Source organism: Gossypium hirsutum, chromosome A07 (genome assembly GCF_007990345.1).
Source record: "Gossypium hirsutum isolate 1008001.06 chromosome A07, Gossypium_hirsutum_v2.1, whole genome shotgun sequence".
Taxonomy (NCBI): Eukaryota; Viridiplantae; Streptophyta; class Magnoliopsida; order Malvales; family Malvaceae; genus Gossypium; species Gossypium hirsutum.
This window is the reverse complement of record NC_053430.1, coordinates 87686403-87758491: the sequence shown is the minus strand read 5'-3', so window position 1 is coordinate 87758491 and position 72089 is coordinate 87686403. Positions and strand designations below refer to the sequence as shown.

Genomic DNA, 72089 nt, shown 5'->3' with positions numbered 1-72089 from the left:
TGAACATAGACAGATTCAAAGATCAAAGGAAGTGTGATAAAATATGCTAAAACAAGAAACAAGAATCAGGTAGTTTCCCATTTTTCTCTACAGATGGAAGAAGATAGATATTGACAGATGGGGCAGTTTGAAAGAACTATAGAATTAAATGAAAATTGAAATTTTGGACATTAGAAAAGTGGCTAGTATATGGCCTAAACTACCACCTAATAGAATAAACTAAATAAGCAGAGAAAACTACAAGTGCTAATAGCTCTTTCAGTTCCAAGTATTTCAGTACCTTGTCATTTCTCTAATGCATTTGTTCAGAAGGGATACTCTAGACTACATCAAAGGGAAAACAAAAATTTCCCCATTTTGGATGTTGCGGGTGAACAAACTATGTCGAGGGTAAATGTTCTTTTCTAGGGACCCATTTTGGTGCGCCAAAACTAATTTTGTTACGACTATATTGTTATTGCTTGTATTCTCCTGCCTATCATCTGCAACTCTTTGGTGTGAAATGTTAGATTCATGGTAATTTACAAAAATTATTTATATTAAAATTATTTGCCCTATTTTGGAAGAAACTCGTGTCCAACATTTTCATTTGTTGAGTTGAAATTAAGAACTGCCCTAGTAGCCAAAAAACACAAACATAATTCAATGATCAAGAACAGATAATGTGCTCATAAGCTTTGTTTTAAAAATGGCTTAAGATGCGTATATATATATGTAAATTTCTTTTATGAGTGCATATATGGATGGAGAATTTGGTTTGGAGATTTTCTTAGTGCTAGTATTGCTAGGATAAAATGGGACCGGATGTCACATCTTTGCTTTTTTGTAATTGAAGTTGAACTGTCGTATGTCTATATGGAAAACATAAATATGATATTGATTGAATTGCTTCTTTTGTTACCGACGAGAATCATATGAAAAATGTTATTTTCTCAGAATCATCATCACTTTAAATGTTGTTTTTTTTTGTTTATATATAAATTTAAAATGCATTTGTGACATGACTAGATGAGACATGTAGCATACAATTCGAAAACGTTTAGAAAACTACGAGTGCTAATAGCTCTTTCAGTTCCAAGTATTTCAATACCTTGTCATTTCTCTAATGCATTTGTCCGGAAGGGAAACTCTGGACTACATCAAAGGGAAAAAAATTGTTTTTGTACCTATTAGAGAAAGACTCAATAATCCAAATTCTAACAACTAAATAAGGAGATTGCTAAGAGGAGAGAGGAAGGGAGAGACGGATGGAGATGGATATGGATATTATTGACTTCTATAAAAGAATATAATTAAAATAAGACCAGAATAGCAGAAAGGACTACATGTAAAATATTTATAACGTTTCAATGACTACATGTAAAATGTTAAAAGTGATTTAACAATTATAAGTGAAGGAGTATAAGTATTGAGTTATGTTTCTTAGTTATTAAAATTGTGCCTCTTAAACTTATTTCAATAATTATATCTGTTGTTAAAAGATGTGAGTATTTAAATAAACATTTATTTGGATAATTGTATTTATATAAATAAACATGAAATTCTTTGAAAATAATATCAAATTTCAGTTGCAACAAACTTTAAAACTTTGAAAATGATATTATTATACACTAGTAAATGCTTGATAAATTATTTACTTATACATAAGCAAATATATTTTTAAACAGACTTATCCTATTTATTAATATGTATTGTTCATTTTTTCTTTGACAGTTTGTTATTGCTTCCTCTTCTTATTTGGCTTGTTTGATTGCTTCCTCACCTAGAGTTGAGCATCTTGTATTCACTAAATCACTGTAAGTTCTTTAGCAATTAAATTCTTTGATTTTGTTTTACTGTTATTGAAATTAGTATTGGAGAAATGTGACCCTTTTACTACGATTTGAAGATATGTAACACTTTAATATCTTGCAGTAATAGCTCGTCTACCTTTAATAGTACAAAATGAGAGGCGTAAAGGAATTGGCCTTGCTATTACAATATGGTTCCAAATGTGTACAGTTGCAAGTTGGTTCTTAGTTGCACTGGGTGCCATTCATAGCCTGCATACTTATAGACCAAGGATTAGATCCTACATTTTAGATTTTTATGCAAAACAAGATTATGTGAAAAGACTTGTATATGCTAGTGACGATACGTGTATTGAACAAGTTAGGATGAATAGAACTGTCTTTTTTAAACTATGTGAGATGTTACAAACTTTAGGGGAATTGAAGTCGTCAAGGAACATGCTTGTTGATGAGCAAGTTGCAATGTTTTTACATATTATTTCTCATCACCTTAAAAATCGAGTTATCAAGCATCACTCTAATAGGTCCGGGGAAACCATTAGCAGATCATTTTACAATGTTTTAAATTCTGTCATACACTTACAAGATGTGTTATTTAAAAAGGCAGAGCCAATTACAGCTAATTCTACAGACCCAAGGTGGAAATGGTTTAAGGTATTGGAGTGAGTTCAATATATAGCTCGTCTATAATTTAGTACATTTGGAATTAAATATAGTATTCTAACTGGAGAATTTATACATGTGATGTAGAATTGCTTAGATGCTTTAGATGGAACCCACATCAAGATTAGGGTTCCAACAGTTGATAAACCTAGATATCGAACACGAAAATGTGACATAGCAAAAAATATGTTAGGTGTTTGTACACCTGATATGCAATTTGTTTATGTTCTTCCTGGTTGGGAAGGTTCTGTTGCTGATGGACGAGTTCTTCGTGATGCCATTAGTAGGAGATATGGACTAAAAGTTCCTCATGGTAAAATGCAAAAATTAGAGAAATTTGAATTAATTTTTAAGATCATACTTTTTTGGGAAATTAACCATGACAAATAGTTTTTTTTTATAGGTTGTTATTATCTAGTTGATGCTGGATACACAAATTGTGAGGGATTTCTTACGCCTTTTAGAGGACATCATTTGAATGAGTGGCGTCAAGATTACCATCCAAGTACTCTGAAAGAATTTTTCAATATGAAACATGCTTCAGCGCGTAATGTTATTAAAAGATGTTTTGCGTTATTAAAACTTGGATGAGGAATACTTAGGAGTCCATCATTCTATCCTGTAAGGGTGCACAATAGAATTATTATTGCATGTTGTTCGCTCCATAATTTTATTCGAACCTATATGAGTCTTGATCCTATTGAAGAAGAGTTGGGAGAAGGATTACCTAGTAATGTGATAGATGATGATGAACTGAATATCATAAATATTCATCCGTCAGATGCATGGGCTACTTGGAGGATGGAACTAGCCAACCAAATGTTCGATGAATGGCAAGCATCTAGAAATTAGTTAGGTTTAAGGTAAAAACAGTAAACATTTAAGTTGTTTATGTTATTTCATATATCTAGTTTATGAAACTTTGGTAGTGTTTGAATTGGTTTTTTTTTTGTATTGTACTAGACTTGTTGAATGATAATTTATTTTCTTTTGATTCATCATGTGTTATAATTTTATAAAGTGTTGACCTTTTGATGCATAATATTGAACTTAATTTTCATTTGCGTTTTTTCTTAAGATAGTTATGTCAGGTTTTTCCCAATCAAGTGTTTCTTCCCAAAGTTCTCGAGGAACCAAAAGGAAATGGGTTCCAGAAGAAGATGCTGCATTGGTTGCTTGTATGGTTGACTTGCACAATACTGGAACCTTTAATGCGGATACGGGATTCAAAGCTGATTATTTAAATGAGTTAGAAAAAATGTTAGAAAAAGTTTTACCCAATGCCATGTTGAAGGCTAAACCTAATCTTGAATCAAGGATTAGGACATTGAAAATGGATTGGTCAATAGTTTATGACATGCTTAGTAGAAAAAACAATAACGGCTTTGGTTGGGATGAGCATAGGCAGCTTGTTGTTGCTGAAGATGCGGTGTGGAACTCATATATAAATGTAAGAATTAGTTCAAGTCTTTATTATCTTATTTTGACAAAACTTATATCTAATATGAATTTCTCATTTTTATAGAGTCATAAAGAAGCAGATCAATTCAGACATCGGAGTTTCCCTTATTATGACCAACTTACTGCCATCTACGCAAAAGATCGAGCCACTGGAAAAGATGCTCAAACAGCTGCTGATATCATTGAAGAAATAAATACTGAGGATGTAACTGCTACAAATACTCATAAAGAACGAAACAATTTCCATGGATCTGAAGCTGATGTCTTTTTGGATGACATGGATCTTTCAGCTACACAACCGCAACCAGAACCGCAACCAGCAAGAAACCAAGGTGATTCTGTATTTTCAAAGAAGAAAAAAAAAAGATTTCTAATACAAGTGATTTTTCTACATCATTTAATGATGCTGCCGCTTTATTGGCAGAAAATATACGGACCGTTGGCCTTGAAATCAGTAAGAGTATTGCATCCGAAATGGTAATTCAACAAAATTCAGAAATGACCATTCAAGAAAGTGCGCTGAAATTATATCCAACATTATGTGAAGTGGAAGGTTTAACTGAGGATGAACGCTATCGAGCATTGAGCAAAATTCCAAATCACCCAATGCAAATACTCATTTTCTTTGGTTTACCTTCTGCTGTGCGATTGGAATGGGTCAGAAGATTTCTTACTGACCATTAAAAATCATGGTTGTGTTGATATTTTGGTAACTTTTTGTGTTTGTAATATTTGGATAGTATAATGACATGATAGAATGTTAACTTTTTGATGTAAAATTTTAAAACATATGGATTATGACATAGAAACTAATGAAATCATACAACTTTTTGTTAATATATAAATATTATGCTTGGATGTGAAATATAATTTTCAAATTATTTATTACTTTTTTAGCAATGAGTTATTTATTACTTCTAATATTTAATTATTTTTTATTGTAAAATAATTAAATTATTTGTTTTAGTAATGATATTTTAACATATTAAATATGTATTGCAGTTTAAAAATAATAAAGTAGATTATGTATATTTTTGTAGTATTATATATTTTGATTTTTTAATTTATATAATAATTATATTAATAATGTTATTAAATTATATTTTTTTATTAAATCATTTTCAATAATAATCTTATTAAAATTTAATAATAATAACAATAATCATCAACCTTAAAAAAAATTCTACTATGGGTCTGCTACCCTAGCACGCGATAAGTCTGCCGCTTTGGCACGTTTTTAGGTTTTTGTCTTTGTTGTTTTTGGTTCTCTTGTTTGTTCGGCTGATAGGAGGCAGCTACGTCATCCAATACTATTTTTGCACCCACACGACTGTTTTCTGGTCAGTTCCCTCGCCTGCAATCAATGGAAACTGGGTTAGCAGGACTAACACTAAATAAAGATGAAGAGGCAATAATACAAATTCAAGATGAGTTGATCCCAAATGGAAAGCAAAGGTTTTCAAGTTAGTGGGCTGTTTTTTAACAGCTAGTATCATTCATTTTCCAGCCATGAAAAGCACTATGGCCAATCTCTGGCATCCGGTTCAGGGTGTTCAAATATGAGATTTGGGAAACAGGCATTATTTGTTCCAATTTTATCATGTTATGGATATGGAAAGGGTCCTTAAAAGGGCACCTTGGACGTTTAATAATCATCTACTACTGTTACAAGTAGTACAATGTGGGGAGTATCCTTTACAAGTGTCATTATTTTTTACGCCTTTTCAGGTACAGATCCATGATGTTCCTATTGGCCTATTTTTTGAAAGTCTGGCAGTGCAGTTGGGTAATTTAAGTATGAAATTTAAGTATGAGCGTTTGTCTCTATTTTGTTTTTACTGTGGACGCTTGGGTCATAGTGATTCGTATTGTGAAGGAAAGATGGCATTAGGTGTGGAAGTTGCTGAGTTGGGATGGGATCTATCACTGAGAGCTCAATCTAGGAGGGCTTTATCCATGAACAGTGTTTGGCTGAGGGAAGAGGGTGAATAGAGAATGAAGGGAGATAAGGATGATTATATGGAAGAAAATGTTGAGTGGATAGCTGGACATAAAACTCAAGGCTGTGGGCGACCCATCAATCCAGTATTGGGAATTTGTTTGGAAGGTAATGCAGCATTCTTAAAGCCATATGGGGAAAAGCTAATATCCGTCCCAGTGCTTACTGAAATGCAGCATGATTTGGAAGAAGGGGTAACTATTTATGAGGAGGGAAAAAAGTGAGCTGGAGGAGAATTGGGGATACAAGTAGAGAAAGGGGAGATTAACAACTCAGTAGCAAAAAACAGGAAAATGATAGGTTAACCAGTTATCATCGGCGGCTGCCAATAGGCAAACCGACCAAATGTAATGAAAATCCTAAGTTAGAATGTCTTTGGATTGGAGAGTTCACGGACGGTACGCAAACTTCGGCACATGCTGAAGAAACAAAATCCCCAAATAGTCTTCTTTATAGAGACTAAGTTATGCAAGAGTTATATGGAGAAAGTTCGTTTTAGGTATGGTCATTCACATGGAATTGAAGTTGATCTGGACGATACTAGAGGAGGGTTATGTTTGGCCTGGAGAAACGAGACTTCTGTCACACTTCAAAGCTTTTCTAAACGACATATTAATGTTATGATAGATTATAGTAAAGTGAAAGGTGAATGGCGATTCATAGGATTTTATGGTTCCCCTTATATACAAGATAGAGAGGACTCTTGGGCTGTCTTGAGGAATTTTTATAATAGAGAGGGAATTCCTTGGTTGGTGTGCGAGGATTTTAATGAAATCATGTACGGGTTTGAAAAAAAGAAAGGACTACCACAAGACGAAAGGCGAATGGAAAGGAATCGTAATGCATTGGTAGAATGTCAGTTGACAGATGTCGAGTTCTCAGGTAACTAGTTCACATGAGAGAGGAGGAATTTACCTGAAACAAATATTCGAGAGCATATTCGAGAGCGATTAGATAGAGGAGCTGCAAATAAGGAGTGGTTAAATCTATTCGGAAGGGCTAGGATTTCTCATCTTGTTCACTCTTTTTCTGATCATTGCCCCATTTTAATTAATACGGGGAGATTTGAAAAAATGGTGAATAAAAAACAAAAGTTTGAAGCCTGGTGGATTATAGATGAATCTTTTAAACAAGAGGTTAGAAATATTTCGCTGGCATCTTCAGGAGATTTGTTGAAAAAATTAGATACTTTAAAGACAGGCTTGGCAGACTGGGAGGATAGAGTTCGAATCGCTAGACGAGGGCACAAAGATTTACTAATTGCAAGGCTATCAGAATTGGCTGAAGCTGATCGAGACGATGCTAATCTGGCAGAAACGATTGACACAAAGATTCAACTAAATCTTGAAATTGATAAAGATAAACGTTATTGGGAACAGAGAACTCGTATTAACTGGCTGAAGTTTGGAGATAAAAACACAGCTTTTTTTCATAGCCATGGTATACAACGTCGTAGAAGAAATTGCATTCAAAAACTAAAAGATGCTGAAGGGAACGACAAGGATGACATTCAAGATATGGAAGGGATTGCAAGGTCATATTTTCAAAATCTTTTTACGGTTGAAGCGAGAGGGGATGGTGATCATTTGCTGTCAGAAAATGATAGATGCATTTCAGAGGAGGATAATCAAAGGCTTACAGCGCCGTATAACACGAAAGAGATTCGCGAGGCTATTTTTGCATTGGGTTCTACAAAAGCCCCGGTGAAGATTGATTTTTGGTTTATTTTATCAAAAGTGCTGGCACGTGGTTGGAAGTGATGTAACTAATTTCTGCTTACAGATTCTTAACGAAGGTAAGGAGTTTAGCCAGGTTAATCACACTCATATAGTACTTATCCCAAAAATAGCCAGTCCTTGTGATATAAAACAGTTTAGGCCAATCAACTTGCATAATGTGATTTATAAAATCTTAACAAAAGCTATTGCTAACTGGCTTCAGAAAGTTATTGAGAAATGCATTGATCAAGCTCAAAGTGCGTTTGTCCCAGAAAGATTGATTTGATAACAGACAATATATTACTGGCTTATGAAATTCTCCACACACTCAAGCTGAAGCGACAAGGAAAAAAAGAGGTTTTATGGCTGTGAAGCTCGACTTGAGCAAGGCATGCGACAAGGTCGAATGGAACTTTATCAAAAATATAATGATTCGAATAGGGTTTACTGGAAACTGGGTTGATACGATTATGAAGTACTTAACTTCTGCATCCTACTCATTTGTAGTTAATGGATATATGGGAGAAAGCTTTAAACCAAAATGGGGACTTCGCCAAGGAGACCCATTAAGTCCATTTCTTTTTTATGTAGGGAAGGTTTATCTAGTTTGATGCGCCTTACAACTAAAGAAGGATTATTGAAAGGTGTTAAAGCTAGCAAAAAAGGACCACAGATTTCGCACTTGCTATTTGCCGATGATTGTATTTTGTTTTGCTAGGCGACTGGTAGAGGGGCTAGAGTATTGAAGGGCATCCTACAAGAGAATAGAAGCTGCTTGGGTCAATGTGTAAATTTTGAAAAATCTACAGTATTTTTCAGTAAAAATACATCAGAGGAAGCAAAAGGCAAGGTTGCAAGAGTATTGGAGGTTCGATGCTCAAATGACCCAGAGAGCTATCTTGGGTTGCCTAATATGGTAGGAGGAAAAAAGAAGGCGTCGTTCCAAAATCTAAAAGATCAGATAAAGAAAAGAATTGATAATTAGAGTACGAGACACCTATCTCAAGAGGGTAAAGAAGTATTTATAAAGGCCATTTTCCAAGCCATCCCTACTTATTCAATGGCTTGTTTTTTATTGCCGAAATCATTGGAATTGATAATTAGAAAGCAGTACAGTGAGATTTTGGCGGCAAAACAGTCCTAGCAGAAGAGGAATTCATTGGAGTGCGTGGAGATATCTGTCATTTAAAAGAGAGGGGCTCTCGGATTTCGCAATCTTTGCCAGTTTAATATTGCTTTATTAGCAAAGCAAGGTTGGAGAATTCTTTTTTATCCAAATTCATTATTAGCAAGGGTTCTCAAAGCTAAATACTACCCGCATTCAGATTTTCTTAATGCTCGTTTAGGTAACCTACCTTAAATTACCTGGAAGAGTGTCTGGGCTGCTAAGCGATTGTTACAGGACAGGTTGTGTTGGAGAGTCGGATGAGGAACCAGAATATCTGTATGGGATGATTGTTGGGTTCCGGGATTAGATCCAGGAGGATGGGGTACCAAAAATGATAACGATGTCAAGTTAGTTGCAGATTTAATTGATGATACAAACAGGACATGGTAAACTGACTTAATTAATAATACCTTTCCAGTTGATGTTGCTCAGAAAATTCTACGAATTCCACCAGCAGAAACACCTCACGAGGATTTTAAAGTATGGAAGGGAGAGCAGTCTGGTGATTTTTCAGTAAGGGGCGCCTACAAACTATTACAAGATGCTCGATTGGATCCTAATTTTTATTTAATATAGGCTAATCTAAAGGATTTCTACGGCAAGCTATGGAATTTACAACTGCCTGCCAACATAGCAATTACAATATGGAGAATATCTTAGAACTATATCCCTACTCTAGCTAATTTAAAACATAAACGGGTGAGTAATGACGCGGCATGTCCTCGATGTGGAAGAGGGGAAGAAGACATCACCCACATCTTTAGGTATTGTCCTGCAATAGGTGAAATGTGGCCATTATTAGATCTGTCGTGGATCAGTGAAAGTACGATTCAAGGATTTTGGGAATGAATTACCTGGGTTTTCAGAACGAGTACCTCTGAGCAATGTAAGATTTACTGTTGTGGCATGTGGTTTATTTGGAACTCAAGGAATAAATTCATACATGAACAGAAAACAGAAACAGGGAGGGAGTTATCTCTTAAAGTTTGAAACTACATAGCTGAACTCGAAGGGTTGAGGATGAAAGGAAATACCTTAAAACCGAGTAGTAGTCACAGGTATCAAGAGGGAAGAACCAGCGTGACGATTCAGTTCGACGCAGCATTTGATAGTAGGAATTTTAAGTCGGCATCCAGCCTGGTGGTCTGGGGCAGGGGCGGACGACTCATGGCAATGAAAACGGTTTTACACCGGAATGTTCAGTCTCCATTTGCTGCTGAAGCCCTTACGGATTTACAGGCAGTTAAACTAGGGAGTGAAATGGAGTTCCCCTCTGTGACAGTTATGGGGGATTCCCTAACAATCATTAAGAAGTGCAAAGTCATGAAGAGAGATAAATCAGTCATAGGACCGATTATTCACGATATTCATAATAGGATTAATCGATTTGAAGATCTCAGATTTCAGTTTCTAAACAGAACAGAAAATGATTTCATAAGATTGCAGTCGAAGCACTGAAGAAGGAGGAAGAAACATACCTGGTGCGAGGGAGAGACGATCTTCCGGAAGGACGGTGGAGCAGAGATCCGGATTGAAGAATACAAAGTGAAGAAGGAAATGTAGAGGACAGCAGGTAATGGGGATATGAAACAACTACCAAGGGAACAGATGGGACAGATGATGGGAAAAGACTATGGAAAGTGGAGTCCAACTGTTACTGAGTCGACTAGCATTAATTATTTAGATTTCCTTTTTGCATAATATCTGGTTTTGACTTTTCAAAGATGTTTTTGAATTTGTTTTGCTTTAGTAGTAAACTGATCAAAAACAGGTAGGCCTAAGCCCAGGGTGTGATCCAATGTGGGTTTCTTTTTTTTATGAATATTAATAAAAGCTAGTCGAATTTCTTCAAAAAAAAATTCTACTAGGAATATTTTGGTAATTTTAGTTTTTTTCATTATGCTATTATAACATCATTTCATTTAACCAAGCACAAGAATATTATTACAGTTCTATTCCATTCCATTCAACCAAACAGTTGAATTACTTATTACAGCTCTATTCCATTACAGTTCTATTCAATTACAGTCCTATTCCATTACAGTGAACCAAATATACTGTAAGTGTTCCATCCATTTTGAGGTAATTTGACAAATAATGTAAATTCAAAAACTAAAAAATACAAAAAATTAAATAAAGGAATAAAATAATTTATTTTTTTTATAAAATTGAAAGCGCTAAATGAGTCATTGAAAAATAATGGAGCCTAAACTTCAAAATGGAACCGTGAGTTGACATTCTAAGATAGGGCAGACAAAAGGGGAAAATAAAATCTTCCGTTCAAGTAGAAAGCTTGACCAGTTATATATGCGACAAACTATATGGTCTGTTAATGTAGTTGCCTGGAGTTCCCTTTGTGAGTGGAAGGAAAGTTGGCGATGTATGCATTGAACCTGTTCCAAATTTATGTGAGATGTACCCCTGAGAATGCAGGATCCACCATAGTTGCTTTTCCAAAACAAGATAAATGAAACTCTACCCTACATTGCACTTTATATCCCCTCTGCAACAAATTAAAGATGAGGCGATAGAGAGGCTTTTAGTCCCGATTCCATACAGGATACATGTGAAAAAGATGTTTGATCTTCTACTTCCACTTGAATGCTTATGTGGATTCTAACTACAATGTCATGATTTCTCTTTGATGAAATGAAGAATCCTTTTATCCTGAAATTAGGTTGTGGACTGTTTTCATTTCATCATGATTCAATCCCACAAAAGCAAAGGAATAAGGTCACAAACTCACATGTTAAAACTTCCATGGATGTGGCAGACAATTGGAACGTATTGGCCATCCCATTGTTGCATTTGAAGCTCACTTTTTCATGTGGGCTTGTTTTAGATTCGTCTGGGAACAATTAATTATAATTTAACTCATTTTGTTTCTTTCCGTCTAGGGGGAATATTGTACTTCCCTAATTAAATTATGTCTTGTTTTCATTACCTTTTAACATTTCATAGGTTGAGATTCGAGACAATAGAATATTTGATATTTTATTTTATGAACTATTAATTAATAATAAGATAAATATAAAAAATATTAAAAAATTTAAAAATAAATATAAATATTTTTATTTTAAACATAAATCTTTCAAATCTAAATATTATTAAAATGCATCAGTTTTAAAAATAATTATGATTAAATAAAAAAATTATTATGGTTTTAACTTGGATGAAATAATAATTAAAATTTTTGTCAGGCACTTATTTGGCACAAATTCAAACTGTATTATCTTTGTTCCCTACTTTTAATATTGTGTAAAAAGAATAATTTTGATTATGCATGAATTTAACTGTCCAACCTATAACCCTTACGTCACATTTGGTTCACTGTAATAGAATAGGGTTGTAATTGAATAGAGCTGTAATGGAATAGAGTTGTAATGGAATAGAACTGTAATAAGTAATTCAACTGTTTGGTTGAATGGAATGGAATAGAACTGTAATAGTATTGGTTGAATGGAATGATGTTGTAATAGCACAAGGAAAAGATCTAAAATGATCAGAATATCCTTAGCAGAATATTTTTTTAGGTTAATGATTATTGTTATTGTTATTAAATTTTAATAAGATTATTATTGAAAATAATTTAATAAAAATAATAAATAATTTAACCATATTTTAACATAATTATTATTAAATATAATTTAATAAAAAATGATTTAATAACATTCTTAATATAATTATTATATGAATTAAAAAATCAAAATATATAATATTATAAAATATATATATAATCTACTTTATTATTTTTAAACTGCAATACATATTTACTGTGCTAAAATATCATTATTGATACAAATAATTTAATTATTCTACAATAAAAAATAATTAAATATTAGAAGTAATAAATAACTTCAGAATTATATTTCACATCCAAGCATAATATTCATATATTAACAAAAAGTTACATGATTTCATTAGTTTATATGTCTTAATCCATATGTTTTAAAATTTTACAACATAAAAAAGTTACAACATTGTAATAACATTCTATCATGTCATTATACCATCCAAATATTACAAACACAAAAAGATATCAAAATATAATCAACACGACCATGATTTTAATGGTTAGCAAGAAGTCTTCTGACCCATTCCAACCGCACAGCAGAAAGTAAACTAAAGAAAATGAACATTTGCGCTGGATTATCTAGAATTTTACTCAATGCTCGATAGCGCTCATCCTCAGTTAAACCTTCTACTTCACATAATGTTGGATATAATTTCAGAGCACTTTCTTGAATGGTCATTTCTGGCTTTTGCTGAATTAGCACTTCAGAGGCAATACTCTTACTGATTTCAAGGCCAAAAGTCCGTATATTTTCCGCCAATAAAGTGGCAGCATCATTAAATGAAGTAAAAGAATCACTTGTATCAGAAATCTTTTTTTTTTCTTCTTTGAAGATGTAGAATCACCTTGATTTCTAACTGGTTGCGGTTGTGTAGCTGAAAAATCCATGTCATCCAAAGAAAATCAGCTTCACATCCATGGAAATCGTATCTTTCTTTATTAGTATTTGTAGCAACTACATCCTCAACATCTATTTCTTCAATAATATCAATGGTTGTTTGAGTATCTTTCCCAGTGGCTCGATCTTTTGCGTAGATGGCAGTAAATTGGTCATAATAAGGGAACCTCCGATGTCTGAATTGAGCAGCTTCTTTATGACTCTACAAAAATGAGAAATTTATATTAAATATAAGCTTGATCAAAATAAGATAATAAAGACTTGAAATAATTCTTACATTTATATATGAGTTCCACACTGCATCTTCAGCAACAACAAGCTGCCTATGCTCATCCCAACCAAAGCCATTATTGTTTTTTCCACTAAGCATGTCATAAACGATTGACCAATCCCTTTTCAATGTCCTAATTTTCGATTCAAGATTAGGTTTAGCCTTCAACATAGCATGGGGTAAAACTTTTTCTAACATTTTTTCCAATTCGTTTAAATAGTTGGCTTTGAATCCCGTATCTGCATCAAAGGTTCCAGCATTGTGCAAGTCGACCATACAAGCAACCAATACAGCATCTTCTTCTGGAACCCATTTCCTTTTGGTTCCTCAAAAACTTTGGGAAGAAACACTTGATTGTGAAAAACCTGACATAACTATCTTAAGAAAAAACGCAAATTAAAATTAAGTTCAATATTATGCATCAAAAGGTCAACACTTTATAAAATTATATAACACATAATGAATCAAAAATAAATAAATTATCATTCAACAAGTCTAGTACAATACAAAAAACAATTCAAACACCACCAAATTTTCATAAACTAGATACATGAAATAACATAAACAACTTAACGTTTACTATTTTTACCTTAAACCTAACTAATTTCTAGATGTTTGCCATTCATCGAACATTTATTTGGCTAGTTCCATCCTCCAAGTAGCCCATGCATCCGATTGATGAATATTTACAATATTTTGTTCATCGTCATCTACACATTACTAGGTAATCCTTCTCCAAACTCCACTTCAATAGGATCAAGACTCATATAGGCTCGAATAAAATTATGGAGCAAACAACATGCAATAATGATTCTATTGTGCATCCTCACAGGATAGAATGATGGACTCCTAAGTATTCCTCATCTAAATTTTAATAATCCAAAACATCTTTCAAAAACATTACGCGCTAAAGCATGTTTCATATTGAAAAATTCTTCCGAAGTACTTGACTGGTAACCCTAACGCCACTCATTCAAATGATATTTTTGTCCTCTAAAAGGCGCAAGAAATCCCTCACAATTTTTGTATCCAATATCAACTAGATAATAACAACCTATAAAAAGAAACTATTTGTCATGGTTAATTTCTCAAAAAAAGTATGATCTTAAAAATTAATTCAAATTCCTCTAAATTTGCGTTTTACCATGAGGAACTTTTAGTCCATGTCTCCTACTAATGACATCTCGAAGAACTTGTCCATCAGCAACAGAACCTTCCCAACTAGGAAGAACATAAACAAATTGCATATCAGGTGTACAAACACCTAACATATTTGTTGCTATGTCACCTTTTCGCGTTTGATATCTAGGTTTATAAACTATTAGAACCCTAATCTTGATGTGCGTTCCATCTAAAGCACCTAAGCAATTCTACATCACATGTATAAATCCTCATGTTAGGATACTATATTTAAATCTAATGGACTAAATTATGTACGAGCTATATATAGAACTCACTCCAATACCTTGAACCATTTCCACCTTGGGTCTGTAGAATTAGCTGTAATTGGCTCTGCCTTTTTAAATATTAAAGTGATGCTTGATAACTCGATTTTTAAGGTGATGAGAAATGATATGTAAAAACATTGCCACTTGCTTATCAACAAGCATGTTCCTTGATGACTTCAATCCCCCTAAAGTTTGTAACATCTCACATAGTTTAAAAAAGGTAATTCTATTCATCCTAACTTGTTCAATACAGGTCTCGTCACTAGCATATACAAGTTTTTTCACATAATCTCGTTTTGCATAAAAATCTAAAATATAGGATCTAACCCTTGGTCTATAAGTATGTAGGGTATAGATGGCACCCAAGTTGTAACACCCTAAATTTCGGTAAATTCGGCTTTTGTGATTGTTGAGTATGGAGGTATCTGAACATTTGTTTTGTGTTGGTTTGGCATAAAATTTATGTTGGTTTAAGTGTTTATGGACTCTCGAGTGTGTTTGGGAGGTCTCAAGTTTGACCCTTAATTTGGGCTAATTTTGGGTTTTTGCCTGAATAAAACCTGACTTTTGGTTAGTCGACTTGTAGAAGCCCAAATTGCCTGGGCCCGTTTACATCCAAAACCCAATTCCTAAACCCAAATGGCCCAGACTAAACCTACCCAACAAAACAATAACCCAACCTATCCTAACCCAATTGCATGAGCCCAAACCTAATTCATAACAGCCCAAACACTAAAACCCTAAAAGTTAACCCTAGCCCCTTAGCTTGTTGGCGCCGCAACCACCCCCTGACTGTCGGCCAATTGCCCTCTGCGCCACTAGCTCTGCAGCACCAGCCATACCCTGCAAAAACAAAGTAAACAAGCAAGGCAGAAGCAAGATATAGCAAAAAATAATAATAAAGCATGTAAAAAATAGGTTATAAAAAGCCGAATGAAAAAACGGATTGGGGGTTGGATTTTTTTATCAATACAATTCAATATACACAAGCAGATTCGGGAAAATATAAAGAAAGAATACGAGAATAACATCAATCCAGCAACCAAAAATACCAACATCAAACGTTTAAGGTGATTTTTTTAATTCCATTTTTAATTTCATTTTCGGGCCTATTTTCTCACCTATATATATATTAAAACATATAAAAATATAATTAAAAATATAATTAAAAAAAACAAGAAATTTACCTTTTCCGGCCACCGTGCACGGTGAGCAGCGCCGGCACCGGCGACGGTCCGACTACCGGACGGTGGCCGGGCTTCCCACCAGAAATCGCCCCAGCTCTCCCTCTCTCTCCTTTTTTTTGATTTGGTTACAAATGTTTTTTTTTTCTATTTTTAGACTATTTATAGTGCTTAAAAATGGTGCCGTTTTGGCATTAAATCCCAGGGCATAAAACGACGCCGTTTTGCCCTAGGTCAGACCAATCCGACCCGACCCGCCAGGATCGTCGTGTTTTTTCATTGGAAGGGCTAATTGCACTTTTAGCCCTTCCATTTTTTATGGTTTTGCAATCAAATTTATTGTGCTTTCAATCTAGCCCTATAATTTGTTGCGTTTTTCAATCAGGCCCCTTGCAATGCTGCGCGTTTTGGAGGGAAGGTTTATTGCCCGATTTAGTCCCTCTTCTTTGTTTTCGCGTTGGACTTAGTCCTTTTCCCTTTATTTTTTTTAAAATTTGCCCCAAAGCTTTGATTTTAATCCAATTTCAGTCTTTTTTCATTTATTTTTCGTATTTACCCTGAATTTCATATTATTTTTGCTATTTAATTCAGCTTTAAATATTAATCATGTTATATATAGTATTATTATCAGTATTATTTTTATATAATATTATTATATTATATTTAGCTATATATATATTTTGTTTCTTACTATTATATGCATATATATTTATTATTATATTTATTATTAATATTATTAGCATTAGTATTTTCACTTAATATGTATATATAGATATACATGTACGTATTAATATTTTTATATCAAATGTATATATTGTATATATTATATATATTATGTATATATTTTTTAATGTTATTAGTTGTATATTTCTTATATTATTTCATGTATATATTTTATATTATCTTATGAACATATTCTGAAATACTATTATATATATACATATTTTTAATACCATATTGTGTATATATTATTATTATATTTATTTTTATTCCTATTATATTTATTGTTAATATTAATACATATATTTTACTATACGTGTATATATATATTTTGTGTATATAGTATTATTTTTTGTATATCATTATATTTATCATTATACTTATTATTATCATTATTGTTATATTTAGTAGTACTTTTATTTTCATTATAACTATTCCTATTACTAATCCTCGTATTATTACTATTGTGTTTTGTTTTTATATTATATTATATTACTGGTTGTACTATTATTAGTATTAGTTTTAGTTTCAATTAATATCTTAACATTCATATATATATACTTTTATGTAACATTGTTAATAATTATTTTTAAATATCATGGTTATTTTTTAATACATGCATATATATATTATGTGTATATTCTTTTAATAGATATTATGTATATATATTTTATATATTATTTTTAACTTATATTTTTATGTTATCCTTTTATATATTATATACATATTTTCAATACTATTAATGCACCATTAATGCCTATTATTGTATATATCTTAATAGGTGTATGTACATAGCGTTATTAATATTATTAATATTATGTTTTTTCGTCACCTTACGTACTATTATATATTCATGTATGTATATACATTTGTTGTTTTTATTTAGTGTTTAACACTATTATTACGTTTAATACCATATGCATTATCATTGTTTTATATTATTACTATCGCATGTATATTGTTAATGTTTTAAATATTATCTGTTTCGTATATTCTTAGCTTTTTTATTATTATTTGTCCGTCCCGAATTTAGCATAGTAGTTCATACCATAGTGCAACATCAATTTTAGTTTCCTTTTACTTTTATTTGTTCTATCTAGAAATATTTTCATTCATGTCTTTAAATTAATTTCAATAAATAAGGCAACGTGCCGATTTAACATTAAATCGTTGATTTCACTGCTATGTTGGGTGAATATCATCGGCTCGTGTTAAAAAAGAACAACCTTCTCAAAAGAGATCGAAATTACAAAAATTCTAGTGTTTTGGTCGGATCACGATTAAAATTTAAATTGAACTCATATTTTTGAGAATTAAGACAACGCGTGTTTTACAAGATACTAATTTTGGGCGTCGCGAGGGTGCTAATACCTTCCTCGCGCGTAACCGACTCCCGAACCCTACTTTTACTATGATTTTCACGTAAGACCTAAATTTGGCTATCATTCTTGTTCAAGAATAAATTTTCTTTTCAAAAAACATGATTTATTAGGTGTCCGATCACACCTAGAAAAAAGATCGATGGCGACTCCCTTTTTTTAAATAAAGTCGAAAGTCGATTTTCAAATTTTCAATAAATCACCACAATTAGCGACCGAAAGCAAAATTTTACGTCGCTACAAGGCTTAAAGGAAATTATTGGTAAAAAATTAACAGAATGGGCCTACTGGTCTAGTGGTTAAGTGGAAAAGGTTTATGCTAGAGGTCCTGTGTTTGAATCCTGGTTTGGGCATTAATTTTTGCACTAAGGCTGTGATAGAATTAGAGGTGAACTAAAACACTGAAAAGGTAGGGTTTATCAAATTTTTCTGAGGAGTTCCCCAAAAGAACTCTTCCTGTCGAATTTTTTTTCTATTTTTCCCTCTTCACATTCTTTCTTTTTTATTTTTCTTCCAAACCGAAACTTCCCTGCTGCTATTGATTTTTACTTCGTTAAGTATTAGTTTTCGGTCTTTTTTCTTCATCGTTGCTATTCTCTACGGTTAGCGTGGATTCTGTAAGTGTTGCGGTGCATTTGTTTGGTTTTTACGATTATAAGGTTATTAAGAGAATTTTTTTCTGTTTAGGAGACGATCATCAATCTGTGGACTGCTAAAACGACGCACTAATCAGTAAGGAACTGTCGTTGTTCTTTAAAGGTAGACTGAACTGCCGTTTTTCGTTAAAGGTAGACTGTTGTTAGTTTTTCAGGATTTGGGTATCCATAGTAAATCGTTTCAAGTGATTGATTTTGGTCTCGGGTTTGTTAATAATAGGTTCTGGAGTGCTCGGGATTGCGTTAGCTTCTAATTGATACCAGATGTGTACTTCGGTTGTATAGAAAATGGTTTCAGCAAAAGCTGAAACTGAAACTGTTGACGCCACACGGGCGTGTGGACTGTCGTATGGTGATACACGACCGTGTGATCGACGAGTCAGGCCGTACGCGTACCACACAAGCACGATGGACACGGGCGTGTGATGGCTTGTAGGTCGTGTGCGAGGCACAGGCTCAGAAAAATGGGCGGTGTGGGCCACACGGGCAAGTGGGGATTTTGGGCCAGGTCGTGTGATTCATACTAGCAAGGCCAATTTAAGCCGTGTGACCCACACGGGCGTGTGGGCCCACACGGGCAGGGCACACTAGCGTGTGAGCTCAATTTTTTTGAAATGTTCTGTAAGGTTGTATGGATCGACTAAGTCGACTGTGACCTGATTGTAAGGGCGGTAAGCATTACTCAGACCCCATACTATGAATGATTCCTAATCTGTATGCAAAAGCATGTTATTATAAGCTTGTGTAACTGTCTGATTTTGTTTATCTGTTCTGCCATGATATTGATATGCTCTGATACCTGCATATAAGCATGCCATGATATGTATGTTGCATTGATTGGGTTGGAATTGTTGTGAAGAGAATGAAGTCTGAGAGGCAACTAGCCTGATATCTGGCAGCTACGTTGTCCTTATCTGTTGAGTACTGTTTTACGGTACCTTTTGGTGTGTAGGCCTGGATGGGTTGACTATATCCCCATACTTGGTGTGTAGGGTTAGGTGGGTCGATTCTATCCCCACATGGTATGTTAGGTCAGTCGAAAATGGTGTGCAGAGTTGGTGGGCATGTTCTCTGATATCTGATCTGTTATACATGCGATATCTTTACGGCTAAGGCCGAGCTATCTGTATTCTGTTATATGTTCGTATGCTTCTGCTTATGGGGATGTACACACTGAGTTTGCCAAAATTCACCCATTTGTTTATTTTGTTTGTCAAGTAATCCCCAGTAGTAGATGGATCGGTGTGATGGAGGGCTCGATGATGACCACTGGTAAATACTTATTGGTTTTATAAGTAACATTTATTTCATCTGTTTTACTTTTAAAAAAAAATTGAGATTACTCATGTCTTTGGACTCGAATTGTTTTGGGTTTATTTTGGGATTTTCAATGTTTAGGTTTATTGATTTATAACTGAATGAGGTTTTAGTTTCCACGTTAATGAAATGTATTCACATAATAATTGGGATAGAGATTTCAAGACTTAAGTAAAGATAATAATTTGTACGATTTTCATTGGATAAGGTTTTGAAAAAGGTTTTCTAAAAGCACTTTCATTTGACGCTGCCAGATTCAGTCATAACGTTTAGGCCAGGTTTGGGGTGTTACACAATGCAACTAAAAACCAACTCACAACTATACACATTTGCAACCACATTGTAATAGCAAGACCAATTCTTTTACGCCTCTCACTTTGTACTATTAAAGGCAGACGAGCCATTACTGCAAAATATTAAAGTATTACATATCTTCAAATCGTAGTAAAAGGGTCACATTTCTCCAATACTAATTTCAATAACAGTAAAACAAAATCAAAAAAATTAATTGCCAAAGAACTTATAGTGATTTAGTGACTATAAGATGCTCAACTTTGGGTGGAGAAAGCAATCAAACAAGCCAAATAAAAAGAGGAAGCAATAACAAACTATCAAAAAGAAAAATGAACAATACATATATTTACAAAGCACAAAATAGAAATTACAACTAAATATAAGGGTCTATTTAGATTCTTTAAAAAAAATACATATTAAGAAAAATGAACAATACATATTAAGAATATTTAAAAAAAACAAAATAAATTCACTACTTTATCCTAGTGTCACGAGGCTAGACCTTTCGTCTCGCAATCCGTGCGGCCTTAGGCGATTCACTCGTCCAAACTCGCCCAAGTCAGCCTTTACTCGAATGAGGATTCCTTAAGAACTCCTCCAAGGCACCAACTCGTACAGCGGAAGCAAACTTATGCCAAAAGAAGCTTATAAAGAACAGCAGAAAGGGACGCACACAAAGTGTTTGAGTAAATGCTCTCTATTCTCTTATTCACAAAGAATAATGAAACAATGAATGGAGTGAGTACAAATGAGGGGGAGGCTCTCTATTTATACTTGAGCTCCCCCAAAACCGACGGTCAAGATACAATTATATCGACGGACAAGATTAAAGGGTACCTACCATCAAATCTCTAAGAATATAATATCATATCTTCTAATATTACATATCTTAGATAAGATATGTAATCTTATAAAATAATATCTTATAAGATTCCATATCATATCTAAGATCTCTAAGATTATAATATCATATCTTTTAAGATCATGTTTCCATATTTGTAGATGGACCTTCAATCTCTTCAAGCAACGGGCCAGTCCGATTGGGCCAACCAGACTTTAATCTGACAAGTTTCTCCAACAGTTCCTTGAATCGGGCCAGCTCACGTGGGTCAAATGATCCCCATCTAAGTAATAGACCTCCATCGGATGCATTTGGTTCGATGGTCACGGGCTTTGAACTCTGGCCCGTAACATTCTCCCCCACCCATTCTCGCAACGTCCTCGTTGCGACTCTTGAATGGCACTGACTTGATTCGCCTTGGATCCCACTCGTTGTCTTAGCTCTTTCCTTTCTTTGGGACTTTTGCCTCGGCTTCCGTCGCTTCTTAACTCGAGCCGTCCTACTCGTTTGTACATCTCGACGACAAGGAGTTATGTCACTTTCTTGCCCACATTCTAACTTCCCTCGAACAGAATCCTCATGATTCACTACACTTGGCTTCGCTTTGCCCACAGCCTCTCGGCCTCCTTGCTCAAGAACTTCGAAAGGGCCCCTACGTTCTCGCCAAGTACACAAGTTAGAATGCAAAACACTATCAGAGTGTTTCGAATGTACCTTTGCATTTACTCGGGTCAACTGTCCCACATGCATCATTTCTTTTTCCTTGAAGTCTGATGCACCACCCACCTCTCCCATAGGTGGAAGCCTTGTCGATGACTCGGCCAACTCCGACGCTTCACTCGATTCAAGCCTTATTGTTCCTAGCTTCACTGTTTTCATCGCAACTTCTTCCTCTAAGTTCGATGACAAACTCACCTCTCCCTTGGGTGGAAGCCCCTCCGACGACTCTCTATGCTCGGACGTTGCCTTTTCTTTGAATACGGCTTGCTTTGGACAGTTCCGCAACTCATGCGGACCACGGCACAAGAAGCACTTTACTCTCTTCTTTTTGCTCCTCTTAGCCCTCTTGGTTTCGGCTTTACCCTTGCTCGAACCAAGCTTCTTGGGCTCCTTGTCTGCTCCATCGTTCCCTACGATAACAGACTTGCTCCTCTTTGCCCTCTTGGCTTCGGCTTTACCCTTGCTCGAACCAAGCTTCTTGGGCTCCTTGTCTGCTCCATCGTTCTCTTCGATGACAGACTTGCTCCTCTTTACCCTCTTGGCTTCGGCTTTTCCCTTGCTCGAACCAAGCTTCTTGGGCTCCGTATCTGTTCGATCATTCCCATCGATAACAGACTTCCTCGGACACTTCGGCAACCTATGCGAACCATGACATAAGAAGCACTGGGCTGGCTTCTTCTCGCTTTCGGCCCCCTTGGCTTCAACACTCGTTGCGCTCAAACCAAGTCCCAAGGCCTTACCCACCGGCTTCTTCCTAAGCGCGGATTTCATCAGACATTTCTTTAGCATGTGTGGACCGTCGCAGAGAAAGCATTTCAGCTTGTCCCTTTTCTTCTTGGGTTTCTTCTTCCCAACTCGTGGTTTTCCATTACCACAATTGTCGCCGTTGTCATAGCCATACTCATCCGTATCTTCCTCATGATCCTCTTCACATACACCTCTTTCCTCGGACTTGGAAGATCCAAGCTTGTCTTTCCCTAGACCAAGCTTAACCACGGATACCGCTACCTTCATGGCTTCCGACAGCTTTTGGACACCTCTTTGTTCCACCTCCTGTCTGACCCACGGCTTCAATCCCTCTTGAAAAGCAATCATTGCTTCTCTCTCGGTCACATTCGAAACTTGGAGCATGAGTTCCTTGAACTCACGAACATACTCCCCCACTGTGCCCCGTTGCGTTATTCCTTGCAACTTTGCCCGAGCTTCTTCCTCGGTAAACTCCGAGTAAAACTGTCCCTTCAACTCGTATTGGAACTTCTCCCATGTTCCAATCTCACATTGCCTTTTATCTGTGGTCCTACCTTGCCACCATAAAAGCGTAATATCAATAAGAAATAATGAAGCAGTTTGTACCTTATCCGCATCATCCACGATGCCTTTGGCACGGAAGTAGTTTTCCATCCTCCACAAGAAATTGTCCACATCACCTACAGACCTTGTCCCCACAAACTCTTTCGGTTCCGGGACACACTCGCTATTGAGTGCTATACTCGACACTCCTTCTTCCACCGCTGCTCGACACAAGGCCAGCTCTCCCTCGAGCTCCTCTATTCTTGTGCTTAAAGTCAGCGTCGTGGCCATTGTTTCCTCCTTCAAAGCCTTCACCATGGCTTCGAGAGCATTGTTCCTCTCTGTCAGCTTCTTCCTTTGAGAATCTAGCAACTCTTGCACGTTATCCCTTTGGGAAGTTAGACACGTGGTCACAAAGTCTCTGAACTGCTCCTTCATGTCTTCAATGCTTTCCCCACGAGCATTGTCAGACTCTTTAACGTCTTCCATGGACTCCTCAAGTTTACCCACGCGTACCTCTATTGCCGACAGCATCTTCCTCAAAGGCTTTCTCGCCCATATTTGTTCGAACTCTTCTTTCGACATCCCAACAGTGCCTTTGAACCAATAGCTCGGATACTTCTTGGTTCGAACTCTAGCTCTGATACCACTTGTCACTAGGCTAGACCTTTCGTCTCGTAATCCGTGCGGCCTTAGGCGATTCGTTCGTCCAAACTCGCCCAATTCAGCCTTTACTCGAATGAGGATTCCTTAAGAACTCCTCCAATGCACCAACTCGTACAGCGGAAGCAAACTTATGCCAAAAGAAGCTTATAAAGAACAACAGAAAGGGACGCACACAAAGTGTTTGAGTAAATGCTCTCTATTCTCTTATTCACAAAGAATAATGAAACAATGAATGGAGTGAGTACAAATGAGGGGAGGCTCTCTATTTATACTTGAGCTCCCCCAAAACCGACAGTCAAGATACAATTATATCGACGGACAAGATTAAAGGGTACCTACCATCAAATCTCTAAGAATATAATATCATATCTTCTAATATTACATATCTTAGATAAGATATGTAATCTTATAAAATAATATCTTATAAGATTCCATATCATATCTAAGATCTCTAAGATTATAATATCATATCTTTTAAGATCATGTTTCCATATTTGTAGATGGACCTTCAATCTCTTCAAGCAACGGGCCAGTCCGATTGGGCCAACCAGACTTTAATCTGACAAGCTTCTTCAACAGTTCCTTGAATCGGGCCAGCTCACGTGGGTCAAATGATCCCCATCTAAATAATAGACCTCCATCGGATGCATTTGGTTCGATGGTCACAGGCTTTGAACTCTGGCCCGTGACACTAGAATGCGCTTGTTTTATGTTTTTGTCCTACAAAAAAAATCCCTTTTTTTAAAACATCCTCTTTTATGACTCATTTGAATGTTTGATAAGGTAAGTTGAAGTAAATTTATAGATAAAAATTAATAAATAGGATAAGTCTATTTAAAATTATATTTACTTATGTAAAAGTAAATAATTTATCAAGAATTTAGATTGATTTGTTCAATCTTTTATTTTTATTTTTTTGCAAAACAGCAACTTAGATTGGTTGTTAACATTTACCTCCTTATATTATATTATATTATATTATATATTTTTTAATTTAATCTCTAAATTTATTTATTTTTTCACACTAGTACTTAAATTTGACAATTTTTCTTAAATTTAAACCTAACGTGGTATTATGATATTGCATAATGTGATTATATAAAATATTACAGTTTTTTTTTATAAAAATAGGTGATAATATGCATTATTAAAAAGTAAATATTGTTTATTTGTTGGTAAGGGGCAGGGATTTAGAGGCAATTAACATTTTTGTATTGTATTAAATTAATTAAAAAGGAAATAATAAACCAGTGTTGGAAATAATATACCACTACACATTTAACACATAATGGTTCCAACTAAAAAATTCAAATAAAAATAAACTTGGTAAAAAACCAAAGGCAAAATGAACACTATAACAGGGCCAAACAAACACTTTTACTTTGTATTGGGGATTAATATTCAATCGCACTTTAGAAAAACTATTCCAACAAAAACTGCAATACCATAAGTCATATCTGATGTTCAAGCTCAATGCAATACCATAACCATAGATCACATCCAAGTTTTAATGGCATAGCAATATCTTAATGATGATGAAGATGAGTGCAAGGATAATTAGTGGCTGTAGTAATGGAAGTGTCAACTCCATATCAGAAAACAGAGGTAAAAGTTATAAAAGGAGAATTAAAATTACTTCTAGCAAACCAAGTGCACAACAAGTCCAGTCTTAATTTTTTCAACCTTTTAGGTAAGCAGCAGACTTGCCGATAAGTCCAATAGTACTTGCAGTTGGTCAAATGTCTTAGGCCTGCAAAACAATGTAAAAGGAATATAACTCATTGATCTCGTAGCAGAATCTTAAGCCATATCTAATGTTCAAGCTCAATGCAATACCATAACCATAGCCCACAAATACTTTAACTTAAGCAAACTGGGTAAAGAATTCAACAAGTTAAGATGCATACTTTCAACAAGCTCCTCAGGGCCGAAGCGCAAACTTACTTTGTTTCCATTGCCAACATCACGAAGCTCTACTTGTAGTTTTAGAGGGGAACAATTATTTTAGTTAATTTTCTTTTATTGTAGGTCACTAAAGCATATAAGCAGTTAAGAAGATTGTGAAAAGTGAACAATACATATTTATCAAATTTCTATTATAGACTTTTGCACTTATTTACAGTGAGTGCAACTCCAAAATAATTAAACAATACATAAAAAAGCAAAAAAATCAGAAAATGAACAAAGTTAACATTTCTTACTTCAAACGTAACAAAATGAAATCGAATTCCATTTTGCTTTTGCATTCAAACAGACGCAAGTAGTATCCATAGATACTCAGGATAGATTGAGCAAATGTAATGCTTAACCCTTCTATGAGAGATTAGAAAAAAAAGCTTAGTAGGAAGCACAAATTTAAAGGAAAAGCCGGAGGTAGGAAAAATAAGAGGAAAATGAGAAAAGAAGTAAACATGGCAAGCGAAGCAGTAAAGGAGAGAGTTTTGAGCTGCAAGGGAGTTTAGGTGGAATTGGCAATGGTGTAGCCATGGGATCTTGATTGGTTAGGGTAATCGATGGAATATGACCTCAATAAGAAGCTAACGGTGGTGGGAGAGTGGCGTGAAGGAAGAAAAACAAGAAGAATGAAAGAAAGAGCAGAACAAACAGCTTAACTTTGTTAACATTTTACAACCCAAGCTACGCAAACAAACAAACAAAAAGTTTGTAAAAAAATGGTAGTATAGCCTCACCTGAACTCGACGCTGACAGCGACAGTTGGAGATGACGGTGGCGACTAGCGAGCTTCAAAGTAGTAGATACAACAGCAGCTGGAAAGGGGTAACACCATAGCACAGCCACTTAAAGCATGAAATAAAAATTAAGAAACAAAAATTAAGCATGAAACATTTACAAAATTCACACAAACAAACTAATAACACTTTAAAATAATTTGTTGAAGCTTTTGATTCATTAAAACCCAAAACAATTCAGCTACCAAATCAAACTCTAGAAACCCAGAAAAAAGAACACAAAAATTATGAGGATCTAATGAAGAAACTGAGAAGGATCAAAGTGAGACCGAAAAAGAACTTTAACTAAAAAAATCAGAGGAAAAAAATAGGAATCAAAGGCCATCACTTACCGTAAATAAGGAGGTTCAACGGAAGGAAGATGAAGATGGTGAATGAAGCTTGATTTGTCGTCGATAAGGATCCAATTTCTATAACGCTTACATCGGGAAAAATGTTTATGAAGAAATTGTCTAAAGTGTGAAAGTGAAAACGACGAAGATGAAGATGACAGACAGGATATTTTGGTCCAAAATAGGGAAAAATGTTATTACCCGTGCCTTTGAATATCTAATCAGACCCCAAGACCCTGAATTGCTATTACGGGTCGTACTGTAATAGAAGATGATTCCATTCAGCGTGTAATAGCCATTACAGGCAACCAAACTTTGTTTTGATGGTGGGCCCATTGAATTGGGTTGTAATGTATTCCTATTACACCCAACCAAACATTACCTAAATCTTCATATCTAATGCAATTTTGTACTTAGTTTATTTTTCTTCTAGTCTAGATGTTTTTCTTGGCCTTTTTACTTGAATATTATAAAAAAAAATTAAATATAATACTAGTATCTGAACTTGTCCACTTTTCTTATATTAGTATCCAAATTTTTTTCTCTCAATTAATTTGGTACTTTTTTTCTAACATAGTTAAGTCTGAAACAGGTAGTAAAATAAAATTGTAACACGTGGTATAATGACATCATTACTTTTTTTTTTCCCTTTTCTTTTCCACTTCCATTTCTTTTTTCTCTTTATTCTCCCCCTCTCTTTCCGAACCCTAGTTGCTGCTACCGCTAGTATGCACCACAACCGTACTGCAGCGTTATCATAGATGTTTGTTCTCTTATCCACCTTTCATTTCTCTCTCTCTTCTTCTCCTCTTATTTCCATTTTCATTTCTTTTTCTAGATCTACAATTCAAGCTTTTGAGGTAATGTGTGCTAGGGTTTTTTTTAAATGTTTGCTCTTTGTATGATAAAATGCCTACCTAAAACTATCAAGTTTGTTTGACAAGAAATGAGTATTGCTTTTTCATTGCCATTTGGTGAATGCAATACTGAAATGGACAATGGCAGTTTAAATTCAGTAACTAAAATCCATTAGTTTTGGAAATGAAGAAAGAGCTAAAACATCACTTAGATCCATAGGTTTCAAAATCTCATATTCAGAGCCAACTGTTTTAAAAAAATGTGGTTCTGGGAAGATGATATTGGAAGGATTTGTTAGTTTTAAAGGTAGAGATTTGGAGGAAATAATGAATTCCGCCATTGATGAAGTTGTAGCAAGCTCGAAGAGCAAAGCAATGGATGTTGTTGAATCTTTAAACCCATATTTTTCATTGGAATCTTCAAAAGAATCGAGAGTTTCAAATCTTCATAATCCACAATTGGAGGCTCCGACGTCGAACATTGGTTTTGTTTGTGATGTCAATTTTCTGAATTTTTTTAATGGATTGTTGGGTATTCTTATAGGTGTTCTTAAATTTCTTTTCAAAAAGGCAAATTATTAAAAGGGAAATGAGCCAAGTGAGAACGTGTTTAGGCAAATTGGAGCGTTGAAAACAGGCAACAGCCTCAGCTCCACCAATTTGGCTGTCGCCATCCAAATTCTTTTTCTTAAAATAAGCATCGAACACGAACCCAAATATTTATGCAGTAACCACCAAGCTGGGATTTGAATCTCAATTTGTAGTCAAATTCACAAAAACATGAAACAAAAACGAAATCAAAATCAAACAGGAAATGAATCAATAACCATAGACCATCTAGTTCCTTTCAAACTTCAAAGTGCAATGCCAAAAATATTAAATATTAAATTTCTTTTCAAAAGAACTTAGAAAAGAAAAAGGAAAATTGACAAGAGGAAGAAGAAAGGAATACAGAAAAAAGAAGGAAATAAGAAAAAATGAAAAGAAAATGGAAATAATTTTTAAAAGTATTTTTATTAATTTTTAATATATTTTGTAGATTGTGACATCATCATGATGCCATCATTTTAGGTGTCACAACTCTATTTTGCCATTTGTCCCAGACTTAAAAGGATGTTAAATAGAAGTACCGAACTAGTTGACGGAAAAAAGTTTGAGTATCAATCTGAGACATAAAAATCATTAGTACCAATTTAGGAGAAGTAGATAAGTTCGAGTTGTAAGTTTATATTTAACCCTAAAAAATTAAATGATTTACATAAATAATATGGGTTAAAGTTATTTATCAAAATAATATGAAATGAACAGTCTTTTAGTAAATTTAACATCAAATTACCACTATTGATGGCGGTTTGAGAATCTTGTGGTGATTTGAGATTCCGAGATGACATATCAGACATTAGTTTGACAAGATGGAGAATCTCTGTCGTTTTGAGATCCAACGATTTAGATGTAAAAAACATTATAAAAATTTAAGTTATTGTTTAAAAGATAATATTTTGATAAATAATTTGAGACTCATTTTTATTTCTTAAAAAATAATTATTATTTTATAATATTTTAGTAAAACAAAAAAAGGCCACATATTTCTTTTTCTTATTTTAATGTTGTTGACTAGAGTGGAAATGGATAAAGGTTAAAAGTGCAATTTACTTGATTTTGTCAAAATCCAACCCCAAGTACGTTTTCATTGAAGCATAAAAGAGTTGGTTAAATCATGCAAACGACCCTTTCTTTTTCAAGTAATTCTTCTTTTTCTTTTTTTTAATTCTTGTGTTTCTTCTATCGATAGATCGTGAGATCCACCTACACCAATAAAAAAAAGGCAGTCAAAAAACAAGAATCCTTTTTATTAAATAATAGGATAAACTACTTAATTGGTAATTCAATTTTTAAAGTGCTTTTATTTATTCTTGCAATTTCGTCATTCAACTTTTAAGACGTTTTTATTTTAGTCACCCAATCGTTAAATTTCTAACGACAATTAACTTGTACAGACTTAATCTTGTTCACACTTTCATTTTGGTTGCTCAACTTTTAAGTTGCTTTCATTTTGGTCAGCCAAAAAATATCTTCTTTTAATATTGATCGCGATAAAAAACATTAAGGATTAAAGTGAAAAAGAGGTAGAAACTAAAATAATGCTTTAAAATTGTTAAATTGTACTTGTTTATCCTCTTTTCGAAAATTTTAAATTTCTTTTTCCTTTCAATATTGAATTTTTAAATTTTAAAACATCAAAATCAATTAAATAACTTTATTGAAAATTTCTTACCATTGATAGCGTCAACCGATTTGTTACTATAATATTAAAATTAATTAAATTAATTAATTTAGTCTCCTTTTAAATCTTAAAATTTTATTTTATGTTCCCTAATTAAAATCAACTCAAATAAATCATCTTTAATAGTACATTAAACCCAAATTTCTTTTGATTATATGATCTCGAGTCTTTCATACTAAGTTAAAAGTAAAGAAAAATCCTTACAATTAATTAATTTTATATTCCATGTCAAATAGAGCTGATCATGGGCCGGGCGGCCCGGCCCGGCCCGAAGGCCCGCCCGAAAAATGGGAGGGTTTGGGTAAAAATATAGGCCCGAAAAATGGGCTTGGGCAAAAAAACGAGGTCCGTTTAGAAAACGGGCCGGGCCTCGGGTAAGAGTTTTTTGGCCCGGGCCCGGCCCGGCCCAGCCCGAATTATATATTAATATATATATTTTTTATTTTTTAAAATTATTTTAAATTTTTAATATAACTATTTTTTATTATATTGTTAATTTGTGTATTGTTTTAAGAATTGTTTTAGTATTATTTTTATTTGTTTTAATATTTGTTTTTATGTTTTTAAATATATTTGATTTATTATATTTTAAAATTTTTTTATTTAATAAAATAAGAAAAAAAATTAATATGGGCCGGGTTAGGGCTTAGTAATTTTATTTCGGGCCGGGCTTGCACAAAATTTTAGGCCCATATTTCGGGCCGAGCTGGGCCCGGGCCTAGTAGATGGGCCTAAAATTTTATCTTGGCCAGCCCAAACCCGGCCCGGTCCGGCCCATGATCACCTCTAGTGTCAAACAAAACCAAAAAATTTTCATCACTTCTTTACCCAAACGAAGAACAAGCAATTACTTTAATTAATTGAAATGATTTTTCTTTGGTTTTAGCTTCGTATGAAAGATTCGAGATTATGTAATCAAAAGAAATCTAATTTCGAAAACAATTATTAAATATGAGTTATCAAGTTGATTTCATTAAAAATAATATGGAAACATAACCTAAAAATTTAAAATTTAGAAGGAGATTAATTTAATTAATTTCAATATTACAATAGCAAATCAATTAACACTATCAAGGGATAAAAAAATTTCAACAATTTATTTAATTGATTTTTATGTTTTGAAATTTAACTTTTCAATATTGAAAAAAAGAATAGATTTTTCGGCAATGTGATAGACAAGTACAATTTGATAATTTTTTTAATGGATTATTTCAATTTATTTTTTCATTTTAGTCTTTTTTTATCCCAATTAATACTTTAAAAAATGATATTTTTTGGGTGACCAAAATGAAAGCGGCCTAGAAATTGGGTGATCAAAATAAAAGACATTATGTGGCATGTATTGTTAACCGCCGTCAAGATTTAACGATTGAGTGACTAAAATGAAAGCACCCTAAAGTTGAGTGACAAAATTGCAAGATTTTCATTTTGAGTTATCAAAAGAGCCTAAAAGTTGAGTGATCAACTAACTAGTTTACCGTAAATAACAAAATATATTAGAATTTATTTCTTGATGTTTACATTAATAATTAATCAACACAGACTAATGATACTGAACTCTTTACTAGTCTGGAATTTCTTGTTCACACACCACACTAAAGATAAGAGGAGCTTAGGAATTTTAAGCAGTTGCAATGGGAAGAGTTGTTTCCCTGGCTTTCATGGCTTGGAATCTTGGTTCCTTGGCCTGGAATTTCAGCCCAGCATATAACTTCATGTAGTCTTCAAACACAAATTTGGGGTACAACTGTTTGTTCTCCACCAGAGCCGGTGCTGGGTGGATAATGGCATCACTTCCAGGGTTGTAGAATGAAGCTATCGACATGCGAGCTCCGTTGGTTTGAGCAATCACTCGGTGCTCCACGCTCTTGTATTTGCCATTGGTGATTACCTCCAGCTGATCTCCAAGGTTGATTACAATGGAGTGGCGCACAGGGGGAACATCCACCCACTGTCCGTCTTTTAGAAGCTGGAGGCCGCTCACTTGGGCGTCTTGGAAGAGCAAGATGATACCACCAGCATCGGTGTGGGCTCGAAGTCCCTTGATTTTATCAGGTTTTGGACATGGAGGGTAGTTGCTAACTTTGGTTCCAAATGTTGGACCTCTTGTCCCATGGAAAGCCTTTTTCAAGTACCCTTTTTCCAGCCCAAGATTCTCGCAGAACAAGTCGAGAAGCTCCTCTGCTAGTTTCTCCAATTTCAGTGCGAACTCTTTCATCACTTTCCTGCATTGTTTTTCAATTCCACCATGTGTCAGACAAGCTAAGAACTTCCAATCTTTTATGTCTGTGTATGTATGTATATGTAAATGTAAACCTGTATTCATGGGCGAGATCTGGGATTTCAGCCATGTTTGATTCAGGGAGATGGCGTAAGAAGAATGTGCTTTCCCAATCCATATCAGTAACCTCGGCCTGGAGACCTTCCAGGGCCTTGCTTGCTACCAATTCCTTAAACCTCTGCTCCATGCATTTCTTGTAATGATCTTTTGTCAATCTTTCAACAGTGTCCAGAAATTCATGGGAAATCCCATGGTTCAGCAGCTAAAAATACATTAAAAGAACAGTTTTATCAGCACAACAAAGAAAAGAAACAAAACTTTGAAATTAGCAAAATCTGGTTTTGAAGGATACCTCAAAGAATCCCCAGTTCTCACAGGCATCCTTGATTTGCTCCATGATTGTTGCTCTCTCCTCACCATTAAGCTTCTCTAAGTTGATCACTGGGAAAGTTGCCATTTCTCTTACAAATCTTTGTTTTCTGAAAAATCTCTCAAAGCCTCACTCTTTTGCAGAAAGCTTAGATTTTGTTGATGCAGAGTTGATGAAAGGTGTGGGGTATTTATAGAAGTTTGAAGCTGTGGGTTTGAAGGGTCTTAACATTTTTGTGGGCCAACGGAATTTTGTGGGTTGAACTTGAAAGTGCTTTTATTATTATTATTATTATTATTATTATTATTATGGGAGTATCCCTTTGCCTTCTCTAACTTACGTTACATTTATTACATATTTTAATATATGAGGTAATATTTAATGCATTGTTTAGTTATATTTCTCATATACTATCGGTATTAAATCATGACATTTTACCATTAAATAAAACCAAAAAATATGGTAAATTTATAAATAAATACAGATAATTTTATTTAAATATAATTAAATAATAATTAATTATAAATAAATATTAAAACTTTAAACATCATCAAATATTATTTACTGATAGTACTCGAGACTTATGCGCTAACTACACATAAAATATTATTCCTATTTACATTAATATTTCAAGTTTTTATTGAGTTGTTATCATCATTATAAATTTATTAAAATATCGTTATTTTTACAAATAAGTAAATATTATTTTAAGCGTTTTTTAAATGATTTTTATATAAAATGTTAAAAATACAATTACAGAACATCATGAATTATATTTCCTTAATTAAACTATCTATTTTTAAAAATTAAAAATTAAAAATTAATTATATTTTTAAAATTGATGTGACTGAGCTGGTAAAAATCATTAGAGTGGGATAGGACCCATTTTGAAAGTCTTTTGTCATAGTAAGTTTGACACCAAGGTTCCTACCACCATCTATTTTCATGAATTTGTTGTTTTCCCAAAGTTTGGTTATTGTGTGGGAAGCTGCTCACCTCTTTCATTTACACAATCCCACTCGTAGACCATCAAATAACCCTAATATCTCCCATTTGAAACTGCGTTCATCTCATCTTCATTTTTGTTTATCCCATCACCTACTTGCTATATTAAACCCCATATTTTTGTGTTACTATTGTTGGAAATAACAATTTCAAAATGGATCCTATTCCTCTTTTACAAAGAAATATTAATTCAACTATAATTTTTGTTTCAAACTAACATGATGGAGGAAGAGTATCACATTTGATGGATAAAGTTGAAGAGTTCTGAGATGAGTTGCCCAAAATTTGACTCAACTTTCTTGTTTCCAATGGTAAACTTATTTTGTTTGAATTGATGAAAGATTACAAGTAAATTAGCATATGAAATACATTACTTATCGAAATCAATCTAAATAGCCTGTTGCTAGCCGCCGTCGCCCCAAAACGTGGGCAAATATAGACATGTTTGAATGTGTGATGTGAAATATAGAAACAAAGACAATTCTACTAATTTGGGAAAACTTAAAATTAAAAAAAAAAGAAAGTAAACCTTAAATTTTTGAATATTAAATATGTTAAACATAGTTTTTTTTTAAAGAAAAAAAAAACTTGATGACACAATTTTTCATTTATCTAAAAAATGTACGCTTTTTTCTTCTGAAGTTAATTGTTAGAGAAAAATTCATTTTCTTGTAAAAAAATTTATATTCAACCTCAAGAAATCCTGGAGTATTCGGTTCATGAAACGTGAAACTATTGAATGTAATATTATTTAAGTGGTGTTTGATTCATAAAATTCTACATTTTCAATAATAATGTAAGCATTCTTTAGTTTGGATTCCACAAAGTACTTTGAGCTGATAATTTAGAGGTAAGCTTAAAATCACATCTTCTTTAAATAATATAATATTCGGAGAAGGATTGTATGAAATAGTAACAGCACGTCATCTGTATCCCTTTTCTAATAGTTTAATACTATATCAAGATTTTCGTCCTAAAAAAATCAAATCCAAATAAAAATCTTAAAGTTTAAGATAAAAGTACAAATATGACATACAATTCTTTCTCGATAAGATTCTCTTGATTTTATTACAATTTTACCTGTTGGTTCTATAAGTTTGGTCAATTGCAACTTATTCTCCATTTTTTTCCCTTATTTGTTTTATGAAATTAAGGAACTAGTATAGTTAAATTGAGTAAGATTTATTATTATTTTTTTCATCAAAATGAATCGACTTTAATTATATTAATATTTATATCTATGGATTGGATTAGGTTAAATTATATAAAAAAAAAATAACTCGATGCTTTACATTTTAGTAAATTTAGTTTCACACTAGTTTGATACGGGTTCTTTATGCATATTAATTTTTGTTTAAAAAATAAATGTTAATATTATGATAAAATGTTAACATGAAAAAAAAATTAACATTTTTTTAATTAACAAACATTAAATATAATATAAATGGTAATTTCAAAATATTAATCTCAGTTATGATTTCTGCTTTAATCAATTAGATTTAGTCTCATTCGTTTTTGGTACCTTTACAAAGTATTTAAACAACCTTTTTTATTTGAAAATTGTTTACAAAATATGTTTTGTAAATCTATTTTAACGATTACAAATTTTAATTTTTTTAATTTAATAAATATGTTATTTTAAAATGTCACTTTTAAATTATTAAAGTTTTAAAAATTATTTTGATTTTACAAACCATTTAAATTTTTTTAGAAAAATTCTAATTTTGTTATGGTATTTCTCGTTACCGATTCCAAATCTAGATATAACTTCGAATTATCAACCCACAACTCAAGTAGATGCATGCAGAGGAACCTATCCCACAAGGTAAAGACATTAAAGGTTCACAGGGAGAGCTTGTGAGTTAGGTTTGTATGCATGTTACTGGGGGTTCGTAGGCAAAGGATGCGAAGTCAAGTGCATGGTACGGTAAACACGTGTTAAGTCTAGAACAGTATATGTGTTGGTGTGCATGGAGCCTACTTAGGACATCATTTCAATAAACAATAACCGTACCTTATAAATACCCAATTCTCCTCACCGAGAGGACGCACAACAAAAACACTCAACAAATTTAAATTTTATTAAACTATTTTTTTTTAAAAATGTTTCAAAATAATTCAATTTAAATTTTATTAATCTATTTTTTGAAATATGATTATATTACTATACTTCTTGAGCAATATAATTTACAAATTTAAAAGTAACTTATCTATTTTTTAAAAAATTTACTAAAATAATTAAAAAAATATGTTTTTTCAAATTTAGAAGTTTGAAATTAAGTACATTTATGAAAAAATATTCACATTACAAAATTTTAATTCGATTAATACATTTTATTAATTTAGGTTTACAAATTATAAAAATTAAAGACAGAGATAATTATACAAATTATAAAAAGGTGTTTTAACATTAATTTTTAAAATTGTTTTTAACAATTAACAATTATAAATTTTTAAAATTCAACATAAAATCATAAAACTATCAATTTATAGTGTATTTTAACAGAAAAGCAAACATATAAATCTTTTTATTGATTATATATACAAGAATGAGAGACGATTAAAGATGAAGCTAACACAAAACTAATTCAACTGTTTTACTTACTCTGTCTGTTCATATTTTCCATGCCTTCTTCACAAAAATTGCTTACTTAAAATAAATTTCGGTTGCTAAAAAAAGAAATGTTTCTGTAATATTTTATAACAAATATAACTTTTGTTCTATTTATGTTATTAAGAATAACTTTTAAAAAAATTTTAAATACAATCGTCTAAATAAAAAAATTTATCAAATTTTCCAAAAAAAAATTAATGGGAAGCAAAACACAACTTAAGTATGATTTGTACCTAATCAAAAGATTTTTTTTTCTTTTTTTACTATTTGAAAAATAATAAATTAATTTTATATTAACAAGTGGGAGACAATTTTTTTGACCAAGTATGGAAGAGAAAAAACTGCAGCTTACTTTAATCACATTAAAAGCAATTAGTTTGACATATTAGAATTAAAGAAGTTGATTCACTATGTAAGTCCATAAAGCTAATCTCTTTTTTTAAAAAGGAAATCCATAAAGCTAATCTCACACGGGACCTCATTTCCTGCTTAATTTGTCAAAAAAAGTTAGATTAACAATTTCTCAATGGGAAAATTACATTAATATTCACTCAATTATGTTCTTTTCTTTTTTGACCACTCAATTATGAAAAGTTACTAAATAGTCACCTAACTATTAGTAAAATATTTTTTCGATCACCCAACTATTCAATTTTGTTTTGTTTTCTGTCATCAGCCGACTAACATAAAAATGAAAATACCCAAAAATCCAATATAGTTTGGTGACCAAAAAAGACAAAATTAACTAGTTGAATGACAAAAAAAAAACATCATTGGATTACTACTAATGTAATTACCCTTTCTTAAAAGCCATCGTAACAATTTTGTTTCCAGTCCTCAATTAAAATTTTGAAAATTTTAAAATTTATTTTATGAGTGGATTTTCTTTAAATTTATTTATTTATTTTAATTTTAATTTGAATCCATTTTAATTTCCAATCCATACTTGCATCATAATGATTTCATTCTTGAAATGTTTATTATTTACAATTATACTTATATCTTTTTAAAAAAAAAGTAGATTTCATTCCACTTATTTTCATTAAAAACAAATTTGTAGTCAAACTTGAATTTGCGTTGTATTGATTTTCAAAATTGAAAAAGAAATTAAATAAGGATGTGAAGAAATATTTTACTTGAAAATTTTCCTCAATTTTCATAATTACATCAACATTTTGGAAGTTTTGCTCAAGAGATTAATAAAATCCATGCCTAAAATATTTTAAGCAGGTGATCATCTGGTTTTTCATGCTGATTCATAATTATTACGCTTAATATAATATAATATAATATAATATTTGGTGCTTTAAGTTTATTTTTTTTCCAATTTAACATTTAAATATTTTTTTCCTAATTTTATACCTAATAATACTTAAATACTTTTTTTCCTAATTTCATACTTAATCTTTTTATTTTATCCAATTTGGTATTTGGACTTGATATTTTTTTCTTAATTTGACACCCGAGCCTTTTTTTTACCCAATTTGATACCTAAACTTGTCATATATTATACAAATTATCCCAAAATACTAGCAGTATTTTTTTTTAATTTATGAGAGGAAAAAAATAACTAATGGATAACTGACATGGTAGATTATATGGAATTTAATGGTAGAAATTATTTATAGGTTAAGGAGGGACTATTTATGAGTTGAGGAGGGACTATGAATAATTAAAAAATATATATATAATTATAACATATAATGAAATTATTTAAAAAATCTAATTATAATTTAAAATATAATCACTTTCTAAGCTATTGATTATGATAACGTATTCTTTAAAATAAGAGTGTAACTTTAATCGGACTTTTAGTATAGATCACTAATTTAATTTAAGAGGAAATTAATTTAACTCTAATCTAATTTTTAATATAGTTAATTAATTAGTTTTTTTAAAATACTGTGATGCAAGGACGGATTTTATATATCAATTAAAATATATTAAATTATTTATTAATTTTTAAAATTAATTAATAATGTGAAAATAAATTTAAACATGTTATTTCATTAAAATGTTTTTATTTTTTAAAAATAATATTTTTTACCATATGTAAAAATATTGTAAAACAACTATATTTTAATACTATACATTATAAAATTTTAAAAATACTATATGAATAGTATATACATTTTTAAAAAAAAATTATAACAATAACAATATATTAAGAAATTTTTAAAAATTTTATTATGTTGTAAAAAAATTATTATTTTTTAAGATTGATTTACTGTAACAACCTAAACCTGGCCTAGACTTCCGGGCCAAGTTCGTGAGTTAATTATCCATTCTAAGATCACACTAGCATATCGTAATCAAATTAAACCATTAATCTCATACATTCAACACGACGGTAAATTAAAGACAAAGTCTTCCTAAATTCATAACATCATAAAGCAAATATTCCTACTAATAGTAATAATACTAGGAATAACATTTAACATCAGACCGAGCTTCCGCGATGCCGACCTGATCAAGTCTGATTACCACCTGAAATTCAAAAACAATAGGATGAGTCATGAACCCGGTGCATAAAACGGAATGAAATACAACAAAGGTAACTTATAAGAAATTCCAATTTAGAGATGCAGTTCAACATAGAAGGGTGTTCGTTCTATGTTCAAAGCAGAGATTCTACATATGTATATATGCATTACTCCAGTTCAGAAATAGTTCAGATCAGACTCAAATGTAATGTCCCTAATCTATCAGCTACACACCAACTTTAGCCATCCCAGCACACCACTATGGACATTTAATGCCCGTCCGTCCCTGCTCACCTTTACACTGTTCAATGACACTTTCACAGAAACGCAGCTTAGCTGCTAGCTCAATAAACGACAAGCGCCAGAATCATAATGTTACTAAATGTGGCATAGCCATAATTTTAGTATAGACTCCCGTCTTCTTCTCAATCTCCCACCACATATTGATTCAGAATGCAGTAGTACATATCACATGTTCAGTCACACCAATACAGTACAAAATTAATTTTGCAGTTCGTTAACAGAGTAGTATTACAATGCACATTCAAGTATGTGACTCACAGATCAGTGTCATATAAGCAAATCTAGTCATTCTTATATCGAAGAAACCAATACCATAGCTAAGCAACCTTCTCGGCCTCAAAAACAGTTCTAGGATCCAACATACTGCCACACGGCCTTGGCACACGCCCATGTGCCTTGGCCATGTGGATTTGCAAACAGTGAGTTACATGGCCTGGTCACATGCCCGTGTCCCTGGCCGTATGGTTTTTAAGCATAAACAGTGAGTTACACGCCCATATGCCTTCCCGTCTGGCGTCGACAGCCGCCATTTTTGGCGATTCGAAACTTGCAAAGTAAAGTTTTCGGTATGCACCTGAAGAGATTTTGAAGCAACAACAACAAAATGGATCTCCAAAATCTAAAACAAGCATTCAATTAAACAATTAAGTCATTTTGTCAACATTCATTCCCAGTTTCATTCCTAAAACCCAAGTCAAAAGTTTCGACACGAAACCTTCAATTAAACTAATACCTACTACAAAATCAACAGCAATCGTTGGAATTGGCATGTTGCTGTTCACCACTTCTGTTACTTCTGCCTAAATAGAAAAATTAACAACCTTCTATTAACGATTCGCGTAGAACTCATAACACTTTAGAGTAACTTACGAAGAAGAAAAAGAAAACAATGTAGACAACTGACTGGCTAAGACTTACCCGATACCCTTTTGATCGATGTGGTTTACAGTCTATAATCTCAACTAAACCGTATCTACTAACGACCATGACCAACAAATAAAAATAAAAAATAAGAGAAGGATGAAAGGAGCACCAAAACAAAAAATAACGAAGAAGAAAAACAAAAGATACTGTAAGGCCCAAATTATGCCCGGGCCCAGACCACAAGAATAAACCAAGAAAAAACAAAAATAATTATAACAGTCCATTATCTGTCTAATTACAACCCAAAATCAAATATCTTAAAACCCATTAACGGATAAACCCAGACCCAAATTACATCAGCCCAAAAGGCCCGAAACATTTCAAGAGCAGAAACCCTAGGGCTCTCTCTGTGCGCCGCAACCATTCAGCCTCCACTGCCCTGGCACGCTCCAGTACACCACCAGCCACGCTAGCACACCCGTACCTGCAAAACAAAAAAAAGCAACAGCAGTAGAGACAAACAAAAAGGACGACAACAGAACAGCAAATGGAGAAGAATAAAAATGGATTTTTATTTTTTCTTTTCCTTTTTTTTCGGATATAAAGCCTACTATTTTCAATTGTAAAGGGGGCTTCTTTCTTTTTACGAATACAGACACAAAAACAAAAAAAAATCAATACAGAAAAGCTTGAACAAAAAAGTCTTCACAAGGTGATTTGATTCTCATTTTTACAAAAAAGTCTTCACAAGGTGATTTGATTCTCATTTTTCTTTCGATTTCGTTTCTGTTTTCTTTGATTTATCTATCGCATGAAAAACGAATGAAAGGGAGGGGACGAACGCTCATTGGGCACAATATACATTTATGCATACATACATAAACAAAAAAAAAATCCAGTATAAAGGAGATCTCTAGTTTTTTTCCCTCTTTCTTTTTTGATCTATTTTTGGTTTGCTAGATTTCTTTTAATTTATGGATCAACACCAAGGAAAACCCAACGATCTCTGAAATGAAGAGATTTGGGTGAGGGTCGAATGTTCTTCTCAACCTTTTCTTCTCTGTTTTTTGTTTGATTTTCAAAGAAGGAAAGCACAATTTAAAGTTTTTTTTTCAAAAAAAAGGGAAATGAGATGGATTGGTTTACCAGATCTCCATGATTGCAATCTTCACAGGCAAAGGTTGGGTTGTTGATCGCACGTCGTCGGCCATTAGTCCAATATTGGCTCGTCATCTGCTAGCCAAATGAAACCCTATCATTTGAGGGTTAATGGCTGTTGCTATTTCTAAAAAATGGTTGAAATTAAGTTATGTTTGAAGGAAAGGGGGTTTAAAATCATTCCCAAAGCCAAGCGGCACTGTTTATAGCAGTAAAGGTCTGCGCATTGGCCCAAAAAAGTGAAATGGATTTGCACCATTTTGTTAAATGGCAGATTTGCACGTTAGATCCCCCTCTTGCGCGAGTCTTCAATTTGTGCCCAATTGGCTTACCTTGTATTTTAAAATTTGGCCTGCTAATTTGTGCATCATTTCATTTTGATCCGCGGTTCATTAATGCATTGTGGATGCGAGATATTTACAAATTCAGTCCTCCTACATTTATGTGCATTGAGCATTAATTCATTTTGTAATTGCTTTATTTGCAAATTATCTTCCTTATTTTTACTGTAAGTTTAATTTGGCCTTGTAATTCTACGATTGGTTAATTTTTAAATACATTTAATATGTGTAATACCTTACCATGAATTATTATTTCTTGGTATTTAGTATATTATTTAAATTATTATTAAACATATATTTTGTATTTATATTTAATTTGCATCCATTAGTAAAGTTTTAATATTCTTATACATATAGATTTTAATAAGTTTGTAATTAATTGTGTTTTTTTTAAAAAAAATTATTAGGTATATAATTTATGATAAAATTAGGTTAATCCTATAATTCATATTTTAATTAGATGATATTTTGACATATAATTACTTCTTACATTTTTCACATGTATAGGGCACATATTAAATTATTTTTGCTATGGTACATGTTATTATTTTCATCTAACTTTATGTAAATATTTTTCTATGTATATATATCCCCTTTTAAAATTATTTATGTGAATAATATTTTTAAATCATTTATTGTATCTCATATTATCCTTATGTTTTTATATATATATATATTTTGTTATTTATATAACGTATATGTTTACTTCTTTTTTTGTACAATATTAATTTCATTCTTTTTATCAATAATTATACCCAATGTTTATCTGTATATAAAGATTTCATAAATTTACTTTATATATTATCTTATATCATATATCATGTGTTCACCCATCTATTTTGAAAATGTCTTATACCATATCGACCTCTAAACTCCATTTTGTTTTCGTATATGATCCGTTGATTGACTTATATTGTGTCATGTTTATTATTGGCGTATATCATCTATCTATTGTTTTATTTCTTATATAAATCGTTTGTCAGCCACGTTTACGAGTTTGATTATATTTTCTTGATCAATTATGCTCAGTTATAAATTTGTTAATTGGTATTGCATTTTATGTATGCATATTACCCCAAGTTCTATTTTCCCTTTAGCCTACAAATGCTGGATTACAATTTTCAACCTCCTTTTTTGAAAAATTCTAATTAATTATTCCATCATATTTCAAGTCAAACTAATATGTTTTAAGCTATTTTTATAATCAATCATTTAAAAATTCTTTAAAACGAAGGCGATGTGCGATATTTGGCAATTCGCGGAATCGTGCCCTAACGTGCTGGGTTACAATTTCTCGTTTGCTTAAAATAATCAAATATCCCTTCAAAATTTCACGCATACTTTCTAAAAATCATTTAAAACGAAGGCAATATTCGGCGTTTGACAATTCGAGAATCATGCCCTATCGTGCTGGGTTGTGATTTCTCGTTTGCTCAAAACAATCTAATATTCCTTTAGGTTTTCATTCATGTTTATTAAAAACCTTTCAAAACGAAGGCGATGTCCGATGTTTGGCGGTTTGAAAATCGAGCCCTATCGTGCTGGGTTGCGCTTTTTCATCTGCTCAAAACAATCGAAGATCCCTTCGAAATTTCACTCAAGAGGCAATGTTCAATGTTCGGAAATTCGAGGAATCGTGCCCTACCGTACTGGGTTTCGGTTTTTCGTTGGACCAAATAACTGGGCATCCTTTTGTTAATTTCAAATTATAAACTTTCGGACGTCGAAACAAAAACATTTTTGACAATCAATTCGGGTTATTCAACATTCATTAAAAAGAGCCACATTCCAAAAATATTTTTTTAGACATAAGGACAGTATTTAATTAATTTGGTACCAATTTTGGGCGTAGTGAGGGTGCCAATCCTTCCTCATGCGTAACCGACTCTCGAGCCCGTTTTCTAAAATTTTCGTAGACAAGAGTCGTTGTTTTAGTAAATCGCAAATGTTTTATTAAAATAACCAAATTCTTAGGTGATCCGATCACACCCAAAACAAAAAGATCGGTGGCGACTCCCTTATTTCTGTTTTTTTTTAAAAGTCGATTCCCCCATTTTTCATTAAATTTAAAATTGTAAAATTCGAAAAAGGGATGGTTTTGACAGATACTTTTAAAAAAATTCTATTAACTTCCAATCAACTCCCCACACTTAGCAAAAATATTCACTCTCGCCTATTTCGGGATTCGAACTCCTGACTAGACAGGATTTGTCAGCCAAAATTAAATAAAAATTTTAAAAATTTTAAAATAATAATAACAATAATGTGCCTATAGATTTGTCAACTTAATACTGTTATTAAATAATAATAACAACCAGTCATTAATACTGTTACTATTTTCAGTAAAAATTGTCAACTTAGCTTGTGTATTTTTCCTAAATGTAGAGGTGAAACCACAAAATAAATTTTTTGAAGGGCTGGAATTAAATTGTATATTTTTACAATAGTAAAAATACAATTTCACCATTTTAATAGCTTATATCTTTATAATTTTTAAATGGTTAAATTAATTTTTTTATCATTTTTGAGAGATCAAAGTACAATTTTACAATTTCTAATATAAAATTTTATAAATTATAAATGGGGCCTAAATGTAAAATTTTCCATTTACGTAGGTTGGGGCCCTTGCCAACCCTTGGCTTTCCCACTACTTCGATGATATGAAAGCTAATAATTAATATACGGGCAATATAATTAACATGTCAATTTGATAAATTCTAATGGAAAATACTAAATATATTAATGATTAGATTAAGATTTTTAAATCGAAAAAATAAGAAAGTTTACTTTTTTATATTTTAAGTATAAGTACTAGATTTAATTTTTTTAAAAAAAATACAAGGATTAATGATATAATTTAACCTAATTTCTAAGTTTAATAATTAACAAAACATAATATATTAAATACATTTTTAATATAAAAACTAATAATTAATAATTGATTAATTTCATTTTAATTAAACGTACTAATATTTAATTTTAAAAAAAAAAAAGCTTAAGCGGGTCAGGAATACAAGTAATATTAACAAGTCTATCCATTCCTTGTAAATGTCAAGAACGACAACTTAATACAAATGCTTAAAAGTAAACCTTCAAACCCTAATCATTTCATTTTTGAAATTTGGATCAACTAAGCAATTTCTTTTAACTATTTTTAATTAAATTTAAATAAAGTTAAGTAATATTTATTTATAAATCCTCCTTTATTTTTATTTTATTTAATGAAGAGATATCATGTTATTATTTACTGATGATACATGAAACTCAACAACATATCTCCAATTAAATTAACTTAAATTTTTTTAAAATAAACTAATATTTTAATTTAATTAACTAGCGAGAAAAATTCGAATCTAAAGAAAATTCTTTCTAAATTTATTTTCCGCTTATAACTAATAATTAAAAAGTATGGTCGGCAGATGATGGCTTAGGAATGGATAGACTTGTTAATATTATCCTATGTACCATGTTTACTTTTGAAAACCTCGTTTATTACTAATTTCTTTAACACTCAAGTTCTAATTATAATTTAGCAGTGGAAAATTGATATATGTTTATGATTTTAATAAAAATCAGGGTTCATGCATAGCTAATTAATGATCGTAATTAAATATCCCAAAAAATTAGACAAGTCATGCAGCTATAAGTAAAATAAAAACAACAAACTCAATGTCTCATGCCATGTCCATGATTTATGTGAAATATTAATGTTTAATTAAAGGTTAATAATGTAAATTGTTAAACAAAAGTTAAATTAATAAAACAAAATGTAAATTTTCTTCATTCATCATCTTCCTAACCAATTGTTGAAGAAGAAAAGCCATTAAAATAGCTTCAAATGTTTGGCTAGCTATTATCTATGGATATAAGTCTGTTTTTGCTCTGTTTTTAATGATTTCTATGTTTTTGTGATCATTGCATCTAGTACTAACTAGCCCAGGGACTATTTTGCAAAACTGTTAAAGATTTTGAAAGTTGACAGTGATGAATATGTATGAGTTTGATGTTTGATGATAGATTATAAATATTTATTTTGAATTATGCAAGTTTTGTAAAGTGATTTTTAGTGAAAATGTAAAATAGGGATTAAATTGATAAATGTGTAAAGTTATGGTTAAAATGTGAAATAAATGAAAATTAGGGGCGGCAAGGGTATTATGGTAATTCAGATAGCATGGGTATATTTGAAATTTCATTAATTTGTGATTTTATGAAATAAGTACTAAATTGTGAAATTTGTGGGGCAAAAGTGCAAATGTGTTTTGAAGTGTGTTTTGGACTAAATTGAATGAATATTTGATTAAATAAGTTAATTTTGAATATATTTAGATCAAGAAAAGTGGAATTCAGATTTAGATCGGGGAAAAGATAAAGTTATCGACTAATTGACTTAATTTGCCGTTTTAACATCCGAGGTAAGTTCGTATGTTATAATTTTGTTTCAAATGTATTTTATATGCTTTGATATAGCATGAATTGTAATTATGTGGTTACGGACGAGTTTGGAAATGATTTGACGATGATTCGAAAATTGGAGTCCCAGTTGAACCTTAGGAATAGTTTAGGATGCTAGTGACATGTCATTAGTTATACTTTGAGTTGGCTTCGAGCCATGTTATTAACACTTCGGGTGCAAGATATACCGATTTGGCTTCGAACCATGCATATCGGCTGATTTGGCTTTGAGCCATGATATCAGAATTTCAGATAAGTTACCTTGATTTGGCTTCTAGCCATGGTATAGGTACTTATCGTATGAGACCTTGAGTATTCGACTTCTATTCCGAATGGTTCAATGGACAAATGAAAGATGTGGTTGAGTATGAGATTGGTACGAGATGGTACAGGTACATACGATAATGAATTGAGTATTGAAACTATGGAATTGATAAGTTCTTTGGTAAGTTTTGTGAATGATCATTTGATAGCTTTGATATTTAATAGAATTGTTGTATATTGTTTTCTACTATTTGAATGATTAATGAATGATGATAGTTGCTTATTTTTGACATGCGAGCTTACTAAGCTATATTGCTTACTTTGTTATTTTTCTATGTTTTATAATGATTTCAAAGGTAACTCGGACTCGAGGATTGTCAGAGACTTCATCACACTATCCACTGACACTTTGGTACCTTTGAAGCTATGTTTTGGGTCGTATGGTATGTATAGGGACTTTGGTCATTTTGGTTATAGCTTGATAGTGAATTTGGACATTTATGTTGGCTTATAAAAGTTGTGTTTATAATGTTGTATATGGCTATGTAAATTGACCTATTTGGTTTGGTTGGTGATGCATGTTTATAGGTATGCTAATGTCATTTTGTGATGTGTTTAATGTTTGCTTGGAAATGGTTGATGAAATGAGGAATGTTTGTGATTATGGTTTAGGCTAAGAAATGCTTAGATGAAATGTTATGAATGATGTTTGATTTGGTTGTTTTGGGTTACCTATTATGCTTTGCTTTGGTGCCATATGTGTAGGTAAAGGTGTGTACCAAATGGGATGGCAAATTGGCTTTGTAAATAGTCTATTTTTGTCTACACGGTTAAGTATACAGCTGTGTGTCCCTTGGTGTGGTTTTAGAAATCAAGTCAGTATGCTTCACAAGGCCTCACACACGGGCATGTGACTTGGCCGTGTGGCATAAGTCAGTATACCCTACAGGTTTGACATAGCCTAGCACACGGCCTGACACATGGGTGTGTATGTCCATTTTTAGGGCACACAGGCTAGCCACACGGGCGTGTATGTTGGCCGTGTAAACCAAGTCAGAGAGTTACACGGGGTTAGACACGGGCTGGGATGCTGCCATTTGCTCCCATTTTGAATGTCGGTTTTTGACATGGGCGTGTTTTATAGCCGTATGAGACATAAGGCCTGGCCACACAGGCGTGTGTCTCTATTTTGAGAAAAATTTCAAAGTTTCGTGAAAGTTTCTTGAGTTATTGGTTTAGTCTCGAACCACTCCCAAAGCATGTTTAGGGCCTCTTAGGCTCGTATAAGGGACGAATTGGTTAAGATTGAATGATGAATACTTGAATTGAAAAAAATGTATGCCAAATAGATGTTTAATTATTTTGTAAGTTTGGTAATGCTATGTAACCCTATTTCAGCATTGAATATGGGTGAGGGATGTTACAGTTTGTATTTAAAGACCACAAGGCCAAGGCATATGGGCGTGTTTCCAGGTCGTGTGGCAGGATGTTGGGATCGAAAACTATTTTTGAGGCCGAGAGCGATTTTAAACTTTGATATTACTTTCCCAAATGTGCAAATGACTGAATTCGTTTATATGTGGACTGTCTGATACACTAAGACTGATTTGTGGGTCACCCAATTGAACGTGCATTGTAATATCACTCTGTCATTGAACTGTTTGGGTTAACTTTGTAATGTATTGGAATGACTAAACATGTGTTACAATAGTTGTATTCTGCATTGGTATGAGGCGAGATGCTGTGAAGGGAGAAGAAGTTTGTTCCCAAATCGTGGCTTTGCCACTAAATTATATATGATTCTGGTGCTTGTCGTATACTAAATTAGCAGCTAAGCTACATTTCTGTAAAAGTGTCAATGAACACTTGATGGTGTGCAGGGTTGTTGGGCATTGAATGTCCTTAATGGTTTGTTGGGATGGCAAAAGATGGTGTGTAGCGGGTAGGAATAAGAAATTACATCTGAATCTGATTAGTATCGCATATGATCTAAAATTGCATATACATACACACGTAGTTGGTCTGCTCTAAATATGAATTGCAAATACATCTGAAATGAACTGAATATTTGCAATTGGAATTTCACCATGAATGGAGTCTAATAGAATACATTCCTTTTACGCACTAAGTTCACAACTCACATTTTCATTGACCTGGTTTCAAGTGGATCCCAGTCTTGATCGGGTTAGGGTCGCGAAAGCTCAATCAAACTTTTCTCTTTCCTTTAAGCATTACTAGTAGGGACTGATGTTTTACGATGTTATGAGATTTATGACGACTCTATGTTTAATTTCGCTGTGATGAGTGATATGCTATTGTATGGTTTAATTTGACTACATTGTGATGCTATGAAACTTTAGTACGAATGATGTAATTCTCTAAATTTGGTCTAGACGTCTAGATTAGGTTTAGGGTGTTACAGTTGATTTCAAAATTCTTCTTTTTGCCTCTCCATATTTCTAAAATTCCGGTGATAGAAAAAGGCAAAGTTCGTTCGTTGATCGTTGTAGAGGTGCTACTACTTTGATCACTGTTGTTGTTGTATCGTAGGAGACATTCGACCAACGTTTCTCCAAGTACCGTAGCAGCGGCCGAATATGTTTTAAGGAAATTGTGTTTCACAGGCCTCAACATTTTGTAAAATCTCGATTCTTTTTTATTTCAACTTTTTATTATGGTTTTATTTAATTTTCGTATTTGATAAATTAATTATAAATAATTCTATTTATATTTTATTTCATATGTGTTTATTTATAATTAATTATATGTTCACTAACGCTTGTTTTGTCCAACATTTGCATGCTCATCTTATTATTGAATCTGATTCGGTTGTTGTTGTAACTTGGATCATGAAGAAAGAAACTTGACCTTGAAGGCTTTGGAATGTGTTTGTGGAGATTGACAGTTATGGAATCTAATGAATTTGTTAATTGATTAACTAAGTTAGGAGTTTGTAGAGACTGATTTTGTTTTTGTTGGCGTTCTTGGGTTGAGGCATGGTTTCTCTGTTTTGTTCCTTTTGAGAACTGGTTTTGCTTGTGTTGATCTAATAGTTGCCCAACTCGATGACAATTAGAAGGAAGAGGCAGAAATTCTACAACTAAGCATGGGTTAAGGATAGGCTACTACAGAATGAGAGCACTCCTAAAGGCTTGATTCTTACTTGTATCCTCAGTGTATTTAGAATTCTTTGCCACAGGTGGATGTTCCCCAATGGTCTTATCACCAGTAATTCCACATCTTATGTTTTTTTTTTTTTTTTTGCAGTACCTTATTTTCATCTGTAAAGTAAAGTGATTAATTGTTTATAATGAGTACGAGACAATGTGAAAGGGACAACTTTTCGAAGAGGTTATCACATATAATTCTTTTCATTCAAATATGATATGCTGGTTGATGAGTTAAAATATTTTAGAAATGTTAAGTTTGACTTAAGATATATTGTTATGTTTGATGTGATGATCCTATTGTTGTGGTTTCTTTCATTTCTGTTGTATTCTCCAGAGACATTGTTAGGGTTTTCTTTTTTTAATGAATAAACTTTTACAAAGCGATATATATATTACTTAATAATATATATATATATAAACATTTTCTAGATCTAAATCATCTAAATTAGGAATTAAATAATCTAATACAAATTTATATTCCAAGAATTAGAAGATAAATTCAAAGGCAAATAATCAAAGAAAAGAACTTGAAAATTAGGTACTAATATCAATAGAGTTTTTGGTGTTTGTGTAATTAGTGGTAATCTCATTTTCTAAAAAATTATTATTTTATTATTAAAAAATATTTGGTATACTGTCGATGAAGTTTTCAAACTCCACACTTAAAATTAAGAATTGACAAATGTCCTATAAAATATAATTAAATATTAAAAAAATTAAATATCTTATTAGGCTAATTTAAGGTTGTGGTTGAGCTTAAATGTGAAAATCTTCATTTTCACCCACCATTGGAAGAAAATATCTTAATTCATATTTCTTCCCATAAAAAGAATATTATTAATTATTTTGACTAAAAATACAAAAGGAAAGGAAATCTTCAATGAATGCCATTCATAAGGTCCCCACCTACCAAATTTAGAGTTACCTATTACCTTTTTAAAATACGATAGCTAGGGTGTCCATAATCTTAAATATGATCTAAATTTAAATTATATTAATCGTATTATTATTACGACTTTATCTTTTTCTTATAATTTATTAAAAAATTTATTACTTAAATATAATCTAAAATAATAAAACTATAATTAAAGGAAACAGTTAAATTATATTTGCAAAGTTCTAATAATAATATACTATTGAAAACAGAATATTAGAAAAGTCAAATTGTAATTCAACAGTCAGACTCAATTTTTATTTAAACAAGTCAACAACAGTATAGATATAAAATTTTCACGCGTAAAACGAATTCCTGACAGTCTGAAAAGGAAAGATTTTGTAGTCAACGCACGCAGTTTCTCACTTTCATTTTTTATATTTCGCTTAACATCAAATTTACAATTTTCTTTTTCTTAATTTGGTATTTAAGTTTGATAATTTTTTAAGTTGGTGTTTAAATTTTTTGAGAGTCCAATTTAGTACTTAAACTTGACTTTTTTTTTAAATTTGATACTTAATTTTTTTCGATTTGATACTTGTGAAACGTTTTACAAATTATTTTAATATATTAACAATTTTATTTTTTATGAAATAGTAAAAATAATTAATGTATAACCTACATGTAACAAATGATATAATATTTTTTTACATTTTATATGTTTAATTACTTTTAGTTTTATTTACTTAATTAATTATTTTACTAATTAAAAATAATGAAAATAATTCATTGATCATAGTTCAATACCTATTTTTTTTAACATGAATTTTCTCTAATACTAATAATATTTTTGTAGCATGAAAAAAAAAATTAACAATGCTAATATTTTGCGTAATTTATATAACATTTAATAAATTTAGATATTGAATTAGAAAAAAGTATTAAGTTCAAGCATCAAGTTGGGCAAAAAAAGTTTTAAGTATCAAATTAAGAATAAAATATTAAATTCAGATACCAATTATTATATTAAGCGTTAATTTTTTAATAATTTACGATATAATTTGAAGAAAATTTTTATCACCGGTTTAAAAATTTAGTTTAACTTAATTTTAAAATTTAAATTAATTTATTTTTATTTTTATATTCATAAATAATAGATAATCATAATAAATTATATAAATTTTATTATATTAACTCAATTTCTATAATTACCCCAACAATCCATTGCCTTCTCTTTTTTCTCTTTTCCTCCCAATTAAAATCCCCTTTTATCTGTTTAATCCTAAACCCCAACAATCCTAGTTCCAGGCTTTCAACCGCCAATGCACACATCAGAACAACCGCAAACGCCGACGGCAGAACCATCTGGACCTCAACCACCGCAAACACTCCTCGACTTAATCACAACTGTTCTCTCTCTCCTCCTCCTTTCTTCCCTCACCGTCTGCTCTTTCGTCGGGCGGTGGCAAGTCCTCCGGTAAAAGCTTTACACTCTCCAATCATCTCTTTCCTCCATCTCTGAATCTCCTCACTGGGATGACAACTCCTTGCTTCACACTCTTTTCCCTTCCCTTCTTTCCACTCTCCAACGTTTAAAACCTCTCTCCGATCAATGCACTCTCTCTTCCTTCACCGGCGGCAAACTCGTCATGCAAAGCGACCTCGACATTGCTTCCTCTTCTCTCTCTACCCATCTCCATGACCTCGATTTGCTTCTCAGATCTGGCGTTCTTCACCAATCCAACGCCATCGTTTTGTCTCACTCGGGACCTGGCTCTTATAAAGATGATTTGGGATTTTTCATTAGGGATGTCTTCACCCGACTTCAGATTGGAGGCATCGAGTTCAAAAAGAAAGCTTTAGAATCACTCCTTCAGCTTCTCAACAAGGACGAGAAATCTACTGCTGTGGTTGCTAAAGAAGGAAACATTGGCTATTTGATAAGTCTTCTCGAAGTTAACAGTCAACCTTTGATTCGAGAACAAGCTGTCTGTTTTAGCAGTGTCGATGTTGGCTTCTTCAAGCCAAGATTCGAGAAAAATCATCTTCGAAGAGGGAAGATTAGGGCCTTTATTAAGAATCCTCGAAACAGGTTCCATTTCTTTAAAAGAAAAGGCCGCCATTGCTGTTGAAGCAATCACCGCCGATCCCGAAAACGCCTGGGCAATTTCAGCATACGGGGGGGGTCGGCCTTGATAGAAGCTTGCCGATCTGGCTCCCAACCAATCCAAACCCATGCGGTTGGCGCTCTTCGAAACGTGGCTTCTGTAGAAGATATTCGACTGGCTTTGGGTGAAGAAGGCGCGGTTCCTGTTTTAGTCCAGTTATTAGTCTCTGGTAACACCGCTACACAAGAAAAAGTAGCCAATTGCCTTTCTATACTGGCTTCTTCCGGTGAATATTGTCGCGCTTTGATTATACAAGAAAAAGGGTTGCCAAGATTGATGCATATGATTCAAGATTTATCAAATTCAGATACAATCGAGCATGTTCTCCGTACAATCTGTTCCCTTTCGGTAACGGATTCCAATTTACAGATTTTATCACCATTATCCAATTGGGTGAATTTATCAAGCACGGGAACATGATTTTACAACAGATTTCAGCTTCCCTCTTATCGAAATTATCAATTAGTGAGGGAAACAAGCGAGCAATTTCTAGTTGTATGGGTTCTTTGGTAAAGTTAATGGAATCTCCAAAGCCAGTGGGGTTACAAGACGCGGCGGCGCAAGCCATTGTTTCGCTACTGACTGTCCGGTCAAATAGGACGGAGCTGGCTAAAGGTGAGAAGAGTGTGATGAGATTGGTGCAGATGTTGGATCCCAAAAATGATACTGTTTTTAAGAAGTACCCGTTGATGCTGGTGACAGCGCTGTTGGCTGGAGGAAGCGGTGATTGTAGGAAAATACTAGTGGCTGCCGGAGCCAATAAGCATCTCCAGATTCTGACGGAAATGGAATTCGCCGGAGCTAAGAAGGCGCTTCAAAGACTTACAGGGATTACACTCAAAAGCATTTTCAGCAGGACTTGGAGGGAATAACCAGAAAAGATACTAATCCCCGCCAATTAAGGTACGTTTCCTTTTACAATTGGAAATTTTAATTTTTATTAGATTAAATTTTGTAATTATTCTCATACTGGGATTAAATTTATTTTCTTATTTAAGTTAATTTTTGAAAACTCTAAAATTTATATTTTAATATGAAAATAATTATTAAAATCAAATTTTAATGTGTGAATAATTATTAAGTTTAAAGTCTAATTTAAACAAAAAAATTTAAACCCGAATGCGAGGAAAATTATCAAGTTGAAATTTAAATAGTAAAGTTTAAGGTTTAAAATAATTTATACCTTACTGTGAAAATTTGTCATCACAAACCTCAAATAAAGGCAAGCCCCAAATAGTAATTTACCCTCTTTATAAGTGTTTTAATCGAGATTTTCCTGTTGGCGCGTCTATTTTAGCGCCATTAATTGGCATTTAAAACAATGATATTACTCTTTTCTTTCTTGTGTTCGTTTTTTAAACAAGAAAAAGATATGGCACATAAAACCGTGTAATATTTATGACTTACAAATTATTTTTCGGTTTTTATTATTTTTTTCCTTAAATTCAATAATTTTTAATTTTAAAAATTAAAAATAAAATTTAATTTTTTAAATTTATATAAAATTAATTCATTCTGTCATACACCTCAATAATAAAGTTAACAAATGCTAATTTTTTTATCAATTTTAAAGTGATTTGATAAATATTATAAGTTTAAGAGTTAAAAAAGATAAATTAAATAAATAAATAACTAAAATAATTTTTTTATAAAGTTGAAGACAAAAAAGAAGTCATTCGACTAGGTCTCTAATTGCATTTAATCCATCTTTACTCAAGAAAAGGTCATTTATTATTAGGTCAAACAGTAAATTAGACTTTTGTTAAAACTTTTATCAATTTTTAATGTTAAAATTTGGTCTTTCTATGTAAACAACATGAGATACACTTAGCATGCTATGTGTAATTACCTTGTTATTTTGTCAGTTATATCAGTTTTTTATAATAAAAATGAATAAAATTTTTAACAGAAAGGATAATTTTTTTTGTGAGTATAAAGATTTAGATAAATGATGTAAAGTATAAATCGAGAAAAATTGTAGATACGTGAAACTTTAATTCCGTAAAATTAATAAATATTAAATAATGTATAAACAATTTTTTTTGTTTAATTTTATAATAATGCAGGAACAAGTTGGTGGATGAGATGGAAAATGCAGCCAACCATACTTATACCAGAAAACATTGATTTACGCCATATCATTTTTCTTAAACTTTAATTATAAAATAGTAATATTATATTGTGACCAAAAAAAGACATGGATACGGTTTTTAAGGAGTATCCTCGATTTGTTTGTTTTTCTTTTATTTATTTTTTTAATTCATAACTGATGAATGGACTTTGTTGTATCATAAGCTGTAAATTCCCAGTTTTTTTTTCTCTGTAATTTTTCTTATAGTGAAAAAGAAAGAAGAAAAAGAGTGCAGCTGTTTTCTATTTCTTCCTTTTTATTTTATTAAATTATAATTTTTACATTGTCGAATATGGTGATATTTGTCCATTCAACGTTGGTTGAATCCAGACAACGGTAAAATTTGATGTACAAGATAGCAATATATATACGTAACACCCAAGACATGAGGATGATAATTAGAGCTCAAAAAGTTGTTGGTGTCAATCCGAGTTCGAAAATTTTGAAGTTTGTAATAGGTTTACTTTTAACAAAATTTAAGTTTGAGAAAATTCGAGCCTAACAGAATTTAAAATAAAAAAAGTTTGAGCCTCTAATAAACTTGAACTCGAAATAAATATAATTTAAAGTAAAAAAAAATCCGACTTCATAACTGAACAACTATAATAAATATTAATAAATAATATAAATTTATGGTATTACTTAAAATATAAATAAATGATGATTTTTTATTTTATTTTATTTTGAAAATGTATTTATAAAATCTGAAATAAATGGTAAGAAACGAGTTCATGCAGCTCATAAAATCCAAGTTTGAGATGACCATGATCGAAGAACTCACGTACTTTCTCGGATTACAAGTTAAACAACTAGGAGGAGTATATTTGTCAATCAAAAAATATATGCAGCTAACATGGTGAAAAAGTTAAAACTAGAGCAAGCCAAGAATGCTCGGAATCCCATGGGCTCAAGTGAGAATCTCAGAATAGACAAGAAAGATGTCCCAATTGATAGCACAATCTATCAAAGCATATTTGGAAGCTTACTTTTTTTGACGGCTAGCAGGCCAAATATCTATCAAAGCGTGGGTGTACGTGCTCATTTTCAAACTAACCCAAAAGAATCACATCTCAAAGCAGTGAAACGAGTCACCAAATATGTGAAAGGTACTATTGACTATGGGCTTTGGTTCACAATGGATACAAACATGGCTCTTGTTGGATATAGTGATGCAGATTGGGCTAGCAGTGTTGATAATTAAAAAAGTACCTCCGAGGGATGTTTCTTTTGGGAGAATAATCTAGTATCTTGGAATAGCAAGCTCTCAACAACTGAAGCCGAGTATATAGTGGCTAGAAGTTGCTGCATTAACTCATTTGGATAAAACAAATGCTTCAGGATTACCACGTTCTAATGGTGTATTGTGACAATTAACATTTCGAAGAATTGGGTATTGCACTCCCGCACTGAACATATTGAGATTCGACATTACTTTATCCCAGAATTAGTTGAAAACAATATGGTGGAATTGAAGTAAATTTCAACAAAGAAGCAATTAGCAGATATTTGGTTTGAATGCCTAAGAGGGTCTCTTGGGCTGTGTCGGATATGAGATCATTTACAATTTTTTATTTTTACTTATTTTCTCTTTCTTCTCTCTTTGTTTTGGAAGGAATTCCGTTGGGCATTAAATTCTTCAAAGTCTTATCGTTCTATTGATGAAAGAGAGAAGAAAGACTCCTCCTTGGGACTTTAAGTCTCTACTCGCCGGTTCCTATCTCCATCCCTTTCCATTCGTTTTTTTTTCTCTCCATTGAGTAAACATGGGAAGAATGAAAAGAAATGCTAAATGAAAACTTGGAGGGTCTCCAAGCTCCCCCCCGTCAAAGTTGTTGATAACCCATCACAAGAAATTGAAGCACCGTCTACCCCTCCTCATCAAAGTACCGCAATGCCGAAACAGGGGACTGACACTTTGAGTAATTTATCACGCTCTTCAGTTGTTGCCATTAAAGAAATAGACACGATTCTTGCCCAAATTGACCAGACGTAAAATGTTCCAAAAGAGCTGACAACAGTCGCTGAATCCGACAATAGCTTGACGAATTTTGATGAGGAATAAAACTCGTCCCAAGAAGAGGTTAAAAGAACCAACATAGACACCTGAAGTATAAATTAATTATTCTGTTTAATTTTTTAATTTAACTCGACTCAAATTTTATTTCTCTCGATTTAATTTAAAAATATTTTAAATTAAATTAAAAAGATAAAATATGACTTGTCAACTCTATTAACTCGACATTATTTTCACTCAATTTAATCGAATACTCACCCCTAATAAGAGTCAGATTACATTTTGTCCATTTTACTAAAAAAAATGAACAAATTAGTCCCTACATATTAAATCAAAGGACAAATTAATCTTTTTAGTTTAAAATTATATCTAATTCTATTATTAAAAACTAGCATTACTAATAAAATAATTAAATTGTTATACATTATATGCTATTTATACTATAAGTAGACATATAAAGAATAATTTTTAATAATAATAATGAATAAAAATTTTAATAGAAAAATCAAATTTATTTTTTAATCTAATATATAAAATTTAATTTATAAAACAAAACATAATCCCATTTGTAACATAAGTGCCTTCATAATGTGCATAGAGTTTGGACAAAAAGCAGTGGGCTGCTGTATCGTAAAAGCAAATAACATTTGAGAGAATTGCAATGCAATTCAATAATACAGAGCATGTGACCGAGTCGACAGACAGAGGCCATTACTTCCAACTCTAAACTGAGTTGTCACACCTGGCTATGCAACTCAGCTCTGACGCTTCTCGACAAATAGCTTCTCCTTTTTTTTTTCTTTATTTTCAAACTGTAATTTTTAAAAGAGGTTATTGAGTATTTAGTATTTTTTTTCCCCGGAAAAAATTCTCCCTCCACCATCTGCTTTCATTAAACAAAAAATTTTGATTGAAGCAAATATGCAAAATAGATAGCGTATTCAACCTCCAGCTACAAAAAATAATTCCTTTTTTACGTGTGTTTTTCAAAAAGGTACATAAAATATACTTTATTATTACGGATAAGTATTGAACCCCAACTATGTAGTTAAAGCATGAAGTAATCAACTATCACACAATATTTCATGATTAAACTCTGGAACAAGATTGATTCTGGTCAAATTAGCACTCAATAATTAAAATTCATATTAAATCATAATTTTGTGATCAAACCAGTTAATTGAATTGTTAAATACGACTCTTATTTTCAATTAAATTTGAAAAATAATCTTTCAGTTAAACTCTGTTTACTTATTTTAATCAAACACGGATTAGTTTAGATTATTTTATTATTATTTGACCTATAAATTTAGCCTATAAATAGGCTCTTTTACAACCTTAGAAAAACACACCCATTAGATATTAGAACTCATAACACTTTAGAGATTTTTGTGTTTACGTTTTGATGGTTCTTTGTTTTCGAGTTTTCGGGGTTTAGTCTTTATCTCCATCTTTTGTACTCTTCGTTCTTTTGCCATCATAGTAAAATTATCTTTACCCGTAGTTTTTTATCCTCTTTGGAGGGGTTTTTCCACGTTAAATTTGCGTGTTCAATTTCTCAATTTATTCCTCTATTTTTCTTGTTTGCTGCTTAATCAGGTTGATCCTAACATGAATAAATTATTAAAAATTAAAAAAATCGGTTCAAATTGGTTCCCAAATCAATCAATTCAACTCTTTCTTCTAGATCAATATATCGATCAATTTTCAACTCGATAAATTGATTTGATCCGATGATGAAAATAGTGATTTATTTATATATATCAAAGGTCATGAAAGTATATTTCAATTGTGACATTCTAAATACCAGGTTAGAAGAAATTAAGTGAAATCAAGAGTGATCATGTTCTGATTTTTTAATTAAGATTGTGAAAGTTATGTCGAGTGAGTAAATTTGGTTCATTGGATAGGTGTTGTGCTTGTGTGTATGAGGTTTTGGGGTCGAATATTCCTTTAATTTTTTTGTTATTTATGGTCTTAACCTCTATCCATGATCATATGTCATAAATGATATTTTTGCTCAATTTTAAAAGTAATCAGATTTAGTGGGGTGAGTGATTAGTTACTTTTTAATTTCTTTTTAAAAATTTTCTAAAAATTTCCCAAATTCTGTCCACAAACTGCCATCACTTTTCCACTCCTCTTTGTCGTTTCATTGTTTTTCTTTTCTTTTCCAATCTCCCTATTCTTGATTTTTCACCATTTTTGCTTTGATAAGTCTTTGTTGATCTTTTTGTTGATAACAACCATTGTTCCATCTTAAAAAGTTTTTGAACAATCTTGACGGTGGGTGGTAAGGTATATATGAAAAGATTCGTACTTTGTTTGAGTTTCACGACTGTGAGGTTAATTTGTTACTTTCTTTGTGTGATGCAATTTTTTATTGCTCTGGAATATTTGGTTTAGGTGGCGATCTTGTAACAAATAGTCTTTTGGCGAATTGAGAGATTTTTAGTACTGCCGCTACTATTCTGGGTAAGTAATCGGATGTCGAAAGGTTGATTCTCGTTTGATAAGGTTTATTGGTAGCGATTTTGGTCGTTTAATGATTTAATTTTGGGTTTTGTTGCTATTTGAGCGTGGTGAATATGGAATTTAGGTTACGAAATTCTTGTCGTGGTGTTTGCTTCAGAAATCAGTAAGGTGTGTATTGAAAAATAGCTAACGTCGGAAGTCAAAATTTGGAACAATCGACGCCACACGACAGTGTAGTAGGCCGTGTGACAGGTCATTTGCTAGGCCGTGTGACAGGTCATTTGCTAGACCGTGTAAGCCACACTGTTTGGGCCAATTGGGCCATGTGGGCCACACGGTCTGTGCCAATGGGGCCATGCGGGCAACACGGGCATGTGTGAGACCATGTGTCAGGCAGTGTAGACCATACAAGCGTGTAGGTCCAAATTCTGAAATTTTTCCTTAAGGTCGTATTTGTTGTAAGAGTCGAATGTGGGCCTTTTGTAGGGTCCATGCTGTTTAAATAAGACTTGAAAACGAGGTATTTGTTAATATGCTTTTGTATGATGTGTTTAAAATGTTTGAGCATGTGATGTCAAAATATGTGAATTTGAATATCTTTGAATCTATTATATTACCATGCATGTGATTTCATGGAAAAACTGATATGTTTTTAATGAGATTTGATAAATCTGTTCTACGAAGTATGGATTCCCATGTCTTCTGTTTTCTACTATTGTATGTCAGCATGTCCTACATGTTTGTCATTCTGGTTCTGTATATGCATGCCATGACACGTTGTATGGGGTTTGCTATGATGTTGAAAAGAAGATGTTTCTGGCAATTTAATGATCTGCATATTTCGGTGGTTTAACCACATTTTTGTCTCGCAACTTGTTTGCAATTATAGTGGCTTGTCCACTCATATCTGTTATAGCAGCTTTGCTGCAATAGAGTGGCTTGACCACATATATTTTTGATCTAGCAATTTTAACTACAATCTCTAGTGGCTTGACCACATATTTTTTTATTTGGCAATGTCTACAATTTTTTGTTGGTATGAGTTGGTTGGATAAGTTCTGAGGAACTCTATTTTAGTGTGTAGCGGAGTTGGGCAGGAAGTTTTCTGAAAAATCTACATTATGATTTCTGAAAAATATCGCATTGACATAATCATGCATTCTCAGTTCTGTTCAATTGCACGTGATGAAATTCTTTATGATACTTTGATTTGTAAATTGTGATATATGTGTTCTATATTCAAGTTTCGTTATACACTGAGTTTTATAACTTACCCCTTTATTTTATCTCTGATTTTTTAGGTTAGCTTAGAGTTTAGGATCAGATGGCATGTGGGAGCTCGGATTGATTCTCAGTTAATAAAATAAGATAGTTTATGTTTTTAATTATTTTTTAACAGTAAATTTGTTTAGACTTCGTTTTGGGTTTTTGTTCTATTTGTTTGATTGTGAGTATCTTAACATGAAACTGCAAAACCTTGTAGGATAACAATTTAAAATTCGGGTTACAAAATTATAACTCTAAAAGTTTTTCGCTGCAAAGTTAGGTATCCCTTAAAGATTTTTTCTATAAATAAACAAATGGTTTTAACAATTGTTTGTCTTTAAGCTGGAAATGATTTGCTAATATACTTGTTTTTAAAACACTATTTTGAATTCAAAATTTAAGATTGAGATAAGTGATTCAAGATTTAGTTTTTTCTAAATATTTGTAAAAGTTTTGTGAAATTTTATATTTCCTAAAGGCACTCTTAATTGGATTGAAACAGAAGTTTTTAAATAAGCTGGTGTAATTCCTCAAAATCTGGTGTAGACCGAATTTGAGGTTTTACATCAATTCTATTTTATTTTTTACCCTTACAAGTCCTTCAAAGTTTTCTCCAATAAGGTGCGCCTCCGATAGATGTAGCTAATCCGATTCTTCAAAGGCACAGGTTTAAATCTTTAAAAACGTAGTTAAGAAAGACAACTTGGGAAAACTCATAACGTTTAAATAGAACAATCCCGTAAGTTGAGTCCAATCCATGACAGATATATTGTGAATTAGGATTAAATAGGAAGGCAACTTAGGCAAGTTGACGACAACCCATTGTTGCAAATGAGTAGAGATGGGACCTCAAAAGCACATGCCAAGGGAAATAGAGATCAATCTCTCTTTTTCAGAGCTTCAGCACTTTTCTGCTACCTTACCCAACCTTATCCTCTGCTTTTGGAACAGTATATTTTTATTCCACAAGTAACATGTCATTGGTTAAGCTTTGAAAACAAAACTCGGCGTTTCTCGGCTTGTTATGAAGAACAAGGAATAAGATAGAATCAAAGTTGCCATTCAACTTGTGCGAGAGAGAGACATTGAGGGTCGGGTTGCTGCTATAGTGGGTTAGGCTAGGTTCATCCAATGATGGGCAGAGGAGCAGGACAGGCCGGCACAGTTTTAGGGTTGGGCGGAGTTGGACTGGTCCTGGTTTGCGAGTTGTTGTGGGCTAGGCGGGGTGCGCGAATGGTGGTGCTTGGCACCGGTGGAGGTTGGGTCGGTGGTGTGGTGTGCAGAGGAGTAACGGTGGTTGTTATGGTGCGGCTTGAGCTGGGAGACGGAGTGAGCCTCAGGGGCTGGGAAGCGTGAGGGCTGGGTAGAAGATAATGAAGGGAAAGGAAAACAAATGTTATGATTGGTTCAAAATGTGGAAAAGGAAAGGCTGATGTGGCAAGTCCAATCAGCAATGTTTAATAATTGAGTGGCTATACTTCTGTAATAGTAATAACAAAATTTACAAAAAGAATTAAAATGATTAAAATAAAAATAACTATTTTAAAACCTATCTTATAGTTTACCTATTTTCTAAATAGTAAAATGTTAAATATTGCTTGTTTTTATTTTTTTAAGAGTATAAAAATTAAATTGATTCATTTAATAATAAGATTATTTTGATTAAATCTCTATAATAATAGAATCTCTTCGTACATTTACTAATATTTTATTATAAAATTATAAATACTTAAAATTAAGTAGATTTTAAATAATAACATATAAAGAATAACATAAGAAAACTTAGACTTCTTTCAATGTTAATGATATAACTTAAAATTAAACGAATATATCTGACAGGTGTCTCTATTATAGAGACTATATTTAATTAGTCTATCTACTATTAAATGGATCAATTTACTCTTTATATTATTAAAATTCTGAGTAATGCCAAATTAAAACAGGGTTAACATTTATTGTTTAAAATTTATCATTTTTCGGTTAACAAAATTATATTTAAAAAACTTTTTATTAACATGACAAAATATTTTGTTTATGACATTCACTTAAAATTTTTTGAGCACTCTTCTGATTATATCTATTTTTTTATATAATGTCTAGAACTATTTATAGTCCATTTCAATTTATAAATAAGAGGATAATACATTTCAACACAATCAAACTCACTTTTTTTGTATTAACAATAATATTTATACTAATTAAATTAAGATTTAATTTGCGATATTAGATAATAACTCAACAGACTTGATTTCAATAAAATCAAAATAATAACGGCACTTTTAATAAAAATGTCGTACGATTTTACCGTTGAAACAAAGAAGTAAAGCAAAGCACGCCACAATGAGGATCCAATGTAACTTTTAGACAGCTTGATAGTTTTGATCAACATTTATTCCAACTTTCCAATTAAACATTCTGAAAGCGCCTACAAGTTTCACCTTTCCCCTTTATTTGTTTATTTATTTTATTAAATTATGTGTAATTTCTTTTAATTTTTTATATTTTTAATTTTTAAAATTTCAATATTCATCTATTTGTATTTATTTTATTTATTATTTTCTAAATATTATGCAATAAATATATTAATATATATCAATTTATTACCTCCACATATTACATATAAAAAAGTAAACAATTAAATTGAATAATTATTGTTTGTGTCAAATTAAAATTGTGAATTTCGAAGCATAAAACTAAAAATGATCAAATTAAATAACAATAATTAAATCTATAACTTTACACATAGTATAAGACTAACAACAAAAATTTAATTAAAACGATTTAACTATTATAATTTGAGTCAATATTAAAATTTTAACATTTAAAAAATATAAAAATTAAAATTCACCCTATTAATATATAATAACTAAATTTCACAATTTACTAATGACTAATGAAAAAAATTGACCGTTATCTTTTCTTGGGTTTTTATTAGTGGAATCCAATGTAAACGAAGCCTTTTGATTTATTTGTTATTCTTGAAAAAATATTTATTGGTTATTCTTGAAAAATATATTTTTCTAAAAATTTTTAAACTTTACTAAAGAATGTGCAAAAGTTCAAAACCCTAAATTAATATGAAAAAAATCAAAAAACCAAATTGAATTATCTTAAATTGTTTTGAAGATCCGACTAAATTGAATCAAACTCAACCTTATCATATTATCTATTCATCTATCTATACTTGTTTTAAATTCCTATTGAGTTTGGTGTTACGAGTCAATTAAGCACAACTTAATTAATAAATTATTAAAATACCTTTACTTTTACAAAGTAACAACTACTAATACGATAATTTTTTGTCTTTTCATGAAATTTGGATTTGAGCAAAAGAATTAGGCCCGTTAAAAATATAGATCAAGCTCAAACTTAAACATTTAAGACTTGAGCTTAACCCGACATGTTTTCTATAAGTTTATAATGTTTTGTATTATGTTTTTTTTATATATATAAAACACATAAAAATTAAATCTTATGTAGTATATAGTACTACTGTAATATAAATATTAAAAAAATTAAGATGGTTATATATAAAATTTTAGTAAATAAAAATATTAAGTTAAAAATAATATAAATATTTTTAATTTTTAAAAAAATTATGGGCAGGCCTAGAATAAGTTTGAGTTAGCTATTACAAATATGGGCAAATTTTGACAAAATTTTAGACCCATATATCGGATTGGATTAGGATTGGACAAGTATAAAGTATGTTAATATCATACTTAGGCTCAACCCAACCAATGAATACCTTTACATAGAACTAGTTTTATATTTAAGATACCACTCATAAATTGAATTCCAAACTTAGTTTTAAAGTTATAGAAAAAGAAAAACCCTTATTTTTAAAAATTAAGGAATATTATTTTTAGATAAAATTTATCTTTTTCATATAAAATCTAAAAAAAAATTACACAACAAAATTCAAATTAACTTTATGATTTTAATTCTCTATATTACCATTTCAACTAGAATATATTTAATTATTATATTTTAAAAATATATTTATTACATTTTTCACTCACAAAGAAAGGTGTACCATAAACTAATTAAAGATAACGTTAATTGCATTTATCTTTAAAACCTTGTATGGAGTGGAAACATCTTTAATAGTAACTAAATCCTAAAAGAAAACTACTCGCAAGTCACACCGTACCGTATAAAAACAACCAAGTATATAAATATGTAAACACTTATTTATTAAATTTATCTAAATTAAATTTTATCACTACCAAAATATGGGTGAAAAGATCATATTTTATCTATATCTATATAAATTTTTTAATTTAAAAATAACAGTGTGGATTTCTTTCTCTTTTGACAATTTACAAATACAAATAAATTAAAGTATTAATTCATGTTCGAGTAACTGCTTGGTGTAGATTCACACATAATAATAGCTCATTGTGGGACTTAGAGACCCATACATTTTAGTTGTGCAAAGTGGGTCTTGAACGTGAAAGTGGGTCTTGAACGTGATGTTGGAAATATACTACTGCAGAACGAATCCATTAGCACTAACAGGAAAAATAAACTGAGTGTAAATGGATAAAATAACCATTGTGCCGTTGAAGAACCACTACCTTAGAAGCAAATATGCCTTGATTAGAATAATCATGTAGTGGACATTGCCCCCAAAGGTTAACATAGTAATTCAATATTCGTACACTCGAATAAAGAAGGATGGAACACAATTAGTATTGCTCTCTTGGAAAGGAATTGGAAAAATAGGCTGGAAAATAAAATTGAGGATTTGGTTAGAAAATTTGACCAAAAAAGATAACTGAAAAGAAAACAGGCGAGGAGAAAAAAAGAATGAGATTGTTTTTCTTGTTGTATAAAATGAGGAGAATGACCTACTATTTTAACTATTTTTTGAAGGGGCAAAAAGGTAAAACACGCAATGTTAATATCCACAAAAAGTAACATGAACACGGATCGGGTTGGGCGATGGCGCGTGTGTGTTGGGCCTTTAGCCCCAATTACTCAATGAGGGTAAGAGGTAAGGCTATTTCTAAACCCTCTTAGAAGCCTTTTCCCAACCAATGCGAAATTACCCACTTTGCATTACCAACATTCCCTCACTAATGCAAAAGAATTGGAATTTTTTTGTAAATATGAGAAAAGGTAAAATTTAAGAAGAGCAACATCGAAATTAGCCGCTTAAACACTAGTATCTTGTGGATTTGAACTAGTATATAGTGAAATAAATGATTCTTCTCTTTAACAAGTGAACGAATCTTGAACTTATTAATATAGGGGTTAACTTGTGACATATGACTAATCTTAGATCTAACTGATGTTCCACAATAGATCAACAAGTTTTAGCCAATACACATCAGGATACTAGTAAGTGCTCTAGAAAGACGACTCAATGTCTTTCATAGAAGGTGGCTAGTTCTTCACACTTACATAGGTGATTTCATCAAGTTTATCTCAATAAAGACTACCTGAAATAAGACTATGAAATCATTAATAGCATTTATTAGGCTCATCCTCTCAAATTTAAATTTGATGAATTCATCAAATCTTTCTTAATAGGATCATCTAAACCTTGGGATATGAATTTAGTAAAAGTAAGAACTCAACCTTATATACGTACATCGCTTTCCATAGGGAAAGGTAAAAATGTACACTATGAGTCTTTCCATGGTTTCGTTTGACCACATTTAACTTAGACAACTAAGTTGGGTATCCACCATGAATTCCTCAACCACTGGGCTTAAGACCCATCCCCCTCAACGAATCAAGAACTATTTTCCTACTTAGCCCTTTAGTTAGTGGATCAACTAGGTTCCTTTTAGACCTCATGTACTCCAAAGCAAGTACTTCATTCTTGATTAAATGTCTCACAACTATTAAGAATATGGTTTGCAGAAAGTACAACCTCCTCTCACATACTGTCAAATAAACTAGAACTTACACACATTCATCATTTCTTTTAGAGTTCTATTTTCCTTTCAACTATGTAATTATGTTGTGGGAAATAAAGAGCCGAAAACTCATGTATAATGTTGTCTTTATTATAGACCACTTCAAGGAAATTAATTCCATATTCACCACCTCTATCAGATGTAAGACATTTTATTATCCAATCAAACTAGTTTTCTACTTCTGCTTTATAAAGAAGAAGAGTTTTATCAGCTTCATCTTTCGATCTTAGAGGATAAACCTTTGTATATCTAGAGTAGTTATCTACAAAGGTGATATATTAGCGTTTTCCACTCTTACTTTCTAGTTTTTTTAAGTCTACAAGATCAGAATGAACTAACTCTAAAAGTTCAATTTTCTTATCAGTAAGAGTTTTTAAGGAAGGTTTAGCAGGTTTGGTTTTAACACAAATTTCACATTTATTAAAGCTATTATCATCTAGATTAGGGAGTAGATTCATTTTTACGAGCTTTTTTAGAAAATGAATATTCACATGACTTAATTTAGCATACCACATATCAAGGGATTCAACAATATAAGTAGAAATGGTGACCTTATTATTATCATTAAACATAGCTTAGTCTCAATCACAAATAAACTTCCACTCAGATAACCTTTCCCAACATAATCTCCATTATAGGAAAGTATAAGTTTATTGGAATCAAAGACTAATATAATGCCTGCCTTATTCAGTAATCTACCACAGATCAAATTTTTACGTAGTGCAAGTACATAAAGAACATTATTCAATGTTAATGTTTTGCCATAAGTAAGCTTAAGTAAGATCTTTCCTTTATCGAGTACTTTTGAACAGTTAAAATTACCTATGTAGGCTTGTTCGCCTTCAGCTACACTTACAAACTAGGTGAACATTTCTATGTTGACATAGAAATGTTTGGAAGCGCCTGTGTCTACAATCCACTTGATCTACCATAATTTGATATGTCAAATTAGGCTCTCCATTACACTTAAGGAGTTTATTCTCAATATATTTAAGTGTATTTTATATGTTTTTGTTGATTTTTATTTTTGTCATTAATAAATTATTTTTATTAGTTTTAAGCCATTTTTTAGACCCAAATTGGTCAATCGTGCCATAGGGAATCTAACAAGTTGATTAAGTGTTATAGGGAGTTGACAGTGTCCTGAACATGAAGAAAACATCATTTAAAAGGGGAGCGTTGCGATATTGAAGCATGGAAGTTGTGATGTGTAACACCCCTAACCCTTATCCATTACCGGAATAGTTACACGGCATTACCGATCAACCACAACATAAATCATACATTTGTGCAATCATCATTAAAAACCCATTCATCTCAATCACTTTGTCCCTTATAAGGTCCTACAAGACCTTAAAACATGCTTAGAAGTGGTTCGAGACTAAACCGATAACATTCACAAACTTTGAAAAACTTATAAATTTTTAATCTTTTAAAGGTCACACGCCCATGTGAACAGGCCGTGTGCCTCACACGGTTACTAGACACACCCGTGTGAAAACAGGGCATACATACTGACTTGCACCACACGACCGAGAACACGCCCGTGTGCCTTGGCAGTGGGAAAATTTGGGAGGTTACTGACTTAGGTCACACTGTTGGCCACACGCTCATATGCCAACCCGTGTGTGACACACACGTCCGTGTCAAAATTATAGAGTATATTGCCTTAAATCGAAAGGGTACCCCAGGGGACACACAACCGTGCAGCATGACCATGTGTCGCACATGGTTGAGACACACGCCTGTGTCTCTGCCCGTGTGGACAAAAATAGGCCATTTGTAAAGCTAATTTGCCACCCCTTTTTCTTGTGCACATAGAGCAACCAAAATATACCATTTCAATGCATATATAAGCAGCCAAAATATGCCAATTCATACACATATTATGTTATTTATCCTCAACCATTTCAACTATTCAATTCCATTTTCAAAACATACCAAATCATTATGCCAAAATCACCAACCTCACATAACTTCTAAATGTATTTTCATCACCTTACCATCAAATAAATCATGCCTCTTAAACATATTAATTCATTATCTATAAATCATACCATACATCCTATTTTTTAAACCACATTATTACCACATTTGCATTCCAAACCAAAACACATATACATAACATAGGCCAAATACACATTTTATACCAATCGTGCCAAAACATAAGGCCATCTTATAACCATCAACAAAAATCATTAATAAGCCATTTCAAATACCCATATACATTTCCAACAACCATATCAAAGAGACCATAGCCTATACATGCCATATAACCAAGCCATAAAGTGTAAAAATACCGAAAATCAATAGCCGGATAGTGTGATGCAATCTCTATTGACTTCCAAGCCGAGCGAACGTCCCAAACACTACAAAACATAGAAAAATAACATAAAGTAAGCTTCACAGCTTAGTAAGTTCGTACATGATCCTAAAATGTTCACAACATTCATAAAGAAATTCAAAATAGATAAATAATTAACATTTAAAGCATCAATTCATGAGCTAACATTAAATTATTCAAGTCCTTATTTGCAAGTTCTCAACTTCATATAACTCAATACTTGAGTAATTTTCCGTACATACCTGTACTGATACCTTTCTATTTATCACCCATATTTTTATCAAACCTCTCTAGTTTATAAGTGCTTATGATACAAATTCATCAATTTTCTGATGCCATAGTCCAACTATGGTCTTACACATACATTGCCAAGGTCCCGCCGTGGCCTTTCTTTCACGTGCCATAACCCGGTTATGGTCTTATTAATCGATTGCCACGTGTATATTTAGTTCAAAGAACTATTATTCATATCTTACATAACATTCAATATATATAATTCAATATAGTCAAATAAACACATTTTGACATAAAAATAATTAATTCTTTCTTATTTAATATACATAATACAATATGAACTCACCAATTTACTTTCATTCGATTCTCACATAAATTCTGTACGTACCTATATTACTTATTCCAATCACGCTTTAATTCTCGTCTTGACTATTCCCGTTGAATCATTCAATATTTCACACACTAAGTGCCATTCTCAATATCTCTCACACTAAGTGCTATACATAGCCGAAGCTATCTCAAATTGCACACTAAGTGCCAAGTTTAGCCGAAGCTATACCGAATCGCACACTAAGTGCCATATTTAGCCGATATGTCATCAAACATAACAATAGTCATGTATATAAAATTTATACTATATGAAAGCATGAAAAACATAAATATAACAATGCTTATTGCATACGAACTTACCTCAATCGTTAAAATGACGGAATGGATCGACTAGTCTGATACTTTGTTTTCTCCTATTCTAGATCTGAATCTTATTTTTCTCAATCTATATAATAACAAAATTTACTTATTTAATCATTAATTCATTCAATTTAACAAAATTTATACATTTTGGCAAAATTACACTTTTGTCCATATTATTTCACATTTTTGCAATTCCCTTAACACATAAAATATAAAATTCATGAAATTTAAACAATCCCATGCTTAGCCGAATATTACCCAATCATATATCAGCCCATATTTTTACTTTATTCATACTTTTAACCACATAATTTCATAATTTCACAAATTAATCCATAATTTGCATTTTTACACAAAATCACTTTGTAAAATATGTAAAACTATCATCTAACTTCCATATTTCATCATCAACCATCAAAAAGCATGAATATTCATCTATGGCATCTCACAAAATCTATAACAGTTTCGAAAACGGAGATATGGGCTAGCTAGATTAAGCTGCAACAAGCTCAAAAATATAGAAATTATTAAAAACTGAGAAAAAACCACTACCTATCAAGCTCCAAAGCTTGGCCGAACCTAATGCACTCCCATGGCTAATTTTAGGTTGAATTTTCGGTGGAGATAATGATAGAAATAAAATATGGCTTTTGGTTTATTTAATTTTTAACTTAAATTACTTATTTACCTATTAAACCATTAAAAACATTAAAATTACACCAAATGCCATTCGACTATCATCCAATAACTCACAAATGGGCTATTTGCCACATAAGGACCTTCACTTTTATGTTCTATAGCTATTTGACACCTTTAGCATATAGAACACAACTTTTACACTTTACGTGATTTAGTCCTTTTTACCGAATTAACCACTTAAACGATAAAATTTCGTTACAAAAATTTCACACAAATTTAATATCATGCTGTAAATATTAAAATAGTAATAAAAATAAAATTTTCAATGTCGGATTGTGGTCCCGATACCACTATTCTAATTAACCCTAAAAATGGGCTGTGACAACTCTCTTCCCCTTAGGGATTTTCGTCTTCGAAAATCTTATCAGAGAATAGATTAGTGATATGCTTTCACTAGTCTCATCAATTGCTCACATAGCCTCAGATTTCTCAACTCTTTAATCTCACAAGCTAAGATTTTTTATATGTTCTTTGCTATACGTCATATCAAACTGAGTTTCTACTTCTGAAAGAGATACTATAGGTAAAGTATTTATATGTATCATCACATCATATATATAAGAAATACATCATAGGTCTTCTCAAGTTCTTATAATAATCTCATACAGTCTGATGAATCACGAACTCAACTTCTTTTTATAGCTAAATCGAGAAATTCTATTTCCACTGCAATACTTTCACAAATATTTAGTTTTCTAACTAAAATTCAATACTTGTACGTATCAAATTCGCATATGTTTTCTGTCAATCTGAAACTACTTCTAGACTGTCGCGAATTACTTTCACTTTCTCTTTAGTCTTTCTAATCACATCGACCCCGGAATTCTTTTTATTAAAATTCGATTCAATACAACGAAATTTAATAATTGCAACTATACCATACTCATACAATGCTATCTTAATATTCATCTCACAACTATTACTATACGCAAACTTAACCAAGAATAAATGTCTTTCTCAGTTGTTTTCAAGTTCTAAAATATAATAACAAAATATATTTTCGAAAATCAGAATCACTTATCATATTAACTATCACATTGAGGATAGTAAACAATGTTACAAAGCAATCCCATACCCAAAGCTCACAGTAGCTTACTTCAGTAACACAATATAAACCTCTTGTCTCCAATTGAACAACAAAAACTGGCACTCTGTAAAAGTTAACCATCTCAGGAATGTATAACTGAACTAATCTATCAAGAGAGAAATTCGTACATACGAATATAAAATATGCAGACTTCTTCAAATATTCAACAATTGTTCAAATAACATCTGTCTTTTTCAGTGGTAAGAATAATCCCATTCCAAAAATTCATCAAAATTCTATTTCATTTCTACTCAAATATCATCACATGCTATAACAGTTCCGAAAACACTCAATAATTAGCTTTAACATCAAACCTTTCGATACAAAGTTAGAAGTATCATTTTTCTTACTCATTCACCAATGCAACTGTCCCAGATTATTGTACATCTTAGTACTCCCCGAACGGACAAATAATTATCACTGTGCTAGATGCCACAATTGTTGTAAAATCTCTGGATTTCTCGGTACATGAACTCTATCTCGACACAATGAACGATTTTTTGTTCCAATCTGAAATTCTGAATCAGAAATCAATTTACATTGTACCCTTTTTAACTTGTAATTCACTGCCACACTTCTTAACCTC

The 72089-nt window shown here is 32.0% G+C and overlaps 2 protein-coding genes, 3 long non-coding RNA genes and 1 pseudogene across 10 annotated transcripts in view; 2 read left to right on the top strand and 4 right to left on the bottom strand.

The window, feature by feature from the left end:
• LOC107955669 (uncharacterized protein At2g29880) overlaps positions 1-4779 on the top strand; it is a 6188-nt gene extending 1409 nt beyond the window's left edge. The window contains exons 3-6 of one of the 5 annotated variants that reach the window (XM_016891471.2): positions 1714-1796; positions 3536-3903; positions 3979-4246; positions 4339-4779. In XM_016891471.2, the coding sequence (XP_016746960.1) occupies positions 3538-3903; positions 3979-4246; positions 4339-4598 (894 nt within the window). In that variant the 5' untranslated portion in view covers positions 1714-1796; positions 3536-3537 and the 3' untranslated portion in view covers positions 4599-4779. Of the gene's footprint in view, positions 1-1713; positions 1797-1914; positions 2445-2540; positions 2767-2856; positions 3178-3531; positions 3904-3978; positions 4247-4338 lie in introns of those variants that run through there. The other 4 variants (XM_016891472.2, XM_041116549.1, XM_041116547.1 and 1 more) reach the window with 4 other exon arrangements.
• A 222-nt stretch (positions 4780-5001) lies between these two features.
• Positions 5002-10514, bottom strand: LOC107955667 (uncharacterized). Its single transcript, XR_001700061.2, has 5 exons — positions 10278-10514; positions 9654-10095; positions 9210-9571; positions 8987-9073; positions 5002-5268 (listed from the first exon to the last, which is right to left on the bottom strand). It is a non-coding gene; the product is annotated as an uncharacterized lncRNA (long non-coding RNA).
• Positions 10515-25417: 14903 nt separating this feature from the next.
• LOC107955666 (uncharacterized) lies at positions 25418-27519 on the bottom strand. 2 transcript variants are annotated; one of them, XR_001700060.2, is made up of 4 exons: positions 27140-27470; positions 26748-26825; positions 25965-26030; positions 25418-25807 (listed from the first exon to the last, which is right to left on the bottom strand). It is a non-coding gene; the product is annotated as an uncharacterized lncRNA (long non-coding RNA). The 2 variants fall into 2 exon arrangements; XR_001700059.2 differs by lacking the exon at positions 25965-26030 and having other exon boundaries at positions 27140-27519.
• A 4245-nt stretch (positions 27520-31764) lies between these two features.
• On the bottom strand, positions 31765-33094 carry LOC107956389 (1-aminocyclopropane-1-carboxylate oxidase 3). Its single transcript, XM_041116546.1, has 3 exons — positions 32914-33094; positions 32597-32823; positions 31765-32505 (listed from the first exon to the last, which is right to left on the bottom strand). Exons 1-3 carry the CDS (start codon positions 33016-33018, stop codon positions 31902-31904), a joined length of 936 nt encoding a protein of 311 aa, XP_040972480.1. The 5' UTR covers positions 33019-33094; the 3' UTR covers positions 31765-31901.
• Positions 33095-40446: 7352 nt separating this feature from the next.
• Positions 40447-41859, bottom strand: LOC121231797 (uncharacterized). Its single transcript, XR_005929842.1, has 2 exons — positions 41347-41859; positions 40447-40684 (listed from the first exon to the last, which is right to left on the bottom strand). It is a non-coding gene; the product is annotated as an uncharacterized lncRNA (long non-coding RNA).
• Positions 41860-51679: 9820 nt separating this feature from the next.
• LOC107956387 (uncharacterized) lies at positions 51680-55006 on the top strand (annotated as a pseudogene).
• Positions 55007-72089: the final 17083 nt, after the last annotated feature.

What these genes read in the sequence shown, in the direction of transcription:
- LOC107956389 (XM_041116546.1), bottom strand. Translation starts at nt 33,018, where the DNA reads ATGGCAACTTTCCCAGTGATCAACTTAGAGAAGCTTAATGGTGAGGAG. An exon ending in AGAACTGGGGATTCTTTGAG is followed by an intron (nt 32,824 to 32,913) that starts GTATCCTTCAAA and finishes ATGTATTTTTAG; the next exon opens with CTGCTGAACCATGGGATTTC. An exon ending in GATCTCGCCCATGAATACAG is followed by an intron (nt 32,506 to 32,596) that starts GTTTACATTTAC and finishes AAAACAATGCAG; the next exon opens with GAAAGTGATGAAAGAGTTCG.